The sequence below is a fragment of the Hypanus sabinus genome, chromosome 27 (genome assembly GCF_030144855.1).
Source record: "Hypanus sabinus isolate sHypSab1 chromosome 27, sHypSab1.hap1, whole genome shotgun sequence".
NCBI classification, from domain to species: Eukaryota; Metazoa; Chordata; class Chondrichthyes; order Myliobatiformes; family Dasyatidae; genus Hypanus; species Hypanus sabinus.
Genome location: NC_082732.1, coordinates 44,390,047 through 44,462,135, shown reverse-complemented (window position 1 = coordinate 44,462,135; position 72,089 = coordinate 44,390,047). Strand labels below are relative to the sequence as shown.

Sequence of the window (72,089 nt, the reverse complement as noted above, 5' to 3'; positions counted from 1 at the left end):
CCTTGGGCTATAGTCTTGACCCAACAACCTGCCAATGATTGGACTCCAAACTCCAGGTGTCCAACTCCAGTGTTGCCAACTCACCAACCTGTGAGGTGTGAGGGATCACTGGCCCTCTTCAATGCTTGGATATCTAATTCCAGGACCTGCTAATTGAGGGGGATGGTGGTGGTGAATCGTGAGGCATGGCTGGGAATGTGCAGTAGGTCAGGAAGAATGTTCAGTGAGGAGTGTCCCTGAGAACAAACACGAGGAAATCTGCAGATGCTGGAAATTCAAACAACACACACAAAATGCTGGTAGAACACAGCAGGCCAGGCAGCATCTATAGGGAGAAGTACTGTCGACGTTTCAGGCCGAGACCCTTCGTCAGGACTAGAAACATCTTGGCCCGAAACGTCGACAGCGCTTCTCCCTATAGATGCTGCCTGGCCTGCTGTGTTTTACCAGCATTTTGTGTGTGTTAGTGTCCCTGAGAATCTGGTTTTCCTTTATCCAGCCTGTTGGCACGGTTACTGTCTCCGAGCTCTGTTGAGAATTAGCAGTAGCAATGAATCCTCCATTTGGAGTTGATTTGGACTGAAATTGACCGTGCATTCATCTTCCAGTGAATTAGTTAGTTAAGACTATCACCCCTACTGGGGCATAAGCTGCCGACAGCAGTTCGCCAGAGTCCTCTGCCCTGAGTCAATCTTACAATTTGTCCCCAGGTGAAGCCTCTTTCTGTTTTCTAGGTGAAGACCCTTCCTCTCTCATAGATGAGGTCTTTGGTGTTTCTGTAGCTCTGGGTGTTTATGAGATGGGGTTGCTAATCCCATGCCCAACCCTACTCCTTTAACAGCAGGGCCTGGGAATTTCCATGATGGAGCTCATTATTGTCCAGGGTCATGGAATAATAACAGCAAACAGAAATGGCTGTGTTATTAAAAAGAAAGTTAATCTATAGTTATTCTTAAAGGTTGTGTCCCTGTGTGAGATTTCTTTCAGTTTTAATGCCTTCAGGAATCTATGAATTAATACTTCTTTACATTGCTTTTGTATATATTATGAATCACCTTGGAAAAAAAGATCAGTATTGGCTTTTATGTCTGCTGGTGCAGAAGATTATTTAACCTTGACTTTCTACAGTTTTTTTGAACCATTATTACCTCTTAGCCATCAGGCTCCTGAAGCAAAGGAGATAATTTCACTCATCTTCACACATCCCAACATTGAGATGCTTACTTCTGAAGACTCTACAACTGGTGTTCTCGATATTTATTGGGTTTTTCTTCTTCTCTTTTTGTATGTGCGCAGTTTGTCCATCTCTTGTGTGCAGTCTTTTTCACTGATTCTAATGTGTTTCTATTTACCATGAATGTCCAGAAGAAAATGAATCCCCGGGCTGTATGTGGTGGTATTTATGTACTTTAGTAATAAATTTACTTTGTATTTTGAGATAATTTATTGAGTTCTGAGGTTTCATAGAGACTTGGGAAACCATGCAACAGTTACTGTCTTCCCTTGGAGTTGGGTGGGATTGAGACTGAGATACTTTGGAGTTAAGGGTGTCGTACACAGTGGGTGCAATAGATGCTCTGTTCAGGAAATCACGTTCGAGTAAACAGAGTAAATGGGACTTGAGTTGTAGGGGAAGATCGAATAGGTTAGGACTTTAGAGATAGATAGATACTTTACTGATCCAAAGGAAATTACAGTGTCACTGTAGCTTTGCAATTGCACAGATAATACGAATATTAGAAAAGAAGCAAGAAAGAATAAAAAAACAAGTTACCTTGAAAATAAAGTTTAGAAGATTTCCAAGTTCACACTGATAAGATATTAATGCAAAAATTAATGTAATGTTATACAGTAATGGACGCACATTCACACTATCCAGATAAGAGGTGATAGTAGTATTGAATATTGCACAGGGTGTCTACAATAGCAGGGTGTGGTAAACAGTGCCAAACAGAGCTTAAACAGAGCTCTGGTAAACAGGTTAATAACAGTCTACAGGAGGGGCTCATCACTTCCCCAGCTATAGGTGGACTCATTACAGAGCCAGGTGGCCGAGGGTAAGTGTGGCCTCATACGGTGCTCTTTGGAGCAGTGCGCTTGTTTTAGTATATTACTGAAAGTACTCCTCTGTTCAGCCAAAGTGGCATGCAGAGGGTGAAAAACATTGTCCGGAGTTGCCAGCATTTTCTGGAAGGTCCTTTGTTCTACTACAGCCTCCAGTGTGTCCAGTTTGTTGTCCAGTATAACAGAGCCAGCCTTACTAATCAGTTTATTGAGCCTGTTGGATCACCTGTGTTGATGCCACTGCCCCAGCACACCACCCCATAGGAGATTGTACTGGTGACACCAGACTGGTAGAACAGGTGAAGGAGAGGCCCATCTACTCCAAAGGACCTCAGTCTCCTCAGGAAGTAGAGGTGACTCTGGCCCTTCTCGTACACACCCCCATGTTGGTGCTCCACTCAACTCTGTCATCCAGGTGCACCCCCAGGTACTTGTAGGTCCTTACCACATCCACATCCTCACCATCAATAGTAACAGGGAGCGGTGCAGGCTCAGTCTTCCTAAAGTCCATCACCATCTCCTTTGTCTTGCTGATGTTGACCTGCAGATGATTCAGCTTGCACCACTTGACAAAGTCCTCCACCAGGGTCCTGTATCCACATCCTCCAGTCATCAGAGAATTTCTGCAGATGACACAACTCTGTGTTGTATCTAAAGTCCGAGGTATATGGGGTAAACAGGAAGGGAGCCAGTACAGTCCCCTGTGGGGCCTCAATGCTGCTTATAGCCATGTCTGACACACAGTCTGAAGCTGCACAAACTGCAGTCTGCCAGGCAGATAGTCCTTTATCCAGGATACAATGAAGTGCCGGTCTGCAATGAACGAAGCTTTTCCCCAGCAATGAGGGCTGTATGGTGTTGAAGGCACTAGAAAAATCAAAAAGCATGGTCCTCACTGTGCTGCCCTGATGGGAGGAGGCTCTGTTCAGCAGGTGGATGACAGTATCGTTGACTCCAGTGTGCTTCTGGTAGGCAAACTGCAGGGGATCGAGGGCTGATCTGACCAGGGGTCGGAGGTGAACCAGGACCGGCCTCTCCAGGGTCTTTATGATGTGTGAGGTCAGGGCCACTGGACGGTAGTCATTCAAGATTTTCATTTGGCTCTTCTTGGGTACTGGAACCACACATGAATTTTTTCACACAGTCAGAACCCTTTCCAGGCTTAGTCTCAGATTGAAAATGTGCTGCAGAACTCCACACAGCTGCTCAGCGCACTCCTTCAGGACCCTGGGGTCCACACCATCCTGTCCCAATGCTTTGCTGAGTCTGAGTTTCCCCAGAGCTCTTCTCACCTGCCCAGTAGTGAAGGTGAGTCCATGATGACTGGGGAGTTGGTGGAAGGTGGGGACTGCAGGGGTGCACTGCGGTGGGGGGGGGGAGATCAAGACGATAGCAGTTGGTATGTGGACATGTAGGTGGGAGGTGCAGGGGAAGGAGAGGGTGTAGACACTGGTAGCCTGTGTTGTTCATCCACATTATTCCCTGGAGTGTAGGAGAATAAGTGGAGATTTGACAGAGGTAAATAATGAGGGGTATAGACAGGGTAAGTGCAGGCTTCCCCCCCCCCCGCCCCCCAGGTTGGTTGAGACTAGAAACAGAGATAATAGGTTAAAGGTGAAAGATACATGATGAGAGGATATGATCTAGGGTTAAAGCTTAGAGTTCAAAGTTCAAAGTAAATTTATTATCAAAGTACATATATGTCACCATAGATTAATGTTATTGCGGGCATACCTAGTATATCCATAATAGAATCAATGATAAACACCACCAACTTGGGCATTTAACCAGCGTGCGAATAAAATACAAAAAGAAAGATATAATAATAATAATAATACTAAATAAGCAATAAATATCAAGAACATGAGATGAAGAGACCTTGAAAGTGAATGCATAGGTTACAGTAGGTACATTTTATGTCAGAGAAATGTATACAATATACATTCTGAAACTAAATTTCTTGGCAAACATCCACAAAAACAGAGGAGTGCCCTCGGGAATGAATGACAGTTCCAAAGCTGCCCCAGCTCCACCCTCCCACACTTAAGCACCCCCACCAAGCACTCAAGTGTGCAGTGAAGCATCAATAAAGACTCAGGCTTGCAGAAACCCAAAGACTACTCGTTCACCTGGTAATTCAACATACCACAGGCTCTCTCTCACCCTAATAAAGGAAAAAGAGATATCCCCATTTCACAGCGAGACATACCAAACAACTCACTGATTTATGATGTTAAACGTCTGTTGTGCCACTTTTTCCGAGCTCTGTGCTCAGAGAGTCGGCCCCAAGGCGCAGATCTGGGGATACACAGCCCACGGTAGATAACCCGCTGCTCCCGAAGTTCCGTGTTTTCTGGTGACACCTCGGTCGGGGGAACCGGCCTACAATCAGCCCATCTCCAGAGCCACAGAAATCCAGCATCCGGAAGGTGCGATGGTCTTCCAGGCCGCGTCCTTGGGATGTCAAAAAGCTGCCGGTCGTGAGGCCCTGAGAGCGGGTCCCATTCCTGCAAAGAACCAAAGTCAGCGTGTAACTCCAGGTCAGGGTCTTCAAAAGGAAAAAAAGAGATACCAAAGGTAGAAATAGAACTGTTTCCGAAGATGCAGGCAAAGGATATGCCTCTTAGCGTCATCATCACTTCACTCCGCCCCAGAGGCAGTTGTGGTTCAATGTTGCTCAATGGTGGGGCAAGTGAAGTTGGGCCCTTTGGTTCAGGTTCCTGAAGGTCCAGATGTTGTTCGATGGAACCAGGCAGAATAACAGTTCGGCCTGGACTAGATGGGCCAAATGCTCTCTTTCTGTGCTATAGTGCTCTGTGACTCTAAAGTTGGAGTAAGTAATGAAATTACCAGATTGTTGTAAAACTTATTTTAGTTCATTACTGTCTTTCATGAAACCTATTGAATGTTGAAAGGCCTAGATAGAGTGGATATGGAGAGAATGTTTCCTACAGTGGAAGAGTCTAGAACCCGAGGGCACAGCCTCAGAATAGAAGGACATCCCTTTAGAACAGAAATGAAGAGGAATTTCTTTAACCAGAGGGTGATAGATCTGCAGAATTGATTGCCACAGAAAATTGTGGATGCCAAGTCATTGAGTATATTTAAAATGGAGGTTGATAGGTTCTTGATTTGTCGGGGTTTCAAAGGTTATGGAGAGAAGGCAGGAGAATGGGGTTGAGCAAGGTAATAAATCAGCCATAATGGAATAGGGAGGCAGACTTGATAGGCTGAATGGCCTAATTCTTCTCCTCTGTCTTATGGTCATGGAAAGAAACCAATGTTCTTCCTCAGTTCAAATTCTATGTGAGAGCAGACCAACGTGGTTCACTCTAAACGACTCCTGAAAAGGTTCAGTGTCAGAACTGTAAGGAGCGGCAATAAAATCCAGTTACATCCCAGTCTCAGGACAGAATTGAAATGATTCTCCTCCATAGATGCTGCCTGACCTGCTGAGTTCCTCCAGCATTTGCAATCTTGTGTTTTTGAAAAGAAGCAACTTGTTTTGAGTGTATGCAAATCAGTTTAATTATAACCAATTGAAACAGCACTGGTGAGTAAGTAGAGTTCAGAAAGAACAGCTTGTATTTATAGTCTCTCAGAACGCCCCAGAGGTCTGCACAGCCAGCGAACTACCCTTGAAATGCAGACATTGTTGCCACGTAAGAAATGTAGGCCAGCAATGAAATCATGGGACAATTTTCACCAGGGAAGTTGGTTGAGGGAATAACAGTCGGAAAGGAAACGCAAGGGAAGTCGAGCTGAACTCTTACAGTGTAGTACCCACTGCATTTGTGTATTCCTTCCGAGAGCACAGACTGAAGGCCTTGATTTAAACAGTTACCTTCCCCAAGCAGTGAGGCTGATCAACACCTCCACCCACTGACCCACCCCTCCACACCCCCAACCACCACTACTTTATCATTTCCTTTCAGTGTCACCATGTGTATTGACACCCCTGTACCTCGTGTCAATTTATGGACAAACTATCAATCTATGTCTACAACCCAGGTTCATTTCCTGCTTCTGTCTGTGAGGAGTTTGTATGTTCTCTCCATGAGCATGTGGCTTTCCTTCGGGCTCTCCTATTTCCTCTCACAGTCTAAAGACAGACTGGTTGGTAAGTTAATTGGTCATTATAAACTGTCCCATGATAAGGCTAGGACTGAATCAGAATCAGAATGAAACAAGAGAAAATCTGCAGATACTGGAAATCCAAGCAACACGCACAGGAACTCAGCAGCGTAGGTGCTTGGTGAAGTGGTCTCCTGATCTACATCGCCTCAACCTATGCTCCATCTTTCAGAAGAAGCAGGATCTCCAAGTGGCCACCATTTTAATTCCACTCGCCGTTCCCATTCCAATACGTTAATTCAAGGCCTCCTCCACAGTCGCGATGAGGCCACACTCAGGTTGGAGGGACAACACTTTAAATTCTGTCTGGGTAGCCTCCAACTTAATAGCATGAACATAGATTTCTCAAACTTCTGGTAGTGCCCTCCCACTTCACTATTCCCCAGCTCCTTTTCCCTTTCTCACCTTATGTCCTTGCCTGCTCATCACCTCCCTTTGGTGCTCCTCCCCCCTTTTCTTTCTTCCACGTTCTTCTGTCCTCTCCTATTAGATTCCCCCTTCTCCAGCCCTGTATCTCTTTCACCAATCAACTTCCCAGCTCTTTACTTCACTCCTCCCCGTCCCAATTTCACCTGCCATCTTGTGTTTCTCCCTCTCCTCCTCCTCCTCCCACCTTTTAAATCTACTTTTCATCTTTTTTTTCTCCAGTCCTACTGAAGGGTTTTGGTTGGAAAAGTCAACTGTACTCTTTTCCATAGATGCTGCCTGGCCTGCTGAGTTCCTCCAGAATTTTGTGTGTGTTGCTTGGATTTAATATCAGCAGCATATGTTGCGAAATTTGTTAACTTCATGGAAACACTACGGTGCAATACATGATGAATATAGAAAAATGTATATCAATTATAGTAGATATATATACAGTCGGCCCTCCGTATCCACGGGTTCCGCATCTGCGGATTCAACCAACCACGGATCGAAAATATTCAAAAAAAAATTCCGGGAAGTTCCAAAAAGCAAAACTTGAATTTGCCACACGCCGAGCGCTATGTGTATTCATGCGAATGAAGTGATGTGTCGGCATACCCTGCTGTAGCCTCCCACCATTTCACAGATCCTCAGTCTCTCTCCAGCACTCGTTGTTTAAGTATTGTTCGCCTCGTGTCTCGTTCATTCACTACTTGTGTTGTGTGTACCCTTTGTTTCTGTGAAAAAACGGCTCCTGAAAGCAATTCCTCAAAGGCTAAGAGGGCTAAGATAATGAAGTGCTATCTCTCACTGAGAAAATAAAAATCTTAGATCTTTTGAAAGGTGGCATGTTGCTTGCCGAAGTGGGCCGTAAGGTTGGTAAGAACAAATTGAGCATTCACGCAATAAAGCAGAAAGAAGCTGAAGTGTTAGTGCTACCCCTACAACGGCAAAACTGGTCTCTCTGGTCCGTGATAAAGTGCTTGCAAAGACTGAGAAAGCATCAAGTGTGTGGCTAGAGGATATGTCACAGAACCATATCCCTGTCGATGGCCAAATTATGCGTGAAAAACACTTAGCCTCTATGAGCACTACTGTGAGGGGGTTGAGGAGAGCGAGAGGAAGGAGTTTAAGGCTAGTAAGGGATGGTTGGCTAGCTATGTAAAGCGCTAAAGCCTCAAGAACTAAAAGATCACCGGAGTACCCAGAGAAGCTCAAGAGACTCATAGAAGAGAAAGGCTACCTTCCTGAGCAAGTCTTCAACTGTGATGAAGCAGGCTTGTTCTGGAAGAAGATGCCCAATCATACCTACATCCATAAGAGTGCCCAGCAGGCCCTGGGATTCAAGGCCTGGAAAGATTGCATAGAAGAGCATAGAGAAACCCTTACCAACAAGGAACTGGAAAATCTGCTGAAATCCTCTACAGAAGATGATGATGACGCAGAAGATTTAGAGGAGGCAGAGCCATCAACTTGGACACTTGAAAAATTTGCAGCAGTTTTTCAGCAGGCGCAAGTGTTAAAGGATATGATCCTCGAATACGATCCTTCGATGGAACAAAGCCTCCGTGTCACCCGGGGGATAACAACATGCCTACAGCCACTGCAAGCTTTGTTTGATGATGCAAAGAAAAAGAAGAAACAGCTTCCTATAACAATGTTTCTAACTAAAGCATCAGCAACTGTGAAGCCTCAACCTTCAACGCTTGAAGATCCTCAGCCCTCAGCCTCCACAGTTCCTGACTTTAGTATTATTAAGCCTCCTCCAAAGCGTCCTTATTCCCTAAACAAGACAGTGTAGCAACTATTTACATAGCATTTACATTGTATTAGGTATTCTAAGTAATCTAGAGATGATATAAAGGATATGGCAGTACGTGCGTAGTTATATGCAAATACTATGCCATTTTATATAAGGGGCCTGAGCATCCGCGGATTTTGGTATCCATGGGGGTGGGGGGGGGGTCCTGGAACCAATCCCCCGGGAATACTGAGGGACAACTGTATGTATATTAAATAGTTAATTAAAAATAGTGCAAAAACAGTGAGGTAAAGTTCATGGGTTCAATGTCCGTTTAGGACTCAGATGGCAGAGGAGAAGAATCTGTCCCTGAATCGCTGAATGAGTTCAGGGATTGCTGGGTGATGCAAATTATTCTGCACTGTCCCTCAACGAACGAATAAATAAATAAATAAATAAATAAATCATCTTGAGTATTTATATTTATTGTGTATTATCTTGTCCTTTAACTTATTGTGTGTGTTTTATCTATGCTGCATCTGATCTGGAGTAACAATTATTTTGTTCTCCTTACACTGGAACCATTGCAATTTGTCTATCGCCGCAATAGGTCAACAGCAGATGCAATTTCAATTACTCTTCACACAGCCCTTCATCTGGACAATATAAACACCTATGTCAGGATGCTGTTCATCGACTATAGCTCAGCATTTAACACCATCATTCCCACAATCCTGATTGATAAGTTACTGAACCGGGGGCTCTGCAATTGGATCCTCAACTTCCTAACTGGGAGACCACTCTCTGAGCGGATTGGCGAGAAAAGCTCCTCCTTGCTGATGATCAACACGGGTGTGTGCTTAGCCCACTGCTCTACTCTCTCTATACTGTGTGGCTAGGCATAGCTCAAACACCATCTATAAATTTGCTGACGATACAATCTCAGACGGTGACGAGAGGGCGTATGGGAGTGAGATATGCCAACAAGTGGGGTGTTGTCGCAGCAGCTCAATTTTTGAGAACGGCCTGTTCGAGGCAGATTTACAGCTTTGACATATTCTTTCCATTTCCTGATGATTGACTTAACTACTCAAAGGGATATTCAGTGAGTTGGCAATTTTCTTCTATCCATCTCCTTTTTACGGAGCTCCTCGGAGTGTTCTTTTGTCTTCATGGTGTAGTTTTTGCCTGGATACTGACTCATCAGCAGTTGGACCTTCCAGATACAGGTGTAATTTTACTACAATCAATTGATACACCTTGACTGCACATGGGTTTCCAAAAACTATCTTCATTATCTTATAATGTAATGTCTAAAATCAATTGGCTGCACCTGGGATGATTTGGTACGACATATTAAGGGGGTGAATAATTATGCAATCAATGATATAGTGTTTTATATTTCCAAATAATTTAGATCACTTTATGGAGATCTGTTTTCATCTTGAGTGTTTTTCTGTTGATTAATATCAAAAAAGCCTAATTAAATCCACTGTGATTCAATACTGTAAAACAATAAAACATGAAAACTTGGTGCATAGTATTTAGAGCAGTGGTTCCCAACCTTTTTTTGGCCATGCCCCACCTAATCACCTCTAAAATCCTGATGCCCCCTGTGGTGATATATAATTCTTATTATTCAAAAAGTGAACTATTCACCTGGAGGAAGCCTAAAAGACCATTAACTTGGTTTAAACAAGCTTCCAAAAACATGGCATTCATGAAAGAGAAAAATAAAAGAAACAAAGGACTGTTAAAGTTCTGAGGAAGAAATTATTAAGAAACTGTAAAAAAAAGAACATTAAGTGGTATTAAAATAATAATAATAATAATAAATAAAACAATGCCAATTCGTTTCTACAGCATACAAAGACAGATAGACCGTTTAAAAGAGATGACGCAATGTACACACCTTCACACCACCAAGAACCGAAAGCTACTGCAAAAAGCAGCATTGGCGCGACCTCATACGAGTTTCTTATGTGTTTGGACTTGTTCATTCATTCCTTCCTACATCAGTCAATTCATTAATTTAATTATGAAAGCCATTTGATGGTTGTAATGATGGTGATACACTATATATACAGTACATACGCAATTACACACGTACATACACACAAGTATTTTTATGTATGTATACTGTATATACACATACGTATTAACTCGCACACACACTCATACTCACAAAGACTTACTAGAAAAAATTCACTGTTAATAACTCATTCTCGAATTGCCCCCCTTAAAAATCAAATTACCCCTCTGTGGGACATATGCCCCACATTGGGAACCACTGATTTAGAGGCATTGTACATTAGGGACATTTAAAAAAAACTCTTAGGTAGGCACAAAGATGAATGAAAAATGGAGGGTTATGTGAGAGGGAAGGATTAGATTGATCTTAAACTAACAGGTCAGCGCAACACTCTGTGCTGAAGGGCCTGCAACTGTACTGTTCCATGCTCAGTGTTCTCAGACAGAAACAGCAAATGCTGGAGCTATTCAAAGGACAGGCAGTGCCTCTGGAGACAGAAAGAGATACCGCTTCAGGTCAGTCTGGGAAAGGTAATATCAAAAGAAATGTGATTTAACCTGCAGAGGTGAATCTGTTGGAGCAAGTAAAGACAAGAGTAATGATAGGACAGAGATTAAAAGGAATGGTGATGATTGGATAGAGTAAAGGGAATGGTGACGATAGGATGGAGAGAGTAAAGGGAATGGTGAGGATAGGATGGAGAGTAAAGGGAATGGTGACGAACGGATGGAGAGAGTAACGGGAATGGTGAGGATAGGATGGAGAGTAAAGGGAATGGTGACGATCGGATGGAGAGAGTAACGGGAATGGTGAGGATAGGATGGAGAGAATAAAGGGAATGGTTATGATCGGATGGAGAGAATAAAGGGAATGGTGATGATAGGATGGAGAGTAAAGGAATGGTGACGATAGGATGCAGAGTAAAGGGAATGGTGACGATCGGATGGAGCTTAAAGGGAATGGTGATAGGATGGAGAGTAAAGGGAATGGAGATGATAGGGTAGAGAGAGTAAAGGGAATGGTGACGATAGGATGCAGAGTAAAGGGAATGGTGATGATAGGATGGAGAGTAAAGGAAATGGTGATGATAGGGTAGAGAGAGTAAAGGGAATGGTGATGATAGGGTAGAGAGAGTAAAGGGAATGGTGACGATCGGATGCAGAGTAAAGGGAATGGTGACGATCAGATGGAGAGAATAAAGGGAATGGTGAGGATAGGATGGAGCGAATAAAGGGAATGGTGAGAGAGGATGGAGAGTAAAGGGAATGGTGATGATCGGATGGAGAGTAAAGGGAATGGTGACGATCGGATGCAGAGTAAAGGGAATGGTGATGATCGGATGGAGAGAGTAAAGGGAATGGTGATGATAGGATGGAGAGTAAAGGGAATAGTGATGATAGGATGGAGAGTAAAGGGAATAGTGATGATAGGATGGAGAGTAAAGGGAATGGTGACGATCGGATGCAGAGTAAAGGGAATGGTGATGATCGGATGGAGAGTAAAGGGAATGGTGATGATCGGATGGAGAGAATAGTGATGATAGGATGGAGAGTAAAGGGAATGGTGACGATCGGATGGTGTTAGAATATTAGGAACATGAGACGATGTGCCCTGGAATATGACTCCAAATGTTGTGGGAACAGTTGAGTGATGGGCAAGTGCAGTTATCTCCTTTTGTTCAGGAGCCTGGTGGTTGAGAGCTGCATTATTCTGCTGCCCTGTGAGATCTGCTTGATCCAGCTTTTGCCACAGAGCAGAAGTGGCCCTGTGTGCAGAGTCTTGTGGTGGGGGGGGGGGGGGGAGGGAGGGAAAGGGAAAGTGGGAGAGAGAACAAGAGAGGGGGAGATAGAGGGAGGAGAATAAAAGACAGAGATAGAGGGAGAGGAGGGAAAGAGTGAAGAAAAGAGAGAAGGCGGATGTGGAGAGTGAAGGGGAGGGACAAGGTGAGGAGAGATGGGGGAATGAGAGAGAGATGGAGATAAGTGAGAGGAGAGAAAGCGGGAAGATGGAAGGAGAGGTAGAGGTTAGAGAGTGTGAGGGGAGACTCAGAAAGATATAGAGAGAGAAAGGGGAAGGGAGGACTAGAGAGGGGGTGGGGAGAGAGGGAGGGAAGGAAAGAGGGAGAGAGAGGAAAAGGGGGAAGAAGGGAGGGAGAGATAGGGAAATGGAGGGAGCGAAGGAGAGAGAGAGAGATTTATCTATCTATTTATGTACACGTTTGTATTTATTTATTTGTGGTTACACGGGGAGAGAGCTCACTGTTTCTGTTCCAGGACGGCCCGCATACAGCCGAGGCTTCTCTCTGTATTTGGCAGAGAATCAGTTTCCAACTTGAGAAATGTGGGAGCGGGCTGCGGAGCCCCGCCTGCGCCGGGTGGGAGAGGCAGCGGGAACCGGGGGTGGTGTCCTGGGCAGCGAGGGAGGGTTGGCCCGGGGCGAATAGGAAGTCAGCCGGCCTTTCACACACCCCTCGTACGTCAGCCATTGACATCCAATCCCGCGGCAAGTGGCGACACACAAAGAGCGGATCCGGCTGCCCCAGCGTTCACGGGCGGCGCAGCAGCGGGACCGGCCGGGACACCACAACGCGAACCGGGACAAGATGGCGAGTGAGGCGGCTGGAGAAAAGGTGAGGGGCTGAGTGGGTATCGCGTCCCCGTCTGCATTGGATCGGCTCCCCCCCGGAGGAGCCTCGGCGGGTGGGGGAGACGTCTCCACGGAAAGGCAGCAACTGCCGTCCGAAGCGCGGACAGAGTCGGAGCCGAGGAGGTGCAACAGCCTCCCTGCGGTGACAAACACGAAGTGCTGGAGGGGCTCAAGCAGTCCAAGACCCGGAACGTCGACTCCATATTCCGCTCGTCGATGCTGAGCTCATCCAGCATTTTGTGTATCCTGCTGTGGGTCTCAGTCCACAGCCGCCGGCCCGGCCCCGTCCATCACCCTGAGCTGGCCAGCCCTTCTCCTCCGGCCCGGCCCGGCCCCGTCCATCACCCTGAGCCGGCCAGCCCTTCTCCTCCGGCCCGGCCCCGTCCATCACCCTGAGCTGGCCAGCCCTTCTCCTCCGGCCCGGCCCGGTCCCGTCCATCACCCTGAGCTGGCCAGCCCTTCTCCTCCGGCCCGGCCCCGTCCATCACCCTGAGCTGGCCAGCCCTTCTCCTCCGGCCCGGCCCGGCCCCGTCCATCACCCTGAGCCGGCCAGCCCTTCTCCTCCGGCCCGGCCCCGTCCATCACCCTGAGCCGGCCAGCCCTTCTCCTCCGGCAGGGGCCCGAGTGCGGAGAGTATTCGTACACCTCGGCCAGATACCCAGCCTTTAGTCTCACTGTTTTAAACCCCAGCTGGGGTTAATCAGGTGGGTCGCACGGACTCGTCCCGCGTAAACACTTCCTTTCCGAAGAGTCATTCAAACGCCCTGTCTCTGAAGCAGGTAATGGCGGAGTTCCTGAAACATTCAGTGTGTGTCTTTAGGCTCCTGTATCTCTTCCCTGATAATAGCAATGTACTGGGTGACGAGGGTCCTTTATTGAGGGATGCTCTTTGAAGTTGTCCTCAATGCTGGGAAGGTTAGTGCTCATGATGGAGCGGGCTGAGGTTGCAGTTTTTTGTGGTTGTGTGCGGTGGCCCTCCGTACCAGACGGTGAAGTTAAACTGTCACCTTGGGATTACCTCCGACCGGGGCGTCGCGATTCCTAATAAAACACAGGGGTCGGGAACTCTCGGCAGAAGTGTGTCTGTCTGACCGTGGCCGGGGTTTGTCATGTGCGGAGGCTCCGCTTTCCGCTCGAACTAATCGCAGGCTTCACCGTCACCTCCCGGCCTGCAAACTTCCGCTGGGGCCTGGCTTGAAAGCAGCTCATTCCCGGTGCACCGCGCTGACTTTTATTGGGAGACCAGGGTTGTAGCCTTCAGCGTCTTACGTCGAGCGGTGTGTGTACGTGAGGAAGAGCGCGTAGCAGCCTCTCGCCATCAGTGCCGAGGGCCGGCTCTGGGTTTCTGTGTGTGTGTGGGATTTACAATCATTTACTGCTCCGCATGCCACTCGTACAATGGCTTTAGACTCTAACCGACTGTAATCTGCAGTTTTCATGTTTGTGTGTGTGCCTGTCTGCGTCAGTGAGTATGTGTACACGCGTGCCATGCCTATGTGAGTTTCTGAAGGAAACTGAACTCTTTAGGAACATTTCTTTATTACCAAATTAGGAAGGTAACTAGTTATTCTTGCCGTCTACCTTGGCTATTCATTTATCGTACTGTGCCTGCAGATATGGGAAAACTAGCCCCTGTATAACATTTGTCCTAACCTGCCCAGGGCGTTTAATGTAGTTTTTAATCATTTGTGACGTTTAGTTTTTTTGTCGGCTGCTGCTCCCGGGCAGAGACATCAGCTGGTGGCTGAAAAATGCGGACCTACTGGTCAGGTCATGTGAAAGGATATGGGAGCTTAAGTACTTTCAGGGATCTGTTGTGTAGCAACAGTGAATGTAATAAATTCCTAATCAGCACGATCTGTATGTACCAGACGGGGAAAAAAACTTACTGATCTTTCATTAGCCAAAATAACATGACTCCACGCTAATTGTCCCAGTATTTTGAATGTAGATAGGTTTCCGTTTGTTCCGTTATACATACACTCTGTGGCCACTTTATTGGGTATACCTGTGTACCTGCATGTTAATGCAAATATCTATGTTCCACTAGGAGTGACAGGTTTAACTGAAGGACTACCCCAATCTTTCCTCACCAGTCAACATCTCACTGAGCTTCCTCACGTGGAAGCACACCCCTCCTTGTGATTAAGATTACCTGAAAAATACATGGTCAAGAGATTCTGGTGTTGTGCAGACCAAACATCAGAATGGGGGAAGAAATGTGATCCAAGTGTCTGTGGGATGATCGTTGGTGCCAGACGGGGTGGTTTTACAAATCGATGGTTATTTTTGCTGAACTCGGTTACGAATTAGTGGGTTTGAAGGTGAACTCCTCAGCAGGTCTTTGCACCGGTGCATCATCTCAGTTCTCTCCCCACAGTCGCCACTGAGAATCACTGTTGTTATTTCCAATTTTCAGCATGTCGTCTTTTTCAAGCTTTAAAGCATTTGTGTTGATCAATATAAATGTCTGCAGGTTTGAGGGGTGTTTAATGCCCCTAGTCTTGCCCTGTTTGGAGTTTAGAGAATGGGCGGGGTATCAAATCAAAACCTGTGAAGTATTGAAAGGCTGAGTTAGGTTGTGGAGAGAATATTTCCTGTAGAGGGTGAGTCTAAGACCAAAGGGCACAGTCTCTGATTAGAGGGACATCCATTGTGAGCAGAGATGAGGAATTTCTTTAACCAGAAGTTGTTGAACCTGTGGAATTCACTGCGACAGACAGCTGTGAAGGTCGTCCAAGTGGGGGTTGGTAGGTGCTTGATTAGTCGGGGTGTTGAAGTTTACGGTGAGAAGTCAGGAGAATGGGGTTGAGAGGGATAGTAAATCAGCCATGATGGAATGGTGGAGCAGGCTCGATGGGCTGAATGGTCAAATTATAGTCCTATGTCTTTGGTTTTACTGTCCTTATCCCTGTGCATGTGCTCTGCTTGTAAAGCATTAACATCTATCCCTGGAATAGTGTGTGACAGTGACTCATACATTTTAGGAAGGTACACAGATGGAACTGGAGAAAATAGAAAAATGAAAGGGTTTGTGGCTGGTTGTTGTAACCAACAATGACAAGAAGCCTGTGCGGAACAGTTTTTGAAGCTGAAAAGCCCTTGCACTGGTGCAGTCCCACTCTCTCAACCTCAGAATTCTGGGTCTAGTGGTCTGACCAGGCACTGCAGTGATCGACCATGAATTTTTCCGAGCCTTATCGTGCCTTCACTCTCCGTAGATGGCTGCAGGACCACCTTTCCAGTTGTTGGATGTCATATTCCACCACCCTATACCCCCCGCCCACCAGTCCGTTGGAGCTGACATTGCATTTCCCTATCTCACTGGGATATGAGGCCTGCCAGCTGCCCTCAACTGCTTTATCCTGCCTGTTGAAGTGGTATACCAGGGCAGCGAGGGGTGGCTGCTGTCACATGCTACTCGGAGCTGAGTATTCGGTGGGGTCCTGAGATGAGTGAGCTGCCTCAGATTGGACATAACAGGCCCCCATCACCAGAGGCGTTACACCCAGATTGATTTTGTGGCGGAGCATTTTGGGTTGAAGGGCCTGCAAGGTTCTTTGTTCTCTGTGGTGGGAGAGTAAACAGTTGACGTTTCGTGCCAAGGTCCTTCATCATGGCTTCTGATGATGGTTCTTGCCTGATACCTCAACTGTTTATTCCCCTCCATAGATGCTGCCTGACCTCCTGAGTTCCTAGACTTTTTTGTGTGTTACTCTGGATTTCCAGCATCTGCAGAGTCTATTTCATTAGAGATGCCGGCAATCTTGAGCAAAGTGCTGCAGGAACTCGGCATGTCAGGCAGCATCTGTGGAGGGGGATAAACAGACTTGTCAGAAGAGAAAAGCGATGTTTGGTTCAATCTCGTCCATTTAACCTTGTTAAAGATCTCAGCCTGAAACGTAGGGAAAGAGGCTCTTCATCAGGGCTGGAAAGGAAGGGGGCAGAAGTGAGAATAAGGAGGGTAGATAATCAGTTTTTCATGTAGCTTGTGAGTGAGTATTAGCCCAAATTCTGTGTAGATGGGTAAACGCCCAAAGAGTACCTCAGATATTTAACATTAGTCTGAGAGCTGGTACAGCCTTGATCTTAACAGTCAGTCTGAAGTGCCCCTACAGCCATGTAGTTCTGCACGTACCTGTCAACTTAGATTAAAGGCTTAGGGCCCTTAAAGAGAGACGACAGCAGTGTGCTGAAACAGATGATCTGTGGGTGAACCACAGCGACAACAGAAGGGCTTTTGGAAGTCCTCATGGTGCAGAGCCACCGATGGGGTCCCATGTTCTGTCCATTATTAAGGACTCCAGGGCATGCCCTCTTCATATTGTTACTATCAGGAAGGAGGTACAGATGCCTGAAGATACACACTCAGTGATTCAGGAACAGCTTCTTCCTCTCTGCCATCCGATTGGACGTCGAACCCACAAGTACTACTTCACTTTTTAAAAGTTATTTTTGTTTTTGCACTACTATTCTTAATTTAAGTAATATACATATGCTTACTGTAATTAATTTATTTTTATTCTCTATATTTATCATGCATTGTAAATGCATGCTGCCAAGTTAGCAAATTTCACAACATACGCCAGTGATATTAAATCTGATTCTGACCCTGAGCTCTGTCAGTGTGGATCTACATGTTCTCCCCATAACTCTATGTTTGCATAGAGGTATAGAACTCTACTTCCAGACCCTTCACTGGGTTGAATGGGTGAATCAGAATGCAGCAGTTTGAATGAAGGGTGTCAGCCTGAAACATTGGCTCTTTGTTTTTCTCTCTGGATGCTGCCTGACCTGTGGAGTTCTTTCAGCAATTTTGGGTGTGGCGTTTTCTAGGGATATGGGATAGGTGGTGTTGAGTCAGAATTCTTGCATTTCTGACAAGCCTGTTTATCCCCCTTCACAGATGCTGCCTGTCATGCTGAGTTCCTGCAGCATTTTGTGCGTGTTGCTGAAGATTTCTAGCATCTGCAGCACCTCTAACACGAGATTCTGCAGATGCTGAAATCCAGAGGAACTCTATGAAGAGGAATAAAAAATTAATGTTTTGGGCAAGAATCTTTAGCTTTCACGATCAACAGTCCATTGATGCACCTCACCTTCCAAGTTTCTTCAGCATTTTGTGTGTGTTGCTCAAGATTTCCAGGATCTGCAGGGTTTCTTGTGCTTGCAAACAGAATACTTGTTCGTTTTCATACTGTGGTCAGGCTGCAGAAATAATTTACACTTGTTACAATGCAGAATTGCTTCTAAAGATACATCGTCCAACCTCTGCTGGGAGCAGCTCACAGTGTCTTCTGTCTTGGGCCAGTCTTTCAAATGGTCCTTGCGTGTCGTCTCTGATCCTCCCTCTCCCGGGGATAAGTGTTTAGAACTTCTGAAGGTATTTCTGTAGTTCTGGGTTTTTACAGGATGTGCTTGTTAACCCTATGCCCAAACATCCTTCTTGTGAAACAGTCAATGGTGAACTTGTACGCCACTAGGGTGAAATATTTTGGGGTGACCTGGTAATCTGTAAAGCATGGTAGAAATGCATACTTTTTCCTTTGGTGAGGTTGTGCTGGGACACTGCTGTGTAACACAATCCTTCCCGAATCCACCGGACAGTTAGGTGATTGCACCGGCTGAATCAATGATGCAAGCGGTATAAAATGTCTCCAGGCCTGTGTGACCACAGAATATCTGGTTGCACTCTGCAGCGAAATCACTTGACATGCTCACGTGGAGGGCAAGGTTAAAGGACACGGATATTGGGAGGAGGCAGTTAATCTCCTGCTGGAGGCTGTCGGGGTCAGGAGGGTTAGTTTGGACCAGTGACAGTATGGTATTAAATAATCATAGAGTGGGAAATATGGGTTGTCCCTGTGTTGCCATGGGAGTCAGAGTTGCACAGACCCAACCGTCTCCACTTTAAAGATCAGCTTTACTTGTCACAGGTACACTGAGATGTCGACCAGGATGTGCTAGGGGCAGCCTGCGAATGTTTCCACACTGTTGGAATGTGGCAGGAAACCAGAGCACTCGGAGGAGACAGGAATGCACAAACTTGTTACAGCCAGTTACTTGGTAGGAATTGAACCCCGATCGGTGCTGCTGTGAGATGTTATACCTGCTGATATGCCACCGCGCTGCCCAAGATCATACCCAAGTTAGTCCCCTTTGCCCCACGTCCCCCTCAACCTGTTCTGTCCTCGTTCATGAATAACTGACCTTTCAACATTGACGTCAACATTCAAGATTGTTTAATGTCATTTCCAGTACACAACTGTAAAAGAGAATGAAATAATTGTTACTCCAGATCTGATGCAGCACAGTAATAATAAAAAACAATAAATACGAACACATCAGATAGCTTGTATAGATAGATTGTATGTCCATAAAGTGACACTAGACACAGGAGTGTCTGCACATAAGGTGACTCTGACAGGAAATGATGTAGTGTTGGTTGGGGGTGTGGAGGGGTGGGTTAGTGGGTGGAGGTGTTGATCAGCCTTACTGCTTGGGGAAAGTACCTGTTTTTGAGTCTGGTGGTCCTGGTGTGGATGCTACGTAGCCTCCTCCCTGATGGGAGTGGGACAGACGGTCTGTGAGCAGGGTGGGTAGGATCCTTCATGATGCTACTGGCCCTTTTCCACCACCTTTCAGTATCTGTGTCCTAGGCTGATGCTGGTGATGCGTTGGGCAGCTTTGACTACCCTCCTGTTAGCCGCAGTGTTGTTTCCATACCACGCAGGGATGAAGCTTGTCGGGATGCTCTTGACTGTGCATCTGTGGGATGACCCGAGTACAGATACGCATAGTCCAGCTCTCTTGGCCTCCTACGAAAGCAGAGGCGAAGAAGTTAGTGTAGGAGGTAGGTCACTGATTGTCGGGGTGAAATGATGTGCTGAGCTGCATTCTCCGTCGAGGCCACGGCTCAGATTTAGTTGTTTTTGAAGGTGGTATGGGTGTGGACCTCCTCCAGACCCTTGTCAAAGCCATCATATCCTTTCTTAGATAAGGAGCCCAAAAATGCTCACAATACTCCAAGTATGTTCTGACCTGCTTATGCAGCCTCAGCATTAGATCCTTCCTTTTAGTTCTAGTCCTCTTGAAATGAATGCTAACATTGCAGCATTTGTCCTCTTTACCACCAACTGAGCTTGCAAGTTAACCTTTGGGGAATCCTGCACAAGGACCCTTAAGTTCTTTTAGAGGAAATCACATCTTAAAAATTGAATGGCTCAAAGTTAACAAAGTAATAATGCTCAGAAAATTTGCTCACATATCCACTGTTCACAGGGAAAAAAAAACTTCCTTCATACTGGTGAACAGGAAATTACATTAAATGATTTAAATTCCTTACTCCTGATGGGAGTGGGTCCGTTGTACCTGTCACTACACTTCCTCTGGCAGCACGTTCTGTAGACCATCGTCATCCCCATGTGAGTGAGAAACTTAACCCTCAGATCCCGTGTTTGAGTCAGCCTTGGGGCTCCGGCCGTCTTCACTACTGGTCCTTATTCAAACTAAATTTATTATCAAAGTACATATATGTCACTGTATCTAACCCTGAGTCTCATTTTCTGGTGGGCATTCACAGTAACTGCAAAGGAACATAACAGAATTAATGAAAAACCACAAAATAAGACTGGCAATGTACAAAAGACAACAAACTTTGCAAATACAAAAGGAAATAATAATGATAATAAATAAAAATGACTATCAAGAACATGAGATGAAGAGACTGTGAAATGAATCCATAGATTTTGGGAGCAGTTAGTTCAGTGAAGGGGTGAGTGAAGTTATCCCCATTAGTTCAAGAGTGATGGTTCCTGAACAAGGTGGTGTGGTCCTGAGGCTCCTGTACCACCTTCCCGATGGCAGCAGCGAGAAGAGAGCATGGACTAGATGGTGAGGGTCCTTAGTCAAACTAAATTTATTATCAATGTGGTGTGGTCCTGAGGCTCCTGTACCACCTTCCTGATGGCAGCAGCAAGAAGAGAGCACGATGGAGTCCCTATAATGGATGCTGCTTTCCTGTGACGTGGAGAACGTATTGCTCAGAGCGGCCCAGGGTTTCTGTCAGAGTTCTGGGGTTTGGTTGTGCAGGAGTATTCGATTCCTGCTGGGAACATGAAGGGAACTTGTGCAGGCCATCAGAATCAGTTTTAATATCACTGGCATGTGTCATGAAGTGTGTGTTTTGAGGCGGCAGTTCATTCCAATACATAATAAAATGATAAATTACAATAAATCATATATACATAAGTAGACCAACAAGCAAGCAAAAGATAAGAAAAACTATTGAGTTCGTGTTCATGGGTTCAAAGCCCATTCAGAAATCTATTGGCAGAGAGGACGAAGCTGTTCCTAAATCATTGTGTGTGTGTCTTCAGACTCCTGTACCTCCGTGATGCTAGGAATATGAAGAGGCATGTCCTGGGTGATTTGTGGGGGTTGTTATTAATGATGGATGCTGCCTTTACAAGTCATCACCGTTTGAAGGTGTCCTCGATGGAGCTGGCTGAGTTTACAATTTCCTGCAGCTTTTTCCCATCCTGTGCAGTGGCCCCTCCATACTAGGTGTCAGTCCCTGGACGGATGTCGCTACAGAGTTCAGCCTTGGACTGAAGTTAAAAAGCCGGTGATTATCTCTGAATGCCTGTTAAAATCATTCCTATAGAATTGGCATGCGTGCCAATGCTGGAAGAACTCGGAAAGTCAGTGGGGAATAAACAGTTGATGGTCTGGACTGAGACCCTTCATTAGGACAATGTTGTCCTCTGGTCCCATACTTGTAGCCTGTGTCATGTACTGGTCTCAGTTGTATCTACAGTTTGTTGACAGAGGGTTAAATTAGTCTATTTCCCAGGAGACTTGTTTAACAGTAGGCTATTTCGGAAGCTTTCTTCTGTGAAAGGATTTGGAGACGAGGCTTATGAAGTCAATGAAAATCAAAAATAATTATACATTGAGTGAATGTGACGAGGGTGTTTCCAGGAGTGGGAGAGGAGGTAATGATAGGGTTAATGTTTGAGGAACATTTGATGGCTCTAGTTGTAAACTAGTTGGAGTTTAGAAATGGGGGAGTATCTCATTGAAACTTGCCAAATGTTGAAAGGCCTAGATAGAGTGGATGTGCAGAGAATGTTTCCTACAGTGGGAGAGGCTAGAACCGGAGGGCACAGCCACAGAAAAGAAGGACATCCCTTTAGAACAGAGATGAGGAAGAATTTCTTAAACTGGGGTTGGTAATTCCGTGGAATTCGTTGCCATAGATGGGTGTGAGTGTGTATGTTTGTATAATTCCCCTGACCAAATGTTATGTAATTCCGAGGCTTTATAAGGTGCTGGTGAGGCCTCATTCAGAGTATTGTGAGTAGTTTTGTGCCCCTTGTTTAAAAAAGAATGTGCTGGCATTGGAGAGGGTCCAGAGGAGGTTTAGAAGAATGATCCTGGGAACAAAAGGATTTATGTACGTGGAGCGTTTAAGGAATATGAATCTAAAGGATCTGAAGGCAGATAAAATGACCCTTGGTGTTGTTCGGATCTCTCACTCCATTTAATGAAGAGGAGGAAGTGTGGTGTGATTTGCGTTGTGTTTGTGAAACGGGGAAGTCAGTTTCAAGTAAGTTTGACTGCCCTTGGTGAAAAGAGAACAAGTTCTAGAACTTCCATGGGATGGATTATTGTCCCGCTCTTCAAAGTAATGATTATTCCTTGGAGTGATGCCTTTCCATGTCTCTCCACACTGGAACATCAATCAGAACTGCTCTCTCCTTTCTCACCGTAGAGGCCCGCTCGCTCTCTTCACAAGGTCAAATTCAGGATCCGGTTTATTATCACTGACATACACAGGGAACTTCGCTGTATGTTGAGCAATACATACAAATAATTCCAAAAGGCATATGCTCTCCATTAGATGCCTCCCCTACCTAATAAAGTGGCCACGGAGTGCATGTTTGTGACCTTCTGCTGTAGCCCATCCACTTCTAGGTTCGACCTGTTTGTTTCGTGTTCAGAGATGCTTTTATATACACCAGTGTTGTGTGGTTATTTGAGTTAATCCTGTCACCTTGATCTGGTCTGGCCATTCTGTGATTTCTGTCATTAACCACAAATGCAAGAAAATCTGTAGATGCTGGAAATCCAAAGCAATACATAGAAGATGCAGGGGTATCTCAGCAGCCCAGGCTGTATCTATGGAAAAGAGCAAACAGTCAGCATTTCGGACTGAGACCCTCCATCAGTCAATGTCGACTGTTCTTTTGTGTAGAAACTGTCTGACCTGCAGGGTTCCTCCAGCCTCTTGTGTGTGTAGCTCTCTCATTGACAAAGAGTTTTCACCCACAGAACAGCCGCTTGCTGAATGTTTTTGGCACCACTCTTGTAAAAATTTCCATGTTCTGCATGAAAACACCAGGAGATCATCCGTTTCTGAGATACTCAAATCACCCTGTCTGGCACCAGCAAACATTTCAGAATCAGGTTTATTAGCATCGGCATATTTTCTGAAATTTATTAACTTAGCAGCAGCAGTTCAATGCAATATATAAAGTAGAAAAAGAAGGAAAAATAAAAATAATATTAAATAAGTAAATCAATTACAGTATACATATTTTGAATAGATTAAAAATTGTGCAAAAAAACCCCCCCAGAATAATATACACTCAAAAGTGACGTAATGTTCACGGGTTCAATGTTCATTTAGGAATCAGATGGCAGAGGGGAAGAAGCCGTTCATCAATTGCTGAGTGTGTGCTTCAGGCTTCATATTTCTTTCCCATTCTCGTGTTTGGTCTGAGCCACAACTGAACCTCTTGACCATGTCTGCATGCTTTTATGTATTGAATTGCTGCCACGTGATTGGCTGATTAGATATTTGCATTAGTGAGCAGGTGTACAGGTGTCCTCTTGAGTACAGAAAGAGCAGAATTGTGATGTGTTCTGTGTTCATTGAGACACTGGATGGTGGACAGAAAGAAACTGTTCCTGAAACAATGAGCATGTGTCTTCAGGCTCCTGCACCTCCTCTGTGATGAGAACAGAGCTTGTCCTGGGTGGTGAGGGTCCTTAGTGATGGAAGCCAACATCTTGAAGCATTGTTTTTTGAAGATGTCCTTAATGTATGTGGAGCCTTGTGCTGATAGAGTTGGCTGTGCTTGCAACTTTTCCGACGTGGCCCCTCCATGCCAGTTGATGATGCAATCAGTCAGTCAGCGTGCTCTCCACGGTACAGCTGTAAAATTTTACTTTGACTTTGGTTTTGAGAGATTTGCTGCAGTCATTGGTTGCAAACTCGTGATCAAATATAGCTGCTATTGTGCTTTCTTTGTGATTGCATCAGTATGTTGGGCATTGGGTGGATCTCCTTCTCCTTTCTCTTCAGCCACTTTACAGATTGTCCTGGCCTTCAGTCACTGCCCTCTCCGTGGACCTCTACACCGCCCCTGACACCTGTTTAGCTGGGAATGCCAGGACCATGACCTGTGACTCAAGGGTCAATTTTATTCACCCTGGACATTTCCTTTTATTAGGCATTTGCTGTGGTGTGTTGGTCAGGGTGAGACGTGCAACAGAAAACAACACCATTCAACAATTATAAGGAATTGTTTTAAAAAATAAAGTTGGAGGTTAAAGTATGTTTATGGGATAAAATGTGCATAAGTACCAGAATGTAATCAGTATTATAAAACATAGTTTAGAGTGTTTACGGTGCAGTGATGGGGGACTGAGGGGGTTGTGGGGGAGTCAACTAGAATGGGTGATCAGATTAACTGTCTGGGGAAGCAACATTTAAGGTGGCGTGAAGATCTTGTTTTGATAGCCTGGTAGCGCTGTACAGAAGGCATCATTTGGAAAAGGCTGCTTGCCTTTTCTACAAACGTTTGTAAATGAAGGACCTTCTTAGGTGTTACCTTGATTAGAAATAGAGCTACACCTTCTCTTAGAATTGTCATCTTGTTGTGGTGGAGAGGGTAATGGGTCCTGGGAGCGATGCTGTCTGGAGCTTAGCTCCTGGTAGGCTCACCCACGGTAGTGAGGTCAAGGGAGAGATTTCAGATGAAGTTCAATCTAACCAACACCCCTTTGGTGGAGCTGGCCAGAGATGATGACACATCACAACCACAGTGAAGGTGGAGGAAGGCAACAGCAGGGAAGGTTCCCCAGTCATCACATTCTTCACTCTAATTTTTAATCAGAAAGGCTTGAATTATTTTCCGTAAACCAGCTGCAGCTGGAAATGCTTCCTTTGTCCCTTTATTCGTCCTTTCACTGCTGTATTCTTAGTACTTTTAATGCTGATTTTGTGTTATTGGGGCATGAGGAGAGCTTGCCTCATTTGGGGTGGCATGGTAGTGTAGTGGTTAGCACAGTGGCCTGGGTTCAATCTCTGCCGCCGTCTGTACTTTCTTCTCATGACTCTGTTGCTTTCCTCCAGGTGCTCTGGTTTCCTCCCACAGTCCAAAGACGTACGTTAATAGGCCAAGTAAATTGTTCCATGATCAGGCTAGAGCTAAATCAGGGTTGCTGGGCAACACAGCTCAAAAGGCCGCAAGGACCTATTCCATGCTGTCTGTCAATAAATAAATTTTTTAAGGCTACTAGGAGAAGGACGAAGTTATTAGGATGTGGGGAGAGCGTGCCCCAATTACTTGGAGAAGTGTGAATTTCTTGAGCTGGTTTTAAGCTCTTCTGCCTTTCAATCAATTCAAGGCTTTGTGTTGTTGGGTAAGGAAATAAAGCTGCTTATTGCACAGTGGAAATTCGATCCCACGACATATACAAATGCAAACACTCTGCTTCCTGTTTCCATTCTGTGAGATCTGCTGAGCAGCGGTAAAGGATTTAACAACGTGACTGGTTTCTCTGACGCCAACCTTTCTCAGTAACAAATAGGAAATTGTTCTGACAACAAAGTGGAGAAAAGTTGTAAACAGACTTTGGCCAACAAGCCACGTACGTGGGAAGTTGAATCAAAGGCGACAATGTTATAGGACATCCCTCTGGATTACCTAAATCCCCCCCCATTCAAATATTCGTTTAAGTCCCACACAAGCACTTGCAGAATGTAAACTCAAGTAATTATAAATAAATTTGAACAACGAACTGATTACCAGGAGCGTGGAATTATTGGATAGTCATAAAACCCCTATTGTAGAAAGTGTGTATGAAAAAGGGGAGAGCATTGCTGGACCCCTTTTCACTCGGGCAGCTGATGGGTGACCCATTAAAGAGCCTTAACATGAACAAAACCAGGTGCTGACCATCTGAGGCTGCAAATGTCAGATGGTCACTGAGAAATCCAAGCGGGTATTTGGATGCCCTTCCTGATGGTGTGCGTCTCAAGTAACCTCGAACAAACAGGTCCAGCTCCGGGCCTTCATGTGTGGCTTCGCTACTAAGCCTGGGGGAACCAAATGTTGCGCATGTTCTGGCACTTACATAGCAAGCACACAGTGTTCAGCAGAGCAACACCGGCAAACACAAGCCCCTCTCCTCCCTCCCAACCCATGTGTTTACACTGTCCTCCAACGCCAGGGCACCATGGTAGTGTAGTGATTAGTGCAACACTATCACAGCTCGGCCTGTCCTAACTTGGGGTTCAATACCAGCAACATCAAAAACGTATTTGCATATTCTCCCCAGGACCACATGGGTTTCCTCCAGGTGCTCCGGTTTGGTAGGTTGATTGCTCATTGTAAATTGTCCTTTGATTAGAGTTAAATAGCTGGATTACTGGGCGATGTGGTTCAGTGGAACGACCTGTTCCACACCCGTATCTCTGAATGAAATAACAGGACAGGCTGACTTTGGGCCTCTGTCCTCCAGTAGGCTCGGACACAGAGACACTGGGCCTTCGACTCACCTGGCAGAATCGCAGAGAGTTGCAGTCTCCTGCCATCAGCCCTAATTTACTTCTGGACTTTCGATCGACCTTTGGGCTTCAATTGTCGGTGTCAATCCAGGACTGGCAGATGATATCGATGGATGAGGACCCAAACTCCGGACAGTCAGATGACGGCACCCAAGTGTGCTTGCTGGTCTGCCAGCCTGATATTTGACCATGCCCACCTTGTGGGCTTTCATACAGGGAGCGGAGGCTGAGACCCCGGCCTGCTCTTTAATTCCTCAATGTCACCGTCCCTGGTGGATTTCTGATACCATATGCCCCTCGGGGTTATAATTTGTTGTCTGTAGTAAAAACCTTTTAAAATTTGAAAATGTATATAGTTTATAAAGCTCTGCTTTATGGTCAGTGGCTTCTTAAACAGATACACCTGTACACCTGCTTGTTAATGTAAATATCTAATTGGCCAATCATGTGCAAGCAACTCATTGCATAAAAGCATGCAGGCGTGGTGAAGATGTTCAGCTGTTGTCCAGATCAAACATGAGAGTGGGGAAGAAATGTGATCTAAGTGACTTTGACCGTGGGGGAATGATTGTTGGTGCCAGATGGGGTGGTTTGAGTATCTCAGAAACTGCTGATTGCCTGGTATTTTCATGCACAACAGTCTCTAGAGTTTGCAGAGAATGGTATGTGGGGGGGGGGGGGAACAACCAGTGAGTGGCAGTTCTTGGGGCAAAAACACTGTGTTAATGAGATGATAGTAGGCATCGATCAACTGGACAGTCAGAGGCTTTTCCCTGGGTGAAAATGGCTAATAATTGAAGGAAAGCATAGAGGGGATGTCAGAGGAAGACTCTTTACATAAAGAGTGGTGGTTCAGGCAGGGAAATTTAGAGACTTGGATAAGCACATGATGATAGGAAATGAGAGCTATGTGGGAGGGAAGGGTTAGAAAGGGTTAAAAGGTCGGCACGATAAGGGCCTGTACTAGAACATAGAACAGTACAGCACAGGAACAGGCCCACAAATTTATGCCAAACCAGTGATCAAATGGCCGATTAAACAAATTCCTTCTCCCTGCACAACGTCCATATCCTTCCATCTTTCTCCCATTCATCTGCCTATCTAAACATCTCTTAAAAGTCTTCAATGTTTCTGCATCTACCACCCCAGGTGGTGCATTCCAAGTACCCACCGCTCTCTGATTTACTCCCCGCTCCCCATCCCACCTTAAATGTGTGCCCCCTGGTATTAGACATTTCAGCCCTGGGGGTAAAATACTGTCTTGTCTCTTCCATCTGGACCTCTCATAATCTTAGAAACCTCTATCAGATCTCCTCTCGGCCTCCGCTGTTCCAGAGAAAGCAGCCTTTTATTAAAGCTCATGCCCTCTAATCCAGGCTTTTCTGCACCCTCACGCCTCGACATCCTCCCGTTAATGGGGTGACCAGAACTGTAGGCAGTATTCCGAATGCAGCCTAACTAGGGTTTTATAAACACAAAGTACACTGCAGATGCTGTGGTTGTTTGTACGTGTAGAGTTTTATAAAGCTGTATCGTGATCTACTGTTTCACGTTCTATCCTAGTCTATGGAAAAGAGATTTGTGAAAGAAATAACTGTATCCCTAACAAGAGCACCTGCAACTAATTAGACCGGAATTTGCCCCAGGGAAGTTTCGGCAGAAACTCCAGGTTCCAGGTTGCTGTCCGTGTTTGACAGTAAGAACTACAGTGTGTGAATTTCTCTTCTTTTACATTGTGTTTCAGAAAGTTACCGGAAAGTTAGTGCTGGCGGTGGGCACTGCAGTACTTGGTTCTGTGCAGTTTGGTTACAACACTGGGGTCATCAACGCTCCACAGAAGGTAAGGCATTCTTTCACAGAAGAAAAAACGTTTAAAATGTTTGTTTCATAATGGGCTTATAATTTCAAACGAGTGCTATACCTGCTCATTCACCTCCTCCCTCACCTTCATTCAAGGCCCCGAAGTTCTTCCAGGTGAGGTGACATTTCACTTGCGAGCTTGTTGGGGTTCTCTCCCGTATCTGGTGCTCTCCCCTCCTCTGCAGAACCTGCCTGTTTCCTGGATTTTCTCCCACTGCCTTGTCTCCCGGAAAACCTTCTTTCCAGAGCCTGCCCCTCCTCTCCAAGACCTCCCCCACCTCCATTCTTTATCTCACCTGTCCCCATCATTTCTGCACAAACTGGCCAGAGATTATGCTAACCACTAAGTTACCACAGGCCAAGACCTTTTCTGTCCTGTCTGCTCAAACCTTTCTTTCTTCCAGAACTTGCCCCTCAATAACAACCCTTACCCTCTAGAACATGCCCTGCCCCACCAATCGATCCCCCTCCTCTGAAGAATAAGAGCGGAATGACATGGACGGGGTGGGGGGGGGGCAGATCAGTGCGAGGAGGGCGGATTGGTGCAAGGCATTCCCCTCCCGTTTTCCATATAACAATTACAGCATGGAAAGAGGCCATCTTGGCCCTTCTAGTCCTTGCCGAACGCTTACTCTCACTTTTTCTTTTTCCAAACCATGACTCCCCTCTCCCTACCCCACTTCCCACTCTCAGTGCACAATAGAGACCCACATCAGAAACTCTCATACATCATGAAATTTGTTCTTTTTTGTGGCAGCCATACAGTGCAATACATGCTATTACTGCAGTCCTGTTCACCCTGGCTATACGTATGTATATGCTGAAGACTTGCGTAGGACTGTATATAGGTGTTTTGACGTAAATAGGATAAAGTGTGGTCTGATGTCTATAGAGTAGAGCATGGTGTGACGTCTACGGGGGAGCAGTGGGCGTGCAGATGCAGTGTAACTTGATGCTGATCAGTGGAGCATGGTGTGTGCTGAAGTGGAACAGCTTCAACGACAGTCTCTCACATCGTCAGTCGTCCATGTTTAACTCGGACAGGCAGGCTGAGTAAACTTGTTCTTTCGGCTTTTCACAAACCGCTGATGCTTCCAGAGCATGTTTCACAACCACCTTTCCAAAAATCCCATTCCCAGGGTAGATCACATTGACAAAATTCAAGATTGTTCAATGTCATTTCCAGCACACAAGCGTAAGGGAGAACAAGATAATTGTTACTGCGGATTTGATGCAGCACAAAAAAATGCAATACTTTTAAAAACAGAATAATACTAATAATAAACATAATAACTAAGAGTTTATACATATAGATTGTCCATAAAGTGACGCTCGGCACAGGAGTGTCTACATAAGGTGACTGACAGGAAATGATAAAGTAGTGGTGTTTGGAGGTATAGAGGGGTGGGTTAGTGAGTGGAGGTGTTGATCGGTCTTACTGTTTGGGGAAAGTAACTGTTTTTGAGTCTGGGGGTCCTGGTGTGGATGTTATGTACCCTCCTCTCTGGTAGGATTGGGACAAACAGTCCATGAGCGGGATGGGTGGGATCCTTCATGATATTACTGGCCCTTTTCCAGCACCTTTTTGTGTTTTCCTGGACAAAACGGATATTAGAAAACGACTGGGAAGTGTTTGTGTAGCCTGTGGGCAGTTCTGCCGTTGCCTGGTGAATTGTGTCTCTTTTAAGTCCTGAATGAGGGGAGATGTGATAAAGTTGATTGAATGACGAACATGAGGTAGACAGTCAGGGACTTTTCCACAACCCAACTGTCAGATACTAGAGGGGCTCGGCCCGAAACACTGACTGCATGCATGCTGCCTGACCTGCTGAGTTCAAAGGTACATTTAATGTCAGAGAAATATATATACAATATACATCCTGAAATGCTTTTTCTTCACAAACATCCATGAAAGCAGGGGAATGCCCGAAAAATAAATGGCAGTTAAACGTGAGAACCCCAAAGTACCCCCCCCCCAGCTCCCCCCCTCGTGCGTAAGCGGCAGCAAGCAACGATCCCCCGCTCCCTACTCCAGCAAAGAAAAAGCATTGGCACTGTCACTGAGCACTGAAGCTCAAGCAAAGACTCAAACTTGTAGTTACCCCAAAGACTCTGCGTTTCACCAGGTATTCGACAGACTGCAGATTCTCTCTCCCCCTGCTAAGGGAGAAAGGTGTCTCCATTTTCCCGGCAAGCGGGGAGACATAACAAACCACTCGCCACTGGCTTACAATGTTAAAAGTCCGTTACATTGCTGTTCTTGAGCTCTGTGCCTGAAGGTCACAAAGATCCCGGGTCTCCAGGCAGACAGTTGCAGATAACCCACTCCCCCGACGACACGCGGGTCTCCTGTTGTGACACCGACCCACGAACCGCCCGTCTCCAGAGCCCTGAGATGCCAGGCTTCCGAATCGGTGCCGGACTCTTAGGCCGAGCCCTTGGTGTGCCGAACAACGGCCAGTTATGAAACCCTGAGAGTGGGTCCCATTCCTGCAGAGAACCGAAGTTGGTGTGTAACTCCAGGTCAGGGTCTTTGAAAGAACCCTGAAAAGGAAAAACAGAGATATTAAAAATGAAAATAGAGCTGTTTCTGTAGATGCAAGCAAAGGAATCGCCATTAGGCACCATTAACCCTCCTAAAGTTCTAAGTGCACCTAAGTTCCTCCTGCATTTTGTGTGTGTACCTCTGGAGTTCCAGCATCTGCAGAATTTCTTGTGTTTCTGAAGTACAGGAGTGTGTAGCTTTAAGTTTCAAGGAGGTATTTTTAAACCTTTACAAAGCAAGTTAGCAGAATCAGGTTTCGTATCACGAACATAAGTCATGAAATTTGTTGTTTTGTGGCAGCAATACATTGCAATACTTATAGCAAAAGAACTATACAGTTTCTTATTGAAATTTAAAAATTAAGTAAGTAGTGAAAGAAGCTAGTGAGGTGGTATTCATTAGGTTTATTATCCATCCATAAATCTGATGGTGAAGAAGCTGTTTCTGAAACATTGAGTGTGGGCCTTCAGGCTCCTGTACCACCTCCTTGATGATAGCAATGAGAAGAGGGTGTGTCCTGGGTGATGGGATCCTTAGTGATGGATCGGGCCTTTCTGAGGCATCGCCTTTCGAAGATGTTCTCGATGCTGGGGAGGCCGTTGCCCATGATGGATCTGGCTGAGCTTACAACCCTCTGCAGCTTTTTCCCGTCCTGTGCAGTGGCCTCTCCGTCCCAGATGGTGATGCAATCGGTCAGAATGCTCTCCACAGTACAACTGTAGAAATTTGTGTGTCTGTGGTGACATACCAAATCTCCTCAAACTCCTACTGAAATATAGCTGCTGTTGTGCCTTCTTTGTAACTGTATTGATATGTTGGTTATATTAATACATGTTGAATAAATGAACATGTTTTTACACAGTGGTGGGTGGTGGTCGAGGCATTCCTGTGAGTACGTGAACCGGAGGAGACTGAAAGGATAAAGGACCATGGCAGAATAGGAATAGCTTAACGTGTGGCATGTTGGCCTGACCCATACTGCACTGCATTCAATATCAGTCCCTTCCAGGGAAGTCATAGATTTCTGCTTTTGGTTTCAAGTTCCTAAGAAAAAGGTTTTACCATGTGTGTTAAGGCTGGGCAAAGGGCATCCATCTGTTTTAGGGCAGGGCTGGGGTGATTTAGTTTGGAGGCGATCTCTCGCATAATTAGACCCTGGCAGGAGTGAAACGTGCTTGGAATGTGTTTCAGAATGCAGATTAAACTCTCTTTAGGGCAGGGTGTGTTAACCTCAGATGAAACTAGTTAACCATAAGACTTGGGAGCAGAATTGGGCCATTCGGTCCATTGAGTCTGCTCCTGCCATCATGGCTAATTTATTATCTCACTCAACCCCATTCTCCTGCCTCTTCCCCATAAGTTTTGACACCCTGACTAATCAAGAACCTATTAACCTCCTGTGAGCGAAGGTGGTTCCCGAGTTTTCTCTAACAAGCCATCCTGCTGCTCTTACTAAAATTCCCAAGTGACTAGCCTGGATTCTGAGTGCTGGTCATGTTCCCGAGCTCACCACAACGCTGGGGGATAGGTGGTTTTGAACTCTTTGACTTCTGAGGTGACAGTCGAGTGGTGAGAAGCATGGAACCAGTGAGGCGTCCTTGTGCTGTGACCTCTCATTGAATTCAAAGTCAAATTCGAGCTATGCCAGTGGCTGGCCATAAAGTAAACTGCAGGGGTTGTGTCATCACTAAGGAGCTTGTTCTCACAAGATGGCTCTCTGCTGCCACCTACTGTTAATAATATTACACTGTCCATTGGTCCACTCTGCACCCTCAGATTCCTTTTATCTTTCCCACCCACCTGGCTTCACTATCATTTATAGTTACCCTCCTTCCCCTCTCTCAACCTCTTATGCTGCCATCTTCCACCTTCCTTTCCAGTCCTGGGGAAGAGTCTTGGTGCGAAACATTGGCTGATTATTCTAATTTCCTTGGGCATTGCCTGACTTGCTGAATTCCTCCAGCATTTTACGTGTGTTGCTTTGGATGTCCAGCATCTCCAGAATTTCTTGTGTTCAGAAACAGGATCACTACACCATGAAATTTGTTGTTTTGCGGCAGCAGTATAATGCAATATATATTAAAAAATACTAAACACGAGATTCTGTAGTTAACACACATAAAATGCTGGAGGAATTCAGCAGGTCAGACAGCATCTTTGGAGACCAATAATCAGTTGATGTTCAGCATTGGTGAAGGGTCTCAGCCGAAACTGTTGGCTGTTTGTTCATTTCTATAGATGCTGCCTGACCTTTCGTGTGTAGTGCTTAATGCAAAATGCTATCAGTTACAATAAGAAAAGTGTTAAAAATAAGTAGTGCAAAATTAGAGAAAGCAGTGTTGTATATAATAAAATACATAATGATGCTGTAATGTACATACAGTGTACTACATGTATATATTACATAACATGCAAGAGCACGACAGTTTATTTAACATTATTACAGTTCGGGGTGTCTGAGTTCAGAGTTCAATTCTGGTGCTGTCTGTAAGGAGTTTGTATGTCCTCCACATGAGCTTCAATAATATATACACAGACACACACACAAATAAATAAATTGTATACTTTGATGGATGCTGCCTTCTTGAAGCATCACCTGTTGAAGATTGGCACTTTATCGACTAACTCGAGGCTTCACCCAGCTCCCTGTGTTTTTCATTTTGCACACAAGAGGAAGATCTAATGTTAATCTCAGGATCGTGAGACAATGCCGCGAAAGATCACGGTGTGAAGGTCTAAGATTAGCATTACATGTATATTGAAACATACAGTGAAATGTTTTACTTGGGTCTGGGACCACCACAGTCTGAGGATCTGTTCAGGGCAGCTCGCAGGTGTCGTGTCATTTCTAGCACCAAAGTAAGGTCACATGTATATCAAACCATCGAATCATGGTGAAATGTGTTTGCATCGAATCAAATCAGCGAGGACGTGCACCGGCAGCCAGGCACCAACATAGCACAACTCACTAACCCTAACCAGTATGTCTTTGGATTTTGGGAGGAAACCAGAGCACTTGGGGAGAACATACAGTCTCCTCACAGACAGTTATGAGCTGTGAACCCAGGTTGCTGACACTGCAAGGCACTGTGTTACCGTGCCACCTCGTTTCCGGGAAGTGGTTTCCAATCCTGAGCCAGTCGTTCGACACTTCCTTGTTGATATCTAGTCTGTTCCGTTCATGGGGATGTCTTCCATGGAGGATCATACTCTTCCATTATTTAACATTTTCATCTGTAGTAATAAGTGTTGCATAGATGTTTAGTGTCTGTAATTCCTCTTCCACCTGCTGTCCTAGGGTAGCATTAATACAAGAGCATTCGATGTCGGTAGTGTTTTCTAAATTTGTCCTTTCAGTTCTTATTTTTCTTTAAGTTTTCCAGATCAGTTCCAGAGATATTATACCAAAATAATACTTTAATATAGGTGTAGCAAAAGTATTTTTGTTACATTTTTACTGTTGAGCTCTGTTTGACAGATTTTCTTAAGACTTTAAGTAAATTCTGTCAAAGTTCTTTCCCTTATTGCCTTATGATCTCTTTTCTTTGCTTGTTGATATCCCAGGTATGTACTCATCCTTCGGTTGGATTGTAAACTGCTGCTCGGTTTTCTATTCTATTAACTCTATTGCACCTTTCTTTATGTTTAATATTCTGCACTTATCCAATCCAAAGTTCATTTTATATCTTTTGAAAATGGTTTTAGTATTTAATTACGTTAGCTTAACTGATAAAGGGGCATACAATTTCAAATCATCCATGTAGAGGAGCAGTGTGAAGGTGCAATTAATTCGGTTGCTTCTGATTTGATACTCAATTTGATTCATAAATTAGCGAGCAGGTTTAAAGCGAGAGAAGACCATGGTGGGCTTAGTCACCCTGAAAAATGCCGTGGTGTGTTTTAGATACAGCAGTTGCTCTTTTTGTTTGTTAATGGATATAGTACATCAGGTGTGGAAATTTCTCAAGTGTTGCGTGTGTGTATTATATCTCTTAACCATGAGTTATGAATTAATTATGACAGAATTAAATGCTTTTCGCTAGTTAATATAGCGACATGAAAGATTTCTGCTTGATTTAGAATTACAGAATCTCTCATCAATTACTCTTTACATCTTCTCATGCCCTTGTGGCATCCTGCAGTATGCTGTGCTTATCTGAGTCAGCGGTGATTGGTTCTGCAATGTTACTGTTTTGCTTGTAGTTTGCATACAAGTATTGGGATGATATTTTGATGGGTGATTTGTGATTTCTTTAGGTAAGAAATTCAAGCTTATTTTTCAGGATTTTTAAGAAAATTGTTGATATATGTTGATAGGTAAAGATGATTTTATTTTTATTATTAATTCCAGGTTATTGAGAGCTTCATTAATGACACTTGGTTGTACCGTTACAATGAGCCAGTTAGTAAGACATCACTCACCAGTATCTGGTCACTGGCTGTAGCTATATTCTCCGTGGGAGGCATGATTGGATCGTTTTCCGTGGGATTGTTTGTGAATCGGTTTGGAAGGTAATACTTGACATTGTTAATACAATCGCTTACTGATTCGCTTTGTAAAATATCACATGATATGGGGCTCAGTGTCAGACAAATCTCACACCCTGGAAATACGTTCAGAATCCGAATCAGGTGTAATATCACTGGCATATGTCATGAAATTTGTTGTTTTTCAGCAGCAGCGCATTACAATACATAATGTGTTTCTTTTAAAAAAAACACACAAAAGAATGGTCCATTTTAACGAAACGGCCTGATGTGCAGAAGTTGAAACTCACGGTTTCTCCATTTGCTGATCCTCCTTCGATCACCCAGGACATTGTCGAATCATGGCCCCCCCCCCCCCCCCCGCCCCCCAGCGGGTTGAGCCCTACAATCTCTCTCCTGCATCTTCTCCTTTCGTCCCCCCGCCAAACAGAAGCCCCAGCTCACCCCGGTGTCAGGCACACAACACAAAAAGCACACTCCCCTCATTGGACGGCTCACACTCCAAAGCACCCATTATCTCTAACCAGAACCCAAACACTGCTCCCACAGAATGCCCATTTCGCTCACAGTGTTACAGTCGTATAACAAAACTTGCAACTATAAGAGAGACATATAGACATGGTGCATAGGATTAATTGGGAGACGTCAGGACCAGTGAACTTTGACCTAATTAAGCAGCTGCCAGAATTAGCCGAATAGTTGAGAAGGTACAACAAAAAAGACAAACTACCATTTAACTGAGTAACAAATTATGTATTTAACAGAAATACAGAACAAATTAGAACACTACCAATACTACTACAGAACTATAAATCAGTTCCTCGTAGTTATTGATGGGGGAATTCATCCAGTGTACACTTCCATGTTCCTCTGACTGTAAATAAACAAAACCAGCACAGAGCACTAGTGCAGATAATGGACTGCTTTCATTGCCTTCCTGCGTGAAGCAGAGTCAAAATTCAATGCTTTTTGATTCGGCGTCGGTCAGCCCAAATGAGCAACTGATACAGTTGTTCGCTCTGAGCACGGGGTAGCGTCCAGTGGCCACTCAACTGCACACGACTGATGCTAGTTGGAAACAGTCTCCTGTCCCAGTTAGAGATGTAGTGTCCTGAATAAACAAAGAAATATCAGGTTGTTTTCTCGATTAGATTTTGTTCTTTAAGAGTTATCCCATAAAAGCAACTGCCCCGATTAACCGATGCCCCAATTAACTGTCTATAAGAAAAAATTAAATAAGTCAAATAAAAAGAAGTTGGTGAGATGGTGTTCATTGTCCATACGGAAATCAGGTGGCAGAGCTGAAGCAGCATTTGTTCCCTTTGATATCTTAATTAATTTGATTTTTTAAAAATTGGTGATACAATGTGGTAACGGGTCTTTCCAGCTCATGCTACCCAATTACACCCATGTGACCAATTAACCTACTAACCTGTACGTCTTTGGAATGTGGGAGGAAACCAGAGCACATGGTACAAACTGTTTACAGACCCAGCAGGACTTGAATTGGAAACTCCAGAATGCCTGTGCGGTAATTGCATTGGATATAATGTGGTTGCTCTCTCCCCAGGCGTAACTCCATGTTATTGGCAAACGTCCTGGCATTCCTTGCAGCCATACTGATGGGATTCTCGAAGGTGGCCAGATCGTATGAGATGTTGGTATTGGGCCGGTTCATCATTGGGATCTACTCTGGCTTGAGCACAGGCTTTGTGCCGATGTACGTGGGCGAGATTTCCCCCACCGCCCTGAGGGGAGCCCTGGGTACCCTCCACCAGCTGGGTGTCGTGTTTGGAATCCTAGTCGCCCAGGTGAGAGTCATTACTGAAGCTTTAAACGGCAGCGTTGTGCCCCAAGGCAAAGTACCAAGCGGGCATTCATGCATTCAGAAGGGGCAAGTTCAAAGGAGAGGGGTGCGTGCCTGTAATGGGCTGGCTGGTGGGGGAGGGGGCCTATCACCTCAGGTCTGTCCAAGTGCATTAACTTCCACACTTTCAGCTCAGCTGATCCATTAAACAATTGTAGATTTAGAGAAATTGGAACAGAACAGATCAGGCCCTCTAGGCAAACACCGTTACAAATTAACCTAAATCTTTTCTGTGTGCACATGATTGATGTCCCTCCATTCCCTGAATATGGGTGTACCCATGCTATGGTCTCTTGAGCACCTCTATCTCATCTACTTACCAGCACCCGGCACCCAGCACTCTGGGTAGAAGGAAGCGTCCCACACATTTCTGTTAACCTTTTACTTTCTTGTGTTCTTTTGTGGAAGAAAGGTTCTGGCTGTGCCTCTCATAACTTTACCAGTTCCTGCAAGTCGGCTCCTCAGCCTCCAGGAAAGGTTTCTCCCGTTGTAGCTCATCCCCTCTGTCAGCACGCTGGTAAACCTCCTGCACTAAGCCCTTCACCACTCCCCGTGAAAGAGCAACTGGAACCGCACACAGTATGCTAGGTGCGGCCTAACCCAGGTTTTATACGGCTGATGGCAGCGTTACTCAGGTGGTGAGAAGTGTAGACGAAGTCCACGGAGGGGAGGCTGGTTTCGGTGTGTCCACAGCTCGGCAGTTTCTAATGGTCACGCAGATTGCACTTTTTTGGTAGCTTTTCCACTTTATTCACATTCTGTCATTGTTTTACTTTGTTCTACCTCAATACACTGTGTAATGACGTGATCTGAATGAACAGTATGCAAGACGAGCTTCTCACTGCATCTCGGTACGAGAGGTTATAATAAGCCAATTTCAATCAGAGGAAAAATCCACTAACACCTGCCAGTTTGCCGAGCCAGAGCTGTTGGGCTGATCGTTGCTGTGCCTGACTGACCACCCTCCGCTCGTTCCCCTCAAACCTCTTCATAAGCAAAGAGGAGCAAGAGTAGGCTTAGCCTGTCAACTCTACCCTGCCGTTCAACGTGACCATTGATGCTCAGAGCAGGCCTCTTCCATCACTTCTAGTTCCTCAATCTCCACACACACAATTCCAGGCCTCTTCCATCACTTCTAGTTCCTCAGTCTCCACACACACAATTCCAGGCCTCTTCCATCACTTCTAGTTCCTCAGTCTCCACACACACAATTCCAGGCCTCTTCCATCACTTCTAGTTCCTCAGTCTCCACACACACAATTCCAGGCCTCTTCCATCACTTCTAGTTCCTCAGTCTCCACACACACAATTCCAGGCCTCTTCCATCACTTCTAGTTCCTCAGTCTCCACACACACAATTCCAGGCCTCTTCCATCACTTCTAGTTCCTCAGTCTCCACACACACAATTCCAGGCCTCTTCCATCACTTCTAGTTCCTCAGTCTCCACACACACAATTCCAGGCCTCTTCCATCACTTCTAGTTCCTCAGTCTCCACACACACAATTCCAGGCCTCTTCCATCACTTCTAGTTCCTCAGTCTCCACACACACAATTCCAGGCCTCTTCCATCACTTCTAGTTCCTCAGTCTCCACACACACAATTCCAGGCCTCTTCCATCACTTCTAGTTCCTCAGTCTCCACACACACAATTCCAGGCCTCTTCCATCACTTCTAGTTCCTCAGTCTCCACACACACAATTCCAGGCCTCTTCCATCACTTCTAGTTCCTCAGTCTCCACACACACAATTCCAGGCCTCTTCCATCACTTCTAGTTCCTCAGTCTCCACACACACAATTCCAGGCCTCTTCCATCACTTCTAGTTCCTCAGTCTCCACACACACAATTCCAGGCCTCTTCCATCACTTCTAGTTCCTCAGTCTCCACACACACAATTCCAGGCCTCTTCCATCACTTCTAGTTCCTCAGTCTCCACACACACAATTCCAGGCCTCTTCCATCACTTCTAGTTCCTCAGTCTCCACACACACAATTCCAGGCCTCTTCCATCACTTCTAGTTCCTCAGTCTCCACACACACAATTCCAGGCCTCTTCCATCACTTCTAGTTCCTCAGTCTCCACACACACAATTCCAGGCCTCTTCCATCACTTCTAGTTCCTCAGTCTCCACACACACAATTCCAGGCCTCTTCCATCACTTCTAGTTCCTCAGTCTCCACACACACAATTCCAGGCCTCTTCCATCACTTCTAGTTCCTCAGTCTCCACACACACAATTCCAGGCCTCTTCCATCACTTCTAGTTCCTCAGTCTCCACACACACAATTCCAGGCCTCTTCCATCACTTCTAGTTCCTCAGTCTCCACACACACAATTCCAGGCCTCTTCCATCACTTCTAGTTCCTCAGTCTCCACACACACAATTCCAGGCCTCTTCCATCACTTCTAGTTCCTCAGTCTCCACACACACAATTCCAGGCCTCTTCCATCACTTCTAGTTCCTCAGTCTCCACACACACAATTCCAGGCCTCTTCCATCACTTCTAGTTCCTCAGTCTCCACACACACAATTCCAGGCCTCTTCCATCACTTCTAGTTCCTCAGTCTCCACACACACAATTCCAGGCCTCTTCCATCACTTCTAGTTCCTCAGTCTCCACACACACAATTCCAGGCCTCTTCCATCACTTCTAGTTCCTCAGTCTCCACACACACAATTCCAGGCCTCTTCCATCACTTCTAGTTCCTCAGTCTCCACACACACAATTCCAGGCCTCTTCCATCACTTCTAGTTCCTCAGTCTCCACACACACAATTCCAGGCCTCTTCCATCACTTCTAGTTCCTCAGTCTCCACACACACAATTCCAGGCCTCTTCCATCACTTCTAGTTCCTCAGTCTCCACACACACAATTCCAGGCCTCTTCCATCACTTCTAGTTCCTCAGTCTCCACACACACAATTCCAGGCCTCTTCCATCACTTCTAGTTCCTCAGTCTCCACACACACAATTCCAGGCCTCTTCCATCACTTCTAGTTCCTCAGTCTCCACACACACAATTCCAGGCCTCTTCCATCACTTCTAGTTCCTCAGTCTCCACACACACAATTCCAGGCCTCTTCCATCACTTCTAGTTCCTCAGTCTCCACACACACAATTCCAGGCCTCTTCCATCACTTCTAGTTCCTCAGTCTCCACACACACAATTCCAGGCCTCTTCCATCACTTCTAGTTCCTCAGTCTCCACACACACAATTCCAGGCCTCTTCCATCACTTCTAGTTCCTCAGTCTCCACACACACAATTCCAGGCCTCTTCCATCACTTCTAGTTCCTCAGTCTCCACACACACAATTCCAGGCCTCTTCCATCACTTCTAGTTCCTCAGTCTCCACACACACAATTCCAGGCCTCTTCCATCACTTCTAGTTCCTCAGTCTCCACACACACAATTCCAGGCCTCTTCCATCACTTCTAGTTCCTCAGTCTCCACACACACAATTCCAGGCCTCTTCCATCACTTCTAGTTCCTCAGTCTCCACACACACAATTCCAGGCCTCTTCCATCACTTCTAGTTCCTCAGTCTCCACACACACAATTCCAGGCCTCTTCCATCACTTCTAGTTCCTCAGTCTCCACACACACAATTCCAGGCCTCTTCCATCACTTCTAGTTCCTCAGTCTCCACACACACAATTCCAGGCCTCTTCCATCACTTCTAGTTCCTCAGTCTCCACACACACAATTCCAGGCCTCTTCCATCACTTCTAGTTCCTCAGTCTCCACACACACAATTCCAGGCCTCTTCCATCACTTCTAGTTCCTCAGTCTCCACACACACAATTCCAGGCCTCTTCCATCACTTCTAGTTCCTCAGTCTCCACACACACAATTCCAGGCCTCTTCCATCACTTCTAGTTCCTCAGTCTCCACACACACAATTCCAGGCCTCTTCCATCACTTCTAGTTCCTCAGTCTCCACACACACAATTCCAGGCCTCTTCCATCACTTCTAGTTCCTCAGTCTCCACACACACAATTCCAGGCCTCTTCCATCACTTCTAGTTCCTCAGTCTCCACACACACAATTCCAGGCCTCTTCCATCACTTCTAGTTCCTCAGTCTCCACACACACAATTCCAGGCCTCTTCCATCACTTCTAGTTCCTCAGTCTCCACACACACAATTCCAGGCCTCTTCCATCACTTCTAGTTCCTCAGTCTCCACACACACAATTCCAGGCCTCTTCCATCACTTCTAGTTCCTCAGTCTCCACACACACAATTCCAGGCCTCTTCCATCACTTCTAGTTCCTCAGTCTCCACACACACAATTCCAGGCCTCTTCCATCACTTCTAGTTCCTCAGTCTCCACACACACAATTCCAGGCCTCTTCCATCACTTCTAGTTCCTCAGTCTCCACACACACAATTCCAGGCCTCTTCCATCACTTCTAGTTCCTCAGTCTCCACACACACAATTCCAGGCCTCTTCCATCACTTCTAGTTCCTCAGTCTCCACACACACAATTCCAGGCCTCTTCCATCACTTCTAGTTCCTCAGTCTCCACACACACAATTCCAGGCCTCTTCCATCACTTCTAGTTCCTCAGTCTCCACACACACAATTCCAGGCCTCTTCCATCACTTCTAGTTCCTCAGTCTCCACACACACAATTCCAGGCCTCTTCCATCACTTCTAGTTCCTCAGTCTCCACACACACAATTCCAGGCCTCTTCCATCACTTCTAGTTCCTCAGTCTCCACACACACAATTCCAGGCCTCTTCCATCACTTCTAGTTCCTCAGTCTCCACACACACAATTCCAGGCCTCTTCCATCACTTCTAGTTCCTCAGTCTCCACACACACAATTCCAGGCCTCTTCCATCACTTCTAGTTCCTCAGTCTCCACACACACAATTCCAGGCCTCTTCCATCACTTCTAGTTCCTCAGTCTCCACACACACAATTCCAGGCCTCTTCCATCACTTCTAGTTCCTCAGTCTCCACACACACAATTCCAGGCCTCTTCCATCACTTCTAGTTCCTCAGTCTCCACACACACAATTCCAGGCCTCTTCCATCACTTCTAGTTCCTCAGTCTCCACACACACAATTCCAGGCCTCTTCCATCACTTCTAGTTCCTCAGTCTCCACACACACAATTCCAGGCCTCTTCCATCACTTCTAGTTCCTCAGTCTCCACACACACAATTCCAGGCCTCTTCCATCACTTCTAGTTCCTCAGTCTCCACACACACAATTCCAGGCCTCTTCCATCACTTCTAGTTCCTCAGTCTCCACACACACAATTCCAGGCCTCTTCCATCACTTCTAGTTCCTCAGTCTCCACACACACAATTCCAGGCCTCTTCCATCACTTCTAGTTCCTCAGTCTCCACACACACAATTCCAGGCCTCTTCCATCACTTCTAGTTCCTCAGTCTCCACACACACAATTCCAGGCCTCTTCCATCACTTCTAGTTCCTCAGTCTCCACACACACAATTCCAGGCCTCTTCCATCACTTCTAGTTCCTCAGTCTCCACACACACAATTCCAGGCCTCTTCCATCACTTCTAGTTCCTCAGTCTCCACACACACAATTCCAGGCCTCTTCCATCACTTCTAGTTCCTCAGTCTCCACACACACAATTCCAGGCCTCTTCCATCACTTCTAGTTCCTCAGTCTCCACACACACAATTCCAGGCCTCTTCCATCACTTCTAGTTCCTCAGTCTCCACACACACAATTCCAGGCCTCTTCCATCACTTCTAGTTCCTCAGTCTCCACACACACAATTCCAGGCCTCTTCCATCACTTCTAGTTCCTCAGTCTCCACACACACAATTCCAGGCCTCTTCCATCACTTCTAGTTCCTCAGTCTCCACACACACAATTCCAGGCCTCTTCCATCACTTCTAGTTCCTCAGTCTCCACACACACAATTCCAGGCCTCTTCCATCACTTCTAGTTCCTCAGTCTCCACACACACAATTCCAGGCCTCTTCCATCACTTCTAGTTCCTCAGTCTCCACACACACAATTCCAGGCCTCTTCCATCACTTCTAGTTCCTCAGTCTCCACACACACAATTCCAGGCCTCTTCCATCACTTCTAGTTCCTCAGTCTCCACACACACAATTCCAGGCCTCTTCCATCACTTCTAGTTCCTCAGTCTCCACACACACAATTCCAGGCCTCTTCCATCACTTCTAGTTCCTCAGTCTCCACACACACAATTCCAGGCCTCTTCCATCACTTCTAGTTCCTCAGTCTCCACACACACAATTCCAGGCCTCTTCCATCACTTCTAGTTCCTCAGTCTCCACACACACAATTCCAGGCCTCTTCCATCACTTCTAGTTCCTCAGTCTCCACACACACAATTCCAGGCCTCTTCCATCACTTCTAGTTCCTCAGTCTCCACACACACAATTCCAGGCCTCTTCCATCACTTCTAGTTCCTCAGTCTCCACACACACAATTCCAGGCCTCTTCCATCACTTCTAGTTCCTCAGTCTCCACACACACAATTCCAGGCCTCTTCCATCACTTCTAGTTCCTCAGTCTCCACACACACAATTCCAGGCCTCTTCCATCACTTCTAGTTCCTCAGTCTCCACACACACAATTCCAGGCCTCTTCCATCACTTCTAGTTCCTCAGTCTCCACACACACAATTCCAGGCCTCTTCCATCACTTCTAGTTCCTCAGTCTCCACACACACAATTCCAGGCCTCTTCCATCACTTCTAGTTCCTCAGTCTCCACACACACAATTCCAGGCCTCTTCCATCACTTCTAGTTCCTCAGTCTCCACACACACAATTCCAGGCCTCTTCCATCACTTCTAGTTCCTCAGTCTCCACACACACAATTCCAGGCCTCTTCCATCACTTCTAGTTCCTCAGTCTCCACACACACAATTCCAGGCCTCTTCCATCACTTCTAGTTCCTCAGTCTCCACACACACAATTCCAGGCCTCTTCCATCACTTCTAGTTCCTCAGTCTCCACACACACAATTCCAGGCCTCTTCCATCACTTCTAGTTCCTCAGTCTCCACACACACAATTCCAGGCCTCTTCCATCACTTCTAGTTCCTCAGTCTCCACACACACAATTCCAGGCCTCTTCCATCACTTCTAGTTCCTCAGTCTCCACACACACAATTCCAGGCCTCTTCCATCACTTCTAGTTCCTCAGTCTCCACACACACAATTCCAGGCCTCTTCCATCACTTCTAGTTCCTCAGTCTCCACACACACAATTCCAGGCCTCTTCCATCACTTCTAGTTCCTCAGTCTCCACACACACAATTCCAGGCCTCTTCCATCACTTCTAGTTCCTCAGTCTCCACACACACAATTCCAGGCCTCTTCCATCACTTCTAGTTCCTCAGTCTCCACACACACAATTCCAGGCCTCTTCCATCACTTCTAGTTCCTCAGTCTCCACACACACAATTCCAGGCCTCTTCCATCACTTCTAGTTCCTCAGTCTCCACACACACAATTCCAGGCCTCTTCCATCACTTCTAGTTCCTCAGTCTCCACACACACAATTCCAGGCCTCTTCCATCACTTCTAGTTCCTCAGTCTCCACACACACAATTCCAGGCCTCTTCCATCACTTCTAGTTCCTCAGTCTCCACACACACAATTCCAGGCCTCTTCCATCACTTCTAGTTCCTCAGTCTCCACACACACAATTCCAGGCCTCTTCCATCACTTCTAGTTCCTCAGTCTCCACACACACAATTCCAGGCCTCTTCCATCACTTCTAGTTCCTCAGTCTCCACACACACAATTCCAGGCCTCTTCCATCACTTCTAGTTCCTCAGTCTCCACACACACAATTCCAGGCCTCTTCCATCACTTCTAGTTCCTCAGTCTCCACACACACAATTCCAGGCCTCTTCCATCACTTCTAGTTCCTCAGTCTCCACACACACAATTCCAGGCCTCTTCCATCACTTCTAGTTCCTCAGTCTCCACACACACAATTCCAGGCCTCTTCCATCACTTCTAGTTCCTCAGTCTCCACACACACAATTCCAGGCCTCTTCCATCACTTCTAGTTCCTCAGTCTCCACACACACAATTCCAGGCCTCTTCCATCACTTCTAGTTCCTCAGTCTCCACACACACAATTCCAGGCCTCTTCCATCACTTCTAGTTCCTCAGTCTCCACACACACAATTCCAGGCCTCTTCCATCACTTCTAGTTCCTCAGTCTCCACACACACAATTCCAGGCCTCTTCCATCACTTCTAGTTCCTCAGTCTCCACACACACAATTCCAGGCCTCTTCCATCACTTCTAGTTCCTCAGTCTCCACACACACAATTCCAGGCCTCTTCCATCACTTCTAGTTCCTCAGTCTCCACACACACAATTCCAGGCCTCTTCCATCACTTCTAGTTCCTCAGTCTCCACACACACAATTCCAGGCCTCTTCCATCACTTCTAGTTCCTCAGTCTCCACACACACAATTCCAGGCCTCTTCCATCACTTCTAGTTCCTCAGTCTCCACACACACAATTCCAGGCCTCTTCCATCACTTCTAGTTCCTCAGTCTCCACACACACAATTCCAGGCCTCTTCCATCACTTCTAGTTCCTCAGTCTCCACACACACAATTCCAGGCCTCTTCCATCACTTCTAGTTCCTCAGTCTCCACACACACAATTCCAGGCCTCTTCCATCACTTCTAGTTCCTCAGTCTCCACACACACAATTCCAGGCCTCTTCCATCACTTCTAGTTCCTCAGTCTCCACACACACAATTCCAGGCCTCTTCCATCACTTCTAGTTCCTCAGTCTCCACACACACAATTCCAGGCCTCTTCCATCACTTCTAGTTCCTCAGTCTCCACACACACAATTCCAGGCCTCTTCCATCACTTCTAGTTCCTCAGTCTCCACACACACAATTCCAGGCCTCTTCCATCACTTCTAGTTCCTCAGTCTCCACACACACAATTCCAGGCCTCTTCCATCACTTCTAGTTCCTCAGTCTCCACACACACAATTCCAGGCCTCTTCCATCACTTCTAGTTCCTCAGTCTCCACACACACAATTCCAGGCCTCTTCCATCACTTCTAGTTCCTCAGTCTCCACACACACAATTCCAGGCCTCTTCCATCACTTCTAGTTCCTCAGTCTCCACACACACAATTCCAGGCCTCTTCCATCACTTCTAGTTCCTCAGTCTCCACACACACAATTCCAGGCCTCTTCCATCACTTCTAGTTCCTCAGTCTCCACACACACAATTCCAGGCCTCTTCCATCACTTCTAGTTCCTCAGTCTCCACACACACAATTCCAGGCCTCTTCCATCACTTCTAGTTCCTCAGTCTCCACACACACAATTCCAGGCCTCTTCCATCACTTCTAGTTCCTCAGTCTCCACACACACAATTCCAGGCCTCTTCCATCACTTCTAGTTCCTCAGTCTCCACACACACAATTCCAGGCCTCTTCCATCACTTCTAGTTCCTCAGTCTCCACACACACAATTCCAGGCCTCTTCCATCACTTCTAGTTCCTCAGTCTCCACACACACAATTCCAGGCCTCTTCCATCACTTCTAGTTCCTCAGTCTCCACACACACAATTCCAGGCCTCTTCCATCACTTCTAGTTCCTCAGTCTCCACACACACAATTCCAGGCCTCTTCCATCACTTCTAGTTCCTCAGTCTCCACACACACAATTCCAGGCCTCTTCCATCACTTCTAGTTCCTCAGTCTCCACACACACAATTCCAGGCCTCTTCCATCACTTCTAGTTCCTCAGTCTCCACACACACAATTCCAGGCCTCTTCCATCACTTCTAGTTCCTCAGTCTCCACACACACAATTCCAGGCCTCTTCCATCACTTCTAGTTCCTCAGTCTCCACACACACAATTCCAGGCCTCTTCCATCACTTCTAGTTCCTCAGTCTCCACACACACAATTCCAGGCCTCTTCCATCACTTCTAGTTCCTCAGTCTCCACACACACAATTCCAGGCCTCTTCCATCACTTCTAGTTCCTCAGTCTCCACACACACAATTCCAGGCCTCTTCCATCACTTCTAGTTCCTCAGTCTCCACACACACAATTCCAGGCCTCTTCCATCACTTCTAGTTCCTCAGTCTCCACACACACAATTCCAGGCCTCTTCCATCACTTCTAGTTCCTCAGTCTCCACACACACAATTCCAGGCCTCTTCCATCACTTCTAGTTCCTCAGTCTCCACACACACAATTCCAGGCCTCTTCCATCACTTCTAGTTCCTCAGTCTCCACACACACAATTCCAGGCCTCTTCCATCACTTCTAGTTCCTCAGTCTCCACACACACAATTCCAGGCCTCTTCCATCACTTCTAGTTCCTCAGTCTCCACACACACAATTCCAAGGTCCTTGGGTGGGACCTGATGAGGCAGGACTTATTTAGAGATACCGCGCTCAACAGGCCTTTCCCGCCCAACAGCCCACCTATTTAACCCTTAACCTAACAGAACAATTTACAATGGCCGATTAACCGGAATGTCTTTGGACTGTGGGAGCAAACCCACATGTTCACAGGGAGGATGTTTAAACTCATTGCAGAGGGCACATGAATTCAACCCCAAAAGCCCCAGACTGTGAGAGCATCTGCTAACCGTGACGCCCGCATCTCATGGTATACCTATCATCACTGTAGCTGTGAGTGTGTGGGTAGGGTTGGGATTTCACCCGGGGGAATTAGACTTTTGGAATTTGTGCATCTCCCTGACGTGTTTTTCTCTCTCTGACTCTGCAGTTGCTTGGCATGGATGCCTTGCTGGGGAACGAGTCGAGTTGGCCACTCTTGTTGGGGTTGCTCTTTGTTCCTGCCTTGATTCAGAGCATTGTTTTGCCTTTGTGTCCTAAAAGTCCACGTTACCTCCTCATCAACAAGAACGAAGAGGAAAAGGCAAGGAATGGTAAGCTCATCTGGGGGGACGCAACATCTACCCCCACCTTTCATATTGAACAGAGATGAGGACATTTCCTGTTGTGGGGGAGTCTAGGTCCACAGACCAAAGCCTCAGAATTCAGGGACATCTCTTTAGAATGGGGTTGAGGAGGAATTTCTTTAGCCAGAGGGTGGTGAATCTGTCAAATTAATTGCCACAGACGGATGTGGAGGCCAAGTCATTGGGTATATTTAAATCGGCGGTTGATAGGTTCTTGATTAGTCAGGGTGTCAAATGTTAAGGGGAGAAGGCAGGAAAATGGGTTTGAGAGGGAAAATAAATCGGCCATGATGGAATGATGGAGCAGACTTGATGGGCTGAATGGCCTAATTGTGCTTCTATATCTTATGATGTTGTGTTAAGATTAAATTTACTCTTGACAGCTCAGCAAAGCATCATGTTTAACTTATTTTCAAATGGTCTCTTTACAATGAGGCCGTTTGCTCCATTGAGTCAGAGAAGCTCCCAGAGTAATCCCTTCTGTTAACCTGACCTTGGACGCTGCCTCCGTGGAGTTTGCATGCATTCCCTGGTTGAGTTTCCCATTAAGTCAGAGAAGCTCCCAGAGTAATCCCTTCTGTTAACCTGACCTTGGACGCTGCCTCCGTGGAGTTTGCATGCATTCCCTGGTTGAGTTTCCCATTGAGTCAGAGAAGCTCCCAGAGTAATCCCTTCTGTTAACCTGACCTTGGACGCTGCCTCCGTGGAGTTTGCATGCATTCCCTGGTTGAGTTTCCCATTGAGTCAGAGAAGCTCCCAGAGTAATCCCTTCTGTTAACCTGACCTTGGACGCTGCCTCCGTGGAGCTTGCATGCATTCCCTGGTTGAGTTTCCCATTGGTGATGGGATGGGGATTTGTCCCTGTTGGATGGGGTTGATGGAATTTCTCCCAGGGAGTTGCTGTGGGCTCAATGGAGCCACACAGAACAAACACGAGCACAGGCCCTTTGGCCCAATTCGTGCATGTTAAAGAAGATGCCCATCTAAGGAGTTCCCATTTGCCCACTATTCATCTTAACCCCTTCCTATCCATTTACCTGTCTGCCAAAGGCTGAACAGCCTCCTCTGTAAACCGAGAATGTGGGGCTGCAGCGGGAGAGGAAGTGGGGAGTAATTACTTATTTAGAGAGACAGCATGGAATAGGCCGAATGAGCTGCACCCCCCAGCAACCCACCTATTTGACCTGAGCCTAATCACAGGACAATTTACAATGGCCTACTAACCGGCAGGTATTTGGACTGTGGAGGAGACCAGGGCACCTGGAGAAACCCTACGCAGTTATAGGGAGGACGTACAAATTCCTTACAGGATTGAACTCTGAACTCAGACGCTCTGAGCGACAAGGATGATCCCTTGGAGTCCTGGTACTCTGCCGCTATGCGTCAGGAATGAGGCCCTAACTTACAATTTCGTACGTGTATTTTTACTTTGAGGTTATTTAGTCCGTCCAGTCTGTTTGCTTGTGGCGGCAGTGGAGCGCGACATGCTCGGCACCGCGTGTGAGAGTGGGCTAGTGTTTTCACCCGTCACCTTTCCCCTCCAGTCCTGAAGAAGCTTCGCGGAGTGTCAGATGTCACCGCGGACCTGCAGGAGATGAAAGAGGAGAGCAGGCAGATGATGAGGGAGAAGAAAGTGACGATCCCCGAACTCTTCAAATCCCCGATGTACCGTCAGCCGATTATCATCGCCATCGTCCTCCAGCTGTCACAGCAACTCTCAGGAATCAACGCCGTGAGTATCAACGTCCCCTCTATAGCACAAGCGCAGCTAGCAAAGTGTTGTGAGATTCGTCAGAGTGCTGCTGGTTTACAGTGTTTGCCAAAGTAAATTCATTATCGAGGTGAAAATATCACCGTGGATATCCATTTTCCTGCAGGCATTCACAAGAAAATAAAGAAGTACATTAGAATTTATGAAAAAATAAGTATTTATAAATTGCAGGTATAAAATGTTAAAATGAAAATCTACAGTGTGTATATAGTGCGTATAGTCCACCCAGACACAACATGAGCGTGTGTGCGCGCGAGTGTCTGTGTGTGTGCGTATACACCTACAGTCTATATTATACTGAGAAAATGAGTTCTACATTAGAATGAAGATGGGTTGAGTGAGCTAATGCTTTGCTCTTTTGAGCAAAGGAGGATGAGTGGCGACTCGATAGAAGTGTACAAAATTTTCTAAGTTGAAGAAAGTGCATTCAATCCTTTACCGAGAAACCAGCAAAAACGAACTGTCTTGTAATGAACAAACTAATGAAAAAACTAATGAAACTACTAGAACTAGTGATATAACAAAATAAAGGGTCTAAGTGTATTCAAGCATATTTAATTGGCAATCTTAAACATTAGCAGTTAACCGTAACTAAGGGAGGCACTGATCAAGTGGACAGGTAGTCTTTCTCCCAGAGTGGAAAGGGCTAAACCAGGGGACATAATTTTAATGTGATTGGAGGAAAGTATAGCAGGGGATGTCTGAGGCAGGTTGTGGGAGAGTGGTAGGAGCGTGGAATGTGCTGCTGGGATGGTTGTAGAGGAAGATGTATTGGGCAGATGCAAGAAACACTTGGGTAGAAAAACAGGTGCTATGTGGAAGGGAAGAGTTAGATTGATCTTTGAGTAGGTTAAAAGGCCAACACAACAGTGTGGGCCGAAGGGCCTGGAGTGTTCTATGTTCTAGATCACAACCAAGTGCAAACATTGCACTTGCACCACAGACTGCCCACATCCCCTGGGTCAGTCCCGTCGCTGACTGCCCACATCCCCTGGGTCAGTCCCGTCGCTGACTGCCCAACATCCCCTGGGTCAGTCCCGTCGCTGACTGCCCACATCCCCTGGGTCAGTCCCGTCGCTGACTGCCCAACATCCCCTGGGTCAGTCCCGTCGCTGACTGCCCAACATCCCCTGGGTCAGTCCCGTCGCTGACTGCCCAACATCCCCTGGGTCAGTCCCGTCGCTGACTGCCCACATCCCCTGGGTCAGTCCCGTCGCTGACTGCCCAACATCCCCTGGGTCAGTCCCGTCGCTGACTGCCCAACATCCCCTGGGTCAGTCCCGTCGCTGACTGCCCACATCCCCTGGGTCAGTCCCGTCGCTGACTGCCCACATCCCCTGGGTCAGTGATTGTATTGTTTTGTAATGTTCTATGTTCTGCCTGCACAACCTATTCAGCACCTCTGTGCTGTAAATCCTGCCTTTAAATTTATTGCACAAATATTTCTGCTGGTGTTTTCTCAGACTGACTGTTTTTTATCCGCAGATATTTTATTATTCCACCAGTATTTTCGAGAATGCCGGGGTGGAGCAGCCAGTTTATGCCACCATTGGATGTGGTGTGGTTAACTTTGCATTCACATTTGTGTCGGTAAGTGTTCATTTTAACTGAGGTTCCTTCCTCAACTTTGGGAGAGTTTGGCATTAAGACCTTCCCAGAGGAAAGGGTTAACAGAGAAAGCGGAGGTTGATAGGTTTTGATCAGTCAGGGCATCAATTGTTATTAGGAGTCAGGAGAATGCGGTTGAGGAGGATAGTAAGCAAAAGGAGGGCTTTGATTTCTATCCTAGACAGGTCAGTGAACTCTTGCATAAGTTTACAGTCATTAACATTTGGTGGGGAACTTACCCACCCACAAAGTTTTGGGGTTTTGGAACTGACTGCCCAGTCGTGGCAGGGGGTTCGACCATAAGATATGAGAGCAAGTCGGCCCATCGAGCCTGCTCCGCCATTCCATCGTGTCTGCTTTAGTATCCCCCTCAGCCCTATTCTGCTTTCTCCCAGTAACCTTTGACACACTTAGTAATCTTAAAACCAATCAATCTCCACTTTAAATACAATCAATAGTTTGGCTGCGAGAGCCATCTGTAGCAATGAATTCCACATCTTCATCACCTGGATAAAGAAGTTTCTCCTCATCTCTGTTCTAAAATGACTATCTCTCTATTCTGAGGCTGTGCCCTCTGGTTCTAGACTCTCCTGCTACAGGGGACATCCTCTCCACATCCAGTCTATCTTAGTCTTTCAATATTCATCAGTTTCAGTGAGATCCTTCCTCATTCTTCTAAGCTCTAGTGAGTAGGGGCCCAGAGTCAACAAATGCTCCTCGTATGATAACCCTTTCATTTGGAGTCATTCTTGTGACCCTCCTCTGCATCCTGTCTTGGATAAGGGGCCCAAAACTGCAAGTACAGTACCATCCTACAGGTTCCCATCATGTTATGGGGTGACAACTCGAAGAGCTGTGCCTGGCTGGGTGACGGACTTGGTGGGGAGGTGACACTAGGCCAGAGAAGGGATCAGGGTAGTATGGATATCAAGGTGTCAAGCCCCATGATCAGTGAGTCCTGGAGCCTGTACCAGATGTCAAAGTATGAAGGTTGAAGACTGAAGTCAGCAACCCTTTGAGGCCCAATAGTTGACCGGCGATGTCAGCCTGTCCAAAGGACAGAGGCCCACAGTCTACGAGTCTGGGCTGGGTTGGGGGCCCGGAAGGTTAGACGCTGCCCGTCTGTTGAACGTTGTGAGGTTGCTATGTTGGTTCTGGAATGTGTGGGCTTGCGGGCTGCCCCAGCACATCCTTGGGTTGTGTGAGTTGTTATTCCCTTTGTCTCAAAATCCATCAAGTTCTGCTTCTTGTGCAGCCATTCTTGACCCTCTGGGGGGAGGTTTCTAAAGGTTCACCATCCCAAGTGAGGAAATGTTTCCTCATCTCTGGCCCCTGGTCTCGGACGCCTGAGCCGGGCCCAAGCACCTTCCCCACGATGTGTAAATTCCAACAGATCCCCAGCCGTACACGGTTGGGAGCAAGATGCTTGTCGGGAGTTTCTAACCAAATGTGCTTGTCTCTTCAGCTGTTTGTGGTGGAGCGTGCAGGACGTCGGACTCTACACCTGATCGGCCTGGGAGGCATGGCTATCTGTGCCGTCACGATGACCATCGCCCTCGTCCTCCTGGTGAGTGGGGTGGCCTGCACACGAGCAGCTTAACTGCCGTCTCAGAGCTCCAGGCAACATCCTGACCTCTGGTCCTGTGTGCGTGCTTGCTGTGACCACGTGCGTTTCCTCCGGGTGCTTCTGATTCCTCCCACAAATGTACGGGTTCATCGGGATTGTAAGTTGCCCCCAGTGTGTGGCTGAGGGGTATTATCTTGGGGGGGGGGGAGTGGATGAGAATAGGTTATTGAGTGGCTGTTTGGTGAATATAAGACCTGTTTCTATATTGTGTGTCAGCAGCCTGTTGTCATGGAGTCTGATATTGGCACATAGCAAGGACAACCAAACCATAAACACCAGGTCAACTGGGGGTAGAAGTGGCTCAGGCACGCCCATGAGAAAGAGCGACACTAATGTGGTTTTAGTCTACATGGGTGGTTGATGGTCAGGTTGAACCCGAAGGGCCTCTGGCAATGGGTGTATGGCCTGAACTACCAGGCTCAGGTAAAGTGGCAGAGACCATCAGTGACTTACCATGGTTTACTCCAAAACCTCCAGTTCCCCTTTGCACCCCAGAGGCATGTGAATCAGTGAGTTATAATCACAAGAGATTCTGCTGATGCTGGAAATCCAGAGCAACACAGACAAAATGCTGGAGGAGCTCAGCAGGTCAGGCGACATCTAGAGAGAGTCCTGATGAAGGGTCTCTGCTTGGAATGTCAACTGTTTATTCCTCTCCGTAGATGCTGCCTGACCTGCTGAGTTCCTCCAGCATTTTGTGTGTGTGTGTGTTGCTTTGAGTCAGTGAGTTAATTGGCCAAAATTGCCCCCAAGATTGCTGGTGAGGGGAGAAGTAAAATGTAGAATTACGCTGTAAGCAGATCGGTGTGGATTTCAGCCAAAACCAGGAGAATTATTTACAGGGGCAATCCTAAACAGAGTAATTTAGCATTTAGTGGATTGCCCTGCAATGCCAGCCAGTAACCCCAATGTTCCTGCTGCAGTCTGTAAATTCTCCCTGTGGGTTTTTCTGGGTGCTCCAGTGTTCTCAGCAGTCCAAAGTTGTACATACTAGGGTTAGTAAGTTGTGGGCGTGCTATATTGGTGCCAGATGCTTGGGAGCTCTTTTCAATCCTTGCCGATTTGATTTGAGACAAACCACACATTTCATGGAATGTTTCTATGTACATGTCACAAATAAAGCTAATCTTTAGCTCCTTATAAACTTGGTGGTTTGGAATGCAACTTCCCTGAAACTTGCTCCCTGGTTTTGCCCTGTTGTGCTGAGACACACATTGGGTAAAGAGTTTACGGTTCTTTCTGAATAAGAATGAGCTGGAGTTATTGTTGGGTTTCACATTGGGTGAATAAGTTTGATGTTTATAATGATGGCTTTCTAATGCGATGATGGTTTTGACCCAGAAACAACTGCCATGGATGAGTTACATCAGCATCGTCGCCGTCTTTGGCTTCGTGGCCTTTTTCGAAGTTGGGCCTGGGCCCATCCCCTGGTTCATTGTCGCTGAGCTCTTCAGCCAAGGCCCAAGGCCGGCTGCCATCGCCGTGTCTGGTCTGTCCAACTGGACTGCAAACTTCCTCGTTGGCATGTGCTTCCAGTACGTGGAGGTAGGTACATTGCGTGGCCTGTCTCATTTTTGACCTCAGGAGGGGAAGACTGCGGCAGGGTTGTCAGGAAAAGGCTGGATGACTTTGGGTGGGAGAGTGAGGAGAATTAAATGGGATCTGTGTAGTGGGTGCAGGATGGTTGGTGTGGACCTTGGCTGAACATGCAGAGAAGTATTTACTGAGTTATAAGGGATGGTTGAATAGGTTAGGACTTTATTCTCTAGAGTAGAGTTTCCCAAACTTATTTATGCCATGGACCACTCCCGTTAACCGAGGGGTCTGTGAATCCCAGGCTGAGAACTCCTGCACTTGAGCATTGAAGAATGAGGTGAGATTTAATGCAGGTATACAAACCTATGAGGGGTATTAGATAGGGTAAATGCAAGCAGGCTTTTCTACTGAGCTTGGGTGAGACTAGCACTGGAGGTCATGGGTTGAGGGTGAAAGGTGAACTATATGAGGGGGATCTTCGCTCAGAGGGTAGTGAGAGTGTGGAATGAGCTGCCAGTGGAAATGGAGGATGCAGGTTTGGTTTCAATTTTTAAGAGAAATCTGGAAGGTACATAGATGGGAGGTCTGTAGTCTGGGCACAGGTTGATGGGATTGGGTAGATTCATAGTTCAGCACGGACTGGGTGAGCCGAAGGGTGTTTTTCTGTGATATGTAGTTACCTATGACTCTAAGGACAATCTATAAGCTTGCTTGGTCGGAACTCTACCTCCCGAGACTAAGGGGTGGACTTTTGACAAATTGCCTCTAGATTCCACCAGGAGGCTATGGTCAACTCCCCCAACAAGTTTGGCATGAAGGAGCTAACAGCCTGGGGGCTGATTCCCAGAGAGCATCAGCTGAACGGCCAGTGACTCTCCCACACACGTGCCTGACCTGCTGGTTGTTTCCCATGTATTCTTGTTTTAGATAGAGTAGTAGTGTACTCCAGAGTAGTAGTGATAGAATGAGGGGGTCAGTGGAGTTATTGGTGAGTGTTAATCTTCAAGGTGTTGCAGACAACATTCACATCAGCTGATGTTTGGAGAATTGGGCCCCATGGGAGAAGTGCCTGATATTTTAGATGCATTGACAGATTGGACAGCCAGAGCTTTTTGCCCAGGGCAGAAATGGCTAATACGAGGGGCCATCATTTTAAGGTGATTTGAGGAAGGCTTGGGGGAGATGTCTGGGTAGTGTTTTTTTACACTCAAGGTGATGGGTACATGGAACATGCTGACAAGGGTGGTGGTAGAGACAGATACATTAGGGACATTTAAGAGACTTTTAGATAGGCACATGGATTATAGAAAAATGGACGGCTATGTGCTTGATCTTGGGGTAGGTTTAAAGACTGGCACAAGATTGTGGGCCCAAGAGTCTGTATTGTGCTATACTGTTTTGTGTTCATATTTCCTTGAGCAGAGGCTGGTAAAAGCAGTAAATGAAACCTTCCTTTGTTGGGGTGTGATTGAAAAACCTCTCAGTAAATTGGGGAGAAGAATGGAGGAATTCAAGATCACTAGAAAACTTTGATTGGATTTTGCCCTAGATATTTGGTAGGAATGACCTCCAGCCATGAGCTCCCAGCTCCTTTGTAAGTTGATATTTCAGGCCAAGATCCTTCCTCTGGATTGATTAATTCCAATTCATTCATTCATCCTGATGAACAGTCTCGGCCTAAAATATCGACTCTAATTATCTCCATAGTTGCTGCCTGACCCGCTGAGTTCCTCCAGCATTGTGTGTGTTGCTCTGGATTTCCAGCATCTGAGAAACTCTTATGTTTCTGACTGAACCACTAAAAGCATTTTTCTTCCTTCCTAACAGCAACTCTGCGGCCCTTATGTTTTCATCATCTTCACCGTGTTACTGGTCATTTTCTTCGTGTTCACCTACTTCAAGGTCCCTGAGACCAAGGGGCGGACATTTGATGAGATTTCCTCTGGATTCCGCCAGGGGGCCGGGGTCGAAGTTGACGTCGATGTTGATGTTGACTCTCATGAGAAGGGCACCCTGGAGGAACTCAACACCCTGGGGGCTGATTCTCAGGTTTAATGTGGCACTGAACCACTGAGGGAGACTGGAAGACGTGGGGATGTGTAGCCAACACTACTGAGAAAAATGTAAGGGGAGGGGGGAGGTCGATGGTCCCGTCAGGAGGCTGCTGTTTATGTGTAGGAAGTGAGTTCCAATTTTTCTGGCAGTTCACATCTCCAATTTTCATAAAATCTTCTGTTGGACAGCAAAACTAACTTTTTGAATATTTTGCAGTTTTGACTGACGAAGTTATCAATTAATGTTTCAAAGCTTTCCATGTATAGAATTAAGTATTTATATGCGGGGTATGTTTATAGTGTTTATAGAACAATAAATTATAGTGCTAATGTAAATATAATGAGGCAGTGGCCCAATGTAAATGTACAAACAGATTTGAAGTTCCTTTAGCTGTAGACTTTGGTTGTATATGAGTAGACTTTCTTACTGTACAGCACACATTGTAGAAAACTACTGCAGGTTCACTGGAAGCCCAGAATATATTTTTAAAAATTGTCATAAATTTCCGGTACGTTTGTGTATTGGAAATGACATTAAACAATCTTGAATCTTAAATGCATTTTCAAGCAATATCCCTGATTCTAAACCATGTTTCTCTGACCTTCAATATGACAATTTACGCTGGAATAAATTAGCAGAGGAACATGATTGTGAGCAGGATGAACACTTGTCTGCGAGTTCAGACGGTGGTGGCCAAGACGAGTGTAGCTGGTAGTCCTTTCCCAAGTAGTGAATGCATCTTCACCACCACCTCCCCATTCCCTGGAAACGGTTTAAGCCATCTTGTGCACCTGGGGAAGGGTGCGCTGTGGGTGGTGTGCAGGGTTACCATGTAAATCCCAATGTGTATCAAGTTGCGTCTTGCAGAGACCTCAGCGACACTGTGTTTGTGTGTGAGATTTGTGAAAGTCAATGTTTCACACTTTCTGTAAGGACCATGATGTTTTTAAGTGAAGAACACTCCAATGCCAATGGTGGCAAAACAAGTGAGTCTGTGTCTCTTTTCAGTTTAATTTAAACACCGTTCCATTGTCAATCCAAAGTATTAATCACATTTGAGGAATATGTGGTGCAGCTGGTTGGCTGACCTCCCTCCTGTCTGGGGTCAGCCACTCAATGGCTACTGAAATATGAGTTTTATAGATTATCTGATTCCCATGGTTTTGATTTGATTTCTTTCAGAAGTAAGTCCTGCTCAATGCATGATTTCTGCTGTTCAAATGCTTTGACCTAATATCTGGGCTGGACTTCTCTGCCCTATCAGGGCACACATCAGTCAGACTGGTGTCTCAAGGATGTTCCCTCACTCAGTGTCCCACCCTTGATCAGCAAGGTAGCGCAGTGGTTAGTGCGACGGTGTCAGAGTTGAACTCTGGCATCCTCTACAATGAGTTTGTACGTCCTCTGGTGTGTGTGGGTTTGCTCCGCATGCACTGGTTTTCTCGCACCATCCAAAGACGTACCAGTTGGTAACTTAATTGATCATTGTAAATTGCCCCATGATTAGGCTAGGGTTAAACTGGGGGTCATTGGGTGGCGCAGGTCAAAAGGCTGGAAGGGTCTGTTTCACGCTGTATCTCTAAATAAAATATAAAAGCGTCTTGCCCTGTCCTCTGCACTGTACCCTGCATCAGTTTGCCCAGAACAGACCTCGAAGCATAACTGAGACCAATGTGGATCTCTGTGAGGGCAGCTTCCCCATTTACTTGCTTGAGCTCTCTGTGACAGGCAGGGAGCTCAAAAAACACTTGGGGCTAGCTTAAACAAAGAACGACTTTTAAAGTTCGACAGTTTTTATAGTTATTTTCAGTGTAAAGAAAGAAAACCATTAAACTGGATAATTACTGCAGATGGATTGGTAGTACCTTGATGGCAGTTTTTCCACTATAAGAACAGGTAAAAAGAAATCTTGTTCAGAACAAGTTCTGCAGCCATTAGAAGGGTGAGGAGACAGACGGTGAAGTGGATGTCTGCCTCTCCGTTCTGGGATACATTCTCTAGGTCAGATTCTGGGGTTTGCACTGTTAGAACTCCAAAATTATTTTTTAAAGAACGTAGTGCATACAAATGCAAAATATTTCTCTGGCTGAGTAAGTAACACATTTTCTTTGGTTGTTTTTATAATGCCGTTGTATCTTATCTGTAACTGTTCCTCAGTAGCAATGATTGTGTCTACTGGAAACGATGTAAAACCTGATGTGTGGGAAAAAAAAAACAAATTAATCTAGCACACTTGTTTAAAATAGCGTTTGTACACAGATTTTTTACTTATTTCTCTGAGAACTCACCTTAGTGACAACTAAGCTGAAAATTAAAAAAAACAAACATACTCATGGCTTTGTGTTATTGCTAAGACCTAATTTAAAGAGTGTCGTTGTGGCGTAGAGGTTAGTGTAATGCTATTACAGCTCGGGCATCTGAAGGTAGTGTTGAATTCCAACACCCTATTTAAGGAGTTGTTTTACATTCTCCCCATAAACTACCTGGGTTTCCTCCCACAGTTCAAAGGTGTACTGGGTTGCAGGTTCATTGATCATTACAAATTGTCCTGTGATTAGGTTAGGGTTAAATTGGTGGGTCCAGCTCAGTGGGCCAGAAGGGCCTGTTCTGTGCTATCTCCAAATGAAGAGATTGTGGGTGGCAATGTGGTGTGTGTCTGGAGTTCAAGTCCCAACAAGGCCAAAGTAAATTTATCATCAAAGTTCATGCATGTCACCATATACAACCCTGGGATTCATTTCCTTGTGGGTGTTTACAGTAAATGAAACGAAACACACGAGAATCAATGTAAAACTACACACAAAGGCGGACAAACAGCCAAAGTGCAAATTCAAAAAGGAAAAAAAAGCAAATGATAATGAATAAGTAATAAATAATATTGAGAACATGAGTTGTAGAGTCCTTGAGAGTGAGTCGGTTCTGCGTTAGTGTGAGTGAAGTTATCCACTCCAGTTTAGGAGCCTGATGGTTGGTGGTGTAGGCCCTGAGGCTCCTGTACCTCCTCCCTGATTGTGCAGTGAGAAGAGAGCGTGACTGTAATAGCAGTAGTAGTGCTAATTGTCTGACATGACCAACGATGACAGGAAACCTGTGGGGGAGAGTTTTTAAAATGGAAAAGCTCTTGCACTGGGGCAGTTCCACTCTCCCGACCTCAGAGTCTGGGTCCAGTGGTACGAGCAGGCATCACAGCTGTGGTCTTCCTTGACTTCTGTGCCCTGTCACACTCTTCACTCTCCACAGAGTGTCGCGGGCCTGTTGAGTTCATCTGCTCAGTCCATCAGAGCTGACTTTGCATGGTAGGACAGGCATGTCCCTATCACTGGAGTACGAGGCTGTTGGCTACCCTCACCTGGTTTAGCCCACCTGTCGAAGCAGTGTTTGTGTGGCCGCTGTCACATGCAAACAGCTACCTGGAGCCACAGGTGAGAGCTGAGTGTCCGGTGGGGACCAAACGTGAGTGAGCCGCCCCAGAATGGACACGACCAGCCTTGTCACCAGAGGTGTTACCCCTTGTTGGACATCACATATACCCATGAAATAGTAATTCATTCATTATGTGCCGTGATGAATGATGGGGGCAATCGTGGCCTTTTCGTGACCATGATTGTTCTTGGCAAATTTTTCTACAGCAGCATCTTTACAAGACAGGTGACCCCAGTCTTCATCAATACTCTCCGGAGATTGTCTGCCTGGTGTTGGTGGTTGCATATCTGGAAAGTATGATGCCCACCACCTGCCCCCATGGCTTCACATGACCCTGACTGGAGGGACGAAGCAGGACTTGCTGCTCCATGCCCAGGGGTGACCCGGTGGCTAGCAGAGGGAAGGAGTGCCTTACACCTCCTTTGGTAGAGTCGTAGCTCCACCCCAGTAATAGTAATACTAGTTTTCAGTAATTGGGATGAGCAAGTCAACCGGAGTTTACACAAGTAGGGTGAGCTACAGGAATAACAAGATACTTGGAGAAGTATCACAAACACATAGACAATTGATAATCGTGTTTATTATTGTTAATGTACTGAGGTCCAGTGAAAAACTGTTTTGCCAGCCGTCAGTTCATCACATCGGTGCATAAAAAGGTTAGATTAGTTTTATTTGTCACATGCATGCTGTGAACTGTGCCATTCGCTTCAATAACCAACCCAGTCTGAGGATGTGCTGGAAGCAGCCCACAAGTGTCACTGCAGTAACATGGCTTCCGCACAAATTACTAGCCTGCAAACTGATGACATTAATATCAGAACTTGCAGTAATTTCTCCCACTCGCACACCTGCTTTCGTTCCCCATTCTCACCTGTCCGCTTTCCGCTCCAATCGGATCACGCCCGGCTGGCCGGTGCGAGCGCTGGACTTGGAGGTGAGTGCTCCTGGATTACACTCTGGCTGGCTCCCTGTAAACTTTCCATCCATGCTGGGGTTGAGCGCTTGGCGTCGTAAACAAAATGCAAATACTAAAGAAAAACACGGTTGGCGCCTGATGTACCACAAAGAGCAGAGAGAAACAGCAACTATCACCTGCCAGCTTCTCACTTCACCCCTCCTCCCCCACCCTCCTACCTTCCCCCTCACCTGGTTTCACTTACCCCAGTGCCGCCTGCCCCGCTGAGTCCCCCCGCGCACTGGGCTGCCTGCCTGAACGTGTCCACCAGAGGGCGCTGTCTTCACGCCGCAGCGGCTGGGAGCTTGTACTGCACGTGTTCCCCAACAAGTTGCCTCACACCACCCGGGTTTATTATCAGTGAAATCTGTTGTTTTGTGGCAGCAGTACAGCGCAATACATAAAACAACTACAGCACGGAAACAGGCCATCTCAGCCCTTCTAGTCCGAGCTGAACGCTTACTCTCACCTAGTCCCACTGACACGCACTCAGCCCATAACCCCCCATTCCTTTCCTGTCCATATACCTATCCAATTTTACTTTAAATGACAATACCGAACCTGCCTCTACCACTTCTACTGGAAGCTCATTCCACACAGCTACTACTCTCCTGGTAAAGAAATTCCCCTCATGTTACCCTTAAACTTTTGCCCCTGAAGTCTCAACTCATGTCCTCTTGTTTGAATCTCCCCTACTCTCAATGGAAAAAGCCTATGCACTTCAACTCAATCTATTCCCCTCATAATTTTAAATACCTCTATCAAGTCCCCCCTCAACCTTCTACGCTCCAAAGAAAAAAGACCAAACTTGTTCAATCTTTCCCTGTAACTTAGGTGCTGAAACCCAGGTAACTCTAGTAAAGCTTCTCTGTATTCTCTCTATTTTGTTGACATCTTTCCTATAATTTGGTGACCAGAACTGTACACAATACTCCAAATTCGGCCTCACCAATGCCTTGTACAATTTTAACATTACATCCCAACTCCTATACTCAATGCTCTGATTTATAAAGGCCAGCATACCAAAAGCTTTCTTCAACACCCTATCCACATGAGATTCCACCTTCAGGGAACTATGCACCATTATCCCTAGATCACTCTGTTCTACTGCATTCTTCAATGCCCTATCATTTACCATGTATGTCCTATTTGGATTATTCCTACCAAAATGTAGCACCTCACACTTATCAGCATTAAACTCCATCTGCCATTGTTCAGCCCACTCTTCTAACTGGCCCAAATCTCTCTGCAAACTTTGAAAACCTACTTCATCATCCACAATGCCATCTACCTTAGTATCATCTGCATACTTACTAATCCAATTTACCACCCCATCATCCAGATCATTAATGTATATGACAAACAACATTGGACCCAGTACAGATCCCTGAAGCACACCACTAGTCACTGGCCTCCAACCTGACAAACAGTAATCCACCACTACTCTCTGGCATCTCCCATCCAGCCACTGTTGAATCCATTTTACTACTTCAATATTAATACCTAACAACTGAACCTTCTTAACTAACCTTCCATGCGGAACCTTGTCAAAGGCCTTACTGAAGTCCATATAGACAACATCCACTGCTTTACCCTCATCAACTTTCCTAGTAACATCTTCAAAAAATTCAATAAGATCTGTCAAACATGACTTTCCACGTACAAATCCATGTTGACTGTTCCTAATCAGACCCTGTTATTCCAAATAATTTATATATACCATCTCTAAGAATACTTTCCATTAATTTACCCACCACTGACGTCAAACTGACAGGCCTATAATTGCTAGGTTTACTCTTAGTACCCTTTTTAAACAATGGAACCACATGAGCAATACGCCAATCCTCCGGCACCATCCCCGTTTCTAATGACATTTGAAATATTTCTGTCAGAGCCCCTGCTATTTCTACACTAACCTCCCTCAAGGTCCTAGGGAATATCCTGTCAGGACCTGGAGATTTATCCACTTTTATATTCTTTAAAAGCACCAGTCCTTCCTCCTCTTTAATCGTCATAGTTTCCATAACTTCCCTACTTGTTTCCCCTACCTCACACAAGTCAATATCCTTCTTCTTAGTGAATACCGAAGAAAATAAATTGTTCAAAATCTCCCCCATCTCTTTTGGCTCCACACATAGCAGTCCTCTCTGATTCTCTAAGGGACCAATTTTATCCTTCACTATCCTTTTGGTATTAATATAACTGTAGAAACCCTTTGGATATATTTTCACTTTACTTGCCAAAGCAACCTTGTATCTTCTTTTAGCTTTTCTAATTTCTTTCTTAGGATTCTTACATTCTTTATATTCCTCAAGCACCTAATTTACTCCATGCTGCCTGTATTTATTGTAGATATCTCTCTTTTTCCGAACAAAGTTTCCAATATCCCTTGAAAACCATGGATCTCTCAAACTTTTAACCATTCCTTTCAACCTAACAGGAACATAAGGATTCTGTACCCTCAAAATTTCACCTTTAAATGATCTCCATTTCTCTATTACATCCTTCCCATAAGACAAATTGTCCCAATCCACTCCTTCTAAATCCTTTCGCATCTCCTCAAAGTTAACCTTTCTCCAATCAAAAATCTCAACCCTGGGTCCAGTCCTATCCTCTATAATTATATTGAAACTAATGGCATTATGATCACTGGACCCGAAGTGCTCCCCAACACATACCTCCATCACCTGACCTATTTCATTCCCTAACAGGAGATCCAACACTGCCCCTTCTCTAGTTGGTACCTCTACGTATTGCTACAAAAAACTATCCTGCACACATTTTACAAACTCCAAACCATCCATCCCTTTTACAGTATGGGATTCCCAGTCTATGTGTGAAAAATTAAAATCTCCCACAATCACAACCCTGTGCTTGCTACAAATATCTGCTATCTCCTTACAAATTTGTTCCTCCAATTCTCGCTCCCCATTAGGTGGTTTATAATACACCCCTATAAGTGTTACTACACCTTTCCCATTCCTTAATTCCACCCAAATAGTCTGCCTAGACGAGCCCTCTAATCTATCCTGCAAGAGCACCACTGTAATAATTTCTCTGACAAGCAACGCAACACCTCCACCTCTTGTCCCTCCGATTCTATGACACCTGAAGCAACGAAATCCAGGAATATTTAGTTGCCAATCACACCCCTCCTGCAACCATGTTTCACTAATAGTTACAACATCATATTTCCAGGTATCAATCCATGCTCTAAGCTCATCCACCTTTCTTACATTGCTCCTAGCATTAAAATAAATGCCTTTAAGAAATTCTCCATCTCTTCCTCTCTGTTTATCTCTAACAGTACAAAGAACTTTACTGTCTTCTTCTTCTTCCTTCTTCCATACATCTGTTCCTACACTCTGGTTCCCCTCCCCCCTCATATCTAGTTTAAATCCACTGGAGCCTCTCTAGCAAACCTGCCTGCAAGAATATTTGTCCCCCTCCAGTTCAGATGTAAACCGTCCCACCTTCCCTGGAAAATGCCCAATTATCTATAAATCTGAAGCCCTCCCTCCTGCACCGTCTTCAGCCACGTGTTGATCTGCACTACCTTACTATTTCTAAACCCACCTGCACATGACACTGGTAGCAATCCTGAGATTGCTATCCTGGAGGTCCTGTCCTTTAACTTGGCACCTAGCTCCCTAAAATCACCTTTCAGGATCTCCTCACTCGTCCTACCCACGTCATTGGTCCCTACATGGACCACGATATCCGGCTGCTCACCCTCCCTGTTGAGAACACCGAGATATCACGGACCCTGGCACCAGGGAGGCAACAGACCATCCGGGATTCTCGATCTCTTTCACAGAACCTCCTATCTGTCCCCCTAACTATCGAATCCCCTATCACTGCTGCTCTCCTCTTTTCTCTCCTTCCCTTCTGAGCTGAGGGTCCAGTCTCAGTGCCAGAGACACAACCACTGCAACTTGTCCCTGGTAGGTTGTCCCCACCAACATATCCAAAACGGTATACATATTGTTGATGGGAACGGCCACAGGAGTTCTCTGCTCTTCCTGTCTATTCCTCTTCCCTCTCCTGACAGTCACCCAACTACCTGTCTCCTGACTCCTAGGGGTGACTATCTCCCTGAAACTCCTATTTCTGCCTCCGCCTCCTGAATGATCTGAAGTTCATCCAGCTCCAGTTCCCTAACTCGGTTTGTCAGGAGCTGCAGCTGGATATGCACCTTTTGCAGGTGTAGTCATCAGGGACAGTTGTGCTCGCCCTGACTTCCCACATACTGCAAACGGAGCACTCAACTGCCCTAACTGCTGCCTCCATTACCTACTCCTAAGCTAATTAGATTAATGAAAGGAGTTTACCCAGCCTTACCTCACCTGGAGTGAAGCTCGTACTCAGCCTCTGCTCGCTATTTAAATTTTCCCGCTGCCTCACGGGCCGACTTTCACGCGCTTGCGCAGTCGTGCCCCGTTCAAACCTCGCCTCAGCCTGAATGAGCCAAAGCCGTCCCACTCTGCCTCAGTCCACTCCCACGATGGCGGTCTTTCTTTTAAACCTTTGGCGCTCTACGTCACGCGCCTACGCAGTCTAGCCTCTTTGCCACGATCCGTTAAAAGAAACAGCTTCTCTCTGAGCTTCTTTTACCTCTTCCCTCTCCGCCTCTTGCTGCGATTTAAATAACATAAAACTCATAAATTAAAATGATAATTACATAGGTAAGTAAGCAAATAATTAGATAGCTAGGTCGATAAACTAGTAAGTAAGAAGATTGATTAATGGATGGATGAATAGATTGACGGACATAGATATAAATAGATTGACATGGACAGATACAGACAGTCAGATTTAGACAGGTTATGATAGACAGATGTAGATATAGACAAACAAATGTAGATACACAGACAGACATATAGATAGATAGACAGTCAGAGAAATATAGACTGACAGATATTGTTAGATATTAATGAACAGATATAGATAGACAAACAAGTAAATATATAATGCAAAAGAGGTAACATGAGGAAATCTGCAGATGCTGGAAATTCAAACAACACACACAAAATGCTGGTGGAACACAGCAGGCCAGGCAGCATCTATAAGGAGAAGCACTGTCGACGTTTTGGGCCGAGACCCTTAGTCAGGACTAAACGTCGACAGCGCTTCTCCCTATAGATGCTGCCTGGCCTGCTGTGTTCCACCAGCATTTTGTGTGTGTAGTGTAGTGTTCATGGGTTTATTGTCCATTCAGAAATCTGATGGCGGAGGGGAAGAAGATGTTCCTGAAGTACCAGGACGTGTCCTCTTCTCATTGCTACCATCAGGGAGGAGGTACAGAAGCCTGAAGGCACAAACTCAACAATTCACAAAAAGCTTTTCCCCCTCTGCTATCAGATTTCTGAATGGACATTGAACCCAAGAACATTACCTCACTAGTTTTTATTTCTATTTTTGCATTACTTGTTTAATTTAGCTATTATATATATTTACTTTAATTCATATTTTTTCCACAGGCACTGGCTCTGTAAAGTTTTTGCTAAATGCTAGTTACTGCGCTACCCTTAAGGAGAAGTCCCTGCAGGTCGTGTGTGCCAATACTACAAAGTACAAACTAGTCCCACTGCCAGGTAAGGTCTCAGGTGATATTGTTCCTGGGTTTTCAGGTTTGGACTGTAGACGGTCCATGATTCAGCTCCATACATGTTAACGTAGAAAGGACGAATGCTCTATAGACCAAAAGTTTTATTTGGACTTTTATGTTGTGGTCTTCAAAGACTATTTTCCTTAGTCTTGCATAGGTTCCACCAGCACATCTCAGGTGGCGTTGTGGTCTTCGAGCCAGTGCTTGCTTTTGAGGAGAAAGTGCTGCCATGGCATGGAAATCGGTCGACATTTTCAAGGGTGATATTGCTATCTTTTATGGAGGGTTGGAGAAATGGCTGTTTGGGCAGTGGCTGACATAGGATCTGTGTCTTTTTTTATATTCAAAACACGACCCAGGGCTCTATGTGTCTTGACAAAGGCGTTAAGGAGGTTTTCTTCAGAGTGTGCTGTGCTGCGTTGCCGTCCGCTGTCTGAGGCTCCGTGATGGTGCTGGAGCTGAACTGTTCTTGACCTTGAAATGGTTGAAGGTCTTGAGGATCAGCTGGACTGACAGACACACTATCACCAGTGTACTGGAGGAGATCAACATAAACCATCTCCACCCACCATGATAAAGTCATGTCATCTGGATTTCTAACTCGCGTCTCCCCAGACAGATCCTTTACGCCCTGTTGAAGGAAAGTCAGCGAGCCCCCGGTGGGCAAAAGAAACACTTCAATGACAACATCAAAATCAGCCTGAAGGAGTTCAACATGACATGTAAAAACTGGGATGAGGTTACTCTCAGTAGACACTGGGGGAAATCTGCTCAAGAGGGAGCTGTGTCACATGAGAATGATCTCCACTGTGTCACAGAGAGCAAATGGCAGCTGAGAAAGGAGAGACTGAACAACTAAACTACCCAAACACCAACCACAGTCATCACCTACTCTTGCCCACATATGTGGATCCCAGATCGGCCTCTGACGACCCATCAATAGACAACCCCCTCAGACAACACCATACTTGACTTGAGTGGGACCTCCGTTTAAGATGGCAGTACTGAATGTTGGTGACAGCTTACTGGTGGATCTCAAAGCCAGAAATTTGACTGAACACTCTATTGACAACACTCTTTATTTGTAAAATTTTGGTAAGTGATCATCGCAATCAATGAAGAGGCAAGTGAAGACGAGGCTGATTCAAGGTTCAGGGTGTGTGGATGCGAGGCAGAGCTGGAGTAACATCAAGGTGTGTTGCAAAAGATGGAGTTGGAGTCGTAGTCGGAATTGGAGACATTGATGAAGCAAGTGGAGTGGAGAAATGATTTCAAAGCCCATCCACCTAAACCGGGAGTGAGGTTTGATCCACCTAAGTGCTGTGCTGATTTGGAAAGGTCAAGAAGTGACCCAGAGCATATTGACATGGTGAGGCCGGAGTTCGAGGGACAGCTGATGCTTGGACAATTCAAACGCCGGGCCAGATGGACTGAAAAGACAAGGTGTCTGGACTGGAGGCAACGGTCAAGCTGGTTCTGATCCGTGACATGTTACACCTCTCTTCTTGGCGCTGCGGCTGTGTCGTGCCCGGGATGCTCCTGGTTTAGTGTCCGAGAGCTTCACAGTGATTTGTCTTTGTGTGATGAGCTGAGACTGAGACTCTGAGCTCCGGGTTTATGGACTCAGCTTTGTTCGGAATGTTGGTTTGACTTGATTTGTTTTTTTTCTCTCTCTGCATTGGGTGTTATTCTTTTCTTTATCGGGTTACTTCAGGTTTCTTGTTCTGTGGCTGCCTGTCAGCAGACAAATCTCAGGATGTATAATTTATACACACTGTGATCGCAGTGTTATTACTACACTGTCTGCGGGCACATCATTTTGGATCACAAAGTGAACTGTGAACTTTGATCACAGTATTGTCAGCACTTTGGAGTTCTGTGCTCATTGTTGTTTTCTGCATCAACAACTGGAGATGAAGGTTCATCTCTGGGACAAGGGAAAAGGTCTGAGTAGAATGGATCGAAGGACACAAGGCTTTAGAAGAAAGAGTAGGAGATTCTAAGCTGGACATTTCGGGTCTGGACAACGGTTGTGACACGATTCCTCACCGGAAGCTGACGATAACAATTAAAGCACATTGAAGAAACTGGCAGCAAAGTTCAAAGTAAATCTACTATCAAAGTACATACAGTATATGTCACCAGATACAACCTCGAAATTCATTTTCTCACAGGCATTCACAGAAACACAACAGAATCAATGAAAAACCACACACAATCAATATACAAAAGACAACAAATTGTGCAAATTCAAAAATAAAAAGAAATAATAGTAAAAACACATGCTTACATTAAATACGGAGAACATGAGGTGAAGAGTCCTTGAAAGGGAGTTCGTACGTTGTGGGATCCGTTCAGTGTTGGGGTGGGTGAAGTTATCCCCTCTGGTTCAAGAACCTGATGGTTGAGGGTAGTATCTGTTCCTGAACCTGGTGGTGTGGGTCCTGAAGCTCCTGTACCTCCTTCCTGATGGCAGCAGTGAGAAAGAGCATGGTCTGAAGAGCAAGATGGAAAAAGAAAATAATTTAATGAATAGAGTGTGGTGAAGATTGAGTGATTACATCTTCCTGAAAACACATTTGTGGCTAATTACTGGGCTTGTAACTGCTGCTAATTTGGAGCCTCCTGTTTCTCCATCAGTAAAGCCTAATTTTGGTTTAGTCAATTCAAGCGGTCATTGTGGAAGAAAAGGGAAATGTTTTTAAAAGTTATCTGCATGCTACTGCTAAAAGATCAGAGTGAATGAGTCACAAATACCAGGTTCATACCCGGTAATTACCCAGTGCCACCTGATTTCTCCGTTTATCTTCTGTGCCCCCCCCCCCACACACACACTAATCAGTTTCTTTTCACCAGTCAAATCTCAGGACATATTCTTGCATAAGTCTTGTTAACGCTATGATAATACACATCCAAAGATAGCTGTAATATAGGCTACCATCTTACTCCAGATTGGGTCCGTGCATCCCTGGGTAGACAGAACTGAAAGATGGGAGATTCTCGTTCCTACCACTGGGGGGGGAGGTAGAGGAGATTCTCGTTCCTACCACTGGGGGGGGGGTACAGGAGATTCTCGTTCCTACCACTGGGGGGGGGGTACAGGAGATTCTCGTTCCTACCACTGGGGGGGGGAGGTAGAGGAGATTCTCGTTCCTACCACTGGGGGGGGGTACAGGAGATTCTCGTTCCTACCACTGGGGGGGGGGGTACAGGAGATTCTCGTTCCTACCACTGGGGGGGGGTACAGGAGATTCTCGTTCCTACCACTGGGGGGGGGGTACAGGAGATTCTCGTTCCTACCACTGGGGGGGGGAGGTAGAGGAGATTCTCGTTCCTACCACTGGGGGGGGGGTACAGGAGATTCTCGTTCCTACCACTGGGGGGGGTACAGGAGATTCTCATTCCTACCACTGGGGGGGTACAGGAGATTCTCGTTCCTACCACTGGGGGGGGGGTACAGGAGATTCTCATTCCTACCACTGGGGGGGGGGTAGAGGAGATTCTCGTTCCTACCACTGGGGGGGGGTAGAGGAGATTCTCGTTCCTACCACTGGGGGGGGGTACAGGAGATTCTCATTCCTACCACTGGGGGGGGGTAGAGGAGATTCTCGTTCCTACCACTGGGGGGGGGGTACAGGAGATTCTCGTTCCTACCACTGGGGGGGGGGGGTACAGGAGATTCTCGTTCCTACCACTGGGGGGGTACAGGAGATTCTCGTTCCTACCACTGGGGGGGAGGAGGTAGAGGAGATTCTCGTTCCTACCACTGGGGGGGGGGTACAGGAGATTCTCGTTCCTACCACTGGGGGGGGGTAGAGGAGATTCTCGTTTCCTACCACTGGGGGGGGTACAGGAGATTCTCGTTTCCTACCACTGGGGGGGGTACAGGAGATTCTCGTTCCTACCACTGGGGGGGGTACAGGAGATTCTCGTTCCTACCACTGGGGGGGGGTAGAGGAGATTCTCGTTTCCTACCACTGGGGGGGGTACAGGAGATTCTCGTTCCTACCACTGGGGGGGGGGGGTACAGGAGATTCTCGTTCCTACCACTGGGGGGGGGTACAGGAGATTCTCGTTCCTACCACTGGGGGTGGGGGGGGTAGAGGAGATTCTCATTCCTACCACTGGGGGGGGGTACAGGAGATTCTCGTTCCTACCACTGGGGGGGTACAGGAGATTCTCGTTCCTACCACTGGGGGGGGGGGGTACAGGAGATTCTCGTTCCTACCACTGGTGGGGGGGTACAGGAGATTCTCGTTCCTACCACTGGGGGGGTACAGGAGATTCTCGTTCCTACCACTGGGGGGGGGTACAGGAGATTCTCGTTCCTACCACTGTGGGGGGGGGTACAGGAGATTCTCGTTCCTACCACTGGGGGGGGTACAGGAGATTCTCGTTCCTACCACTGGGGGGGGGGTACAGGAGATTCTCATTCCTACCACTGGGGGGGGGGTACAGGAGATTCTCATTCCTACCACTGGGGGGGGGGTACAGGAGATTCTCGTTCCTACCACTGGGGGTGGGGGGGGTAGAGGAGATTCTCATTCCTACCACTGGGGGGGGGTACAGGAGATTCTCGTTCCTACCACTGGGGGGGGGGGTACAGGAGATTCTCGTTCCTACCACTGGGGGGGGTACAGGAGATTCTCATTCCTACCACTGGGGGGGGGTACAGGAGATTCTCGTTCCTACCACTGGGGGGGGGGGTACAGGAGATTCTCGTTCCTACCACTGGGGGGGGGTACAGGAGATTCTCGTTCCTACCACTGGGGGGGGGGGGGTACAGGAGATTCTCGTTCCTACCACTGGGGGGGGTACAGGAGATTCTCGTTCCTACCACTGGGGGGGGGGGGTACAGGAGATTCTCGTTCCTACCACTGGGGGGGGGGGTACAGGAGAT

At 46.2% G+C, this 72,089-nt stretch overlaps 1 protein-coding gene across 1 annotated transcript; it reads left to right on the top strand.

Moving 5' to 3' along the window:
- The first annotated feature begins 12,833 nt into the window (after positions 1-12,833).
- On the top strand, positions 12,834-59,532 carry LOC132382282 (solute carrier family 2, facilitated glucose transporter member 1-like). Its single transcript, XM_059952385.1, has 10 exons — positions 12,834-13,005; positions 28,628-28,723; positions 35,640-35,800; positions 37,347-37,587; positions 48,411-48,573; positions 50,151-50,338; positions 51,863-51,967; positions 53,451-53,552; positions 54,954-55,157; positions 56,976-59,532. The coding sequence occupies exons 1-10, from the start codon at positions 12,979-12,981 to the stop codon at positions 57,201-57,203; spliced, it is 1,515 nt and encodes a 504-aa protein (XP_059808368.1). The 5' UTR covers positions 12,834-12,978; the 3' UTR covers positions 57,204-59,532.
- Positions 59,533-72,089: the final 12,557 nt, after the last annotated feature.

Excerpts from the sequence above, each read along its gene's own strand:
- LOC132382282 (XM_059952385.1), top strand. The coding sequence starts at position 12,979 with ATGGCGAGTGAGGCGGCTGGAGAAAAG. Across the intron at positions 28,724-35,639 it reads TCATCAACGCTCCACAGAAG|GTTATTGAGAGCTTCATTAA; the intron begins GTAAGGCATTCT and ends TATTAATTCCAG. Across the intron at positions 37,588-48,410 it reads TTGGAATCCTAGTCGCCCAG|TTGCTTGGCATGGATGCCTT; the intron begins GTGAGAGTCATT and ends CTGACTCTGCAG.